Source organism: Trichogramma pretiosum, unplaced genomic scaffold, assembly GCF_000599845.2.
Source record: "Trichogramma pretiosum strain Unisexual culture from Peru unplaced genomic scaffold, Tpre_2.0 scaffold34, whole genome shotgun sequence".
In the NCBI taxonomy this organism is placed as follows: Eukaryota; Metazoa; Arthropoda; class Insecta; order Hymenoptera; family Trichogrammatidae; genus Trichogramma; species Trichogramma pretiosum.
Window position 1 is genome coordinate 390,936 of NW_019641683.1, and position 72,089 is coordinate 463,024.

Consider the following 72,089-nt stretch of genomic DNA (forward strand, 5'->3'; position numbering starts at 1 on the left):
AAGAAGAGAATATTATGAGAGTTACATAATATTCAATTGAATCGATAATAGGATAAAGTCTAATAATGAATTTACAATAACTTTTGAAAGAATGATTGGAAAACTTTCAAAATGACTTTAAAACCTTAAAATTTTCTCAACAAATTCCCTGTTCATCGGCTTTTAATTCTTATTGATTCGTATTAGATTTACAAAACATTTCATTCATATTTCATAGATTATATATATTCAAGATAAGGATTTTGCAAACTGATCGAGCGAACCTTAACCGTTTATTTTCACGTTCAGTAAATCGATCATTAAAAAAAATAATAGTAAACATTAAATTATTGAAATGAAGTTTATTTAAAAATTAAAGTACCTAGACATATCAGCTTCAAAAATACGATTATTAATTACCTTATGTGATTTATTAAAAAAATGTACTAAACTTTACACTGTCATTAATTTACATTTTAACACTGATTACTATAAACAAATAGTAAGAACTGTCAGATACCAACAAATAATAATTCACTTTAAAAAGTCGCATTATTTAAAAAAAGTACAGTAGTTTACTTTCAAATGTAACTAATTCCATTTAAAGTCTTAATCATTATTTTCTGTTATAAAAATATTTAGGCAAGTTGCTTTATGACCACTAATTATTCTGCTCGTGGATTTTCAAATAATGGATTTTTAATGCTCTGAGATTCGGATACTTAACTCTGCAAATAGTGCAAAAAGTACCTTGACAATTTTTGATAGTGTACGCCGAGAGATCTACAGTTGACCACAGACTATTTGTGTTAGCTCCTGATTTATACAAAGCTTTATGAGCAATCAACATATGCTTGATAATAGCGCTCCTTGAAAATACATGTCTTTCACAGAGACGACAATTGTACATAATGCTTGAATGCATCGTTTCATGCGCTTTTAGTAAACTGATGCTTGTGAAGCTTTGCTTACAACCAGCGCTTGTACAAGCAAACGTTTTTCCTTCCGATTTGTGCTTATGAGCATAATGAAGCTTCAAATTTGATATACCAGGAAATTGTTTACCGCAAAGATTACAATCAACTAAACCGTTTTGTTTTTGATTCTTAACTGCAACATATAATGGTCTAGCTGGCGATTTGACTTGCTGTGAAGATACTCCGCCAATGACTTGCTCTTTCTCGGGAACTTTATGCATGCGCTGTTTGTGCTGGTAAAGTATACTCATGTTAGGAAAAGTAACATTACATGTTAAACATGTATATTGCTTTTTCTTTGTAGGATTATCTTCTTCCATATATTCGTCCATGTCTGGTTCAGTTTTTATCTAATAAAAATTATTTTATGAATTTATTAAAAATATTTTAAAAATATCAAAAAGAGTGCATAATAATTTTCAAATAAAAAAATAAAATCTTGTATTTTTACCTGTTGGATCTGAGAATCATGAGATGTTTGGTGAACAATGGCAGTAGTCGTCAATTTTTTAGGTGTTACTATATGGGATTTAATATAATTATGATGACAAGCTGAAATTTTGTGTCTTCTTAAAGAGGCATCATTTGAAAATGCTTTTTGACATGGATGACAGTAAGGTCTTTTAGTATTCAATGACTGAAAATTTGCGGCATTTGGTGGTAACGCTTTGTGCATTTTTTTATGTCTGAAAAATACTTTGCGATTTGTATAATTCTTGCCACATATGTCACAATGGAAGCAGTTACTCTTATCAGATTTCAAGTGTTCATCTGCAATACTACTATTTTGAGAAGGTTCAGTTGTGTGCTGAAGCATATGTTCATTTAAGGATTCGTTATCAGGAAATTTATTTGAACATAATAGACATTGCATCTCACTAGTTGAGGTCTTGTCAGGTTTATTTAAAGAACAATGAACATCCCACAGATGCCTGCTTAAGACATCCAAGTTTGGGAAGCTTTCTTTGCAAACTTGACATTGAATATCCGATGAAGTAGACAAGGAAGTGTCTTGAGTTTCGGATGGAGCTTTTGTTGATAATGTAGAACTAGCTATAACATCTAATTGCTTACGCTGAGGATTGTTGATAAACGACTTTCGAGCCTTAGCTGGCCTAGGTTCTGGAGATACACTCACAGTAGTGTAACCCACTCTTTTTAGGGGAGTTAAAGTTGTTGAGCTCGGCAGAGTAACGAGGGATGATCGCTTATTAATATTGCGATTGATCATAGGAAGGTGACTATTTTCTCTCATATGCCAACCTCGATGAGTTTTCATAGACTGTTCTTCTTTGAAGACTCTGTCACATAAATCGCAGGGCCAACCGGAATTGACTGGTTTAGCTGGAGCTGAATGACGAACAGTTACAGAGCGTACAGGAGGCTGCTGTATTGGTGGAGGAGGCGATCGTGCTACATGAATAAGACTCCGAAAATCGTGAATTATCACATTATGAATTTTTTGACAATGTTGAGCCAAATTAGCTTGATAAGCAAATATTCTTTCACAATGAGGACACTTCATATTTGGTTTACCAGTTCCAGAAGATAAAATAGAAACCCGATCAGAGGTCGCCTAAAACATTATTACAATAAATATTACATGTTTTTAATTTCAATTTTTAAGAATAAGTAACAGTACAGTAAACTTACAGTATTTTCAACAATTTGAACAGTAGTATTTTGACCATGCTCTGATCTAAGATGATCATTATAATCTTCAGCTGAATAAAACTTGCTTCTGCAATGATCACAATCCCACTGCTTTTTTTTCAATACATGCAAATTTGTTATGTGTCTGTTGAGATTAGCTGTATTAGAGAAGCATCTGCCACACTCATTACATTGATTGAGCCTATTTCCGCTATTTCCACTTCCAGCATAAATTATTGATTTGTGCTCAGCATTACTTTCATTCAGCTGCTGAATAGCATTGTGTGTTTCTCCATCAATAATACCATGATTTTTCATATGAGTTTCTAGAGCACTAGAGTTGTTAAAAGAGTTGCCACAAAGTACACATGAATATAATTTAACTTTAAGATGGAGATTTCGGTGTTCTGTAAGTTCAATTTTTTGATCAAAACTTTCTCCGCATAGAGCACACTTGAAAGGTTTTATGTTAAAGTTTCCTGAAGAATTTGATGAATTTATGTTTGTAACATCATTTTGTTCCTGTTCTTCATTTTTTATAGGCACACGATGAATTTCATGGTGATTTAGATAATCTACATCAGCTGTATATGATTCGTGACAATTATAGCAAATCATTTCATGTTTTTTATGATAACGAAATATATGAGATTTAAATTTGTCAAAGACACGGAAAGTCATGCAACAATGAATGCACTTAAATGTAGATCTTAAATTTTCTGGTAAAGTAAGGCATACTATCTTATGTTTCATCAAGTTTGGTTTATAACGATAAATCATCCCACACATATTGCATTCATGATTATGATTTGGATCTCCATCCACGTATGGTCCAGCTTGGGAAGAAATATAAACTTTTGATACACATTTATTTTTACTTGGAGATGAAATTGAAATCAGTGAAGGTAGTGGAGTAGATCTGGAAAACTGTTTGCTACTTTTTTCAGAATGTTTACTCAAATGATTGAGAAGACATTTACGATTTTCTAAAGATAATAAGCACATATTGCAGGTAAAATATTTTTCAGTGCCCACTTCTGGTATGACAAGAGCAATCTTCATAGCACATTCAAATGATGCAGCACAGTGTAATTTATACTGCGTTTTATCTGGAAATTCGCTAAGACAAGCTATGCAAGTAAACAATTTGAGATCAGGATGATGAATTCTGATGTGGGTCAAAGTGTCTTTACGATTTTCAAAAATTGAATCACATGAGTAACATGAAAATGTTTTTAACTGACTTATAATTTTTTTTTGGTCATGAGTGAGAGGATCAGTTTTTAACAATTTTTGATAACTTATTTGTTCCGTATTTATTTCATTCTGAGGAATAGAAGATGATACTGATTTTGCATTTTTCAAAAGTTCATTTGCTTTAGATTGTTGTTCAGGTCCTGTTTTTAATTGTCTATGAGTATTGTTGATGTGTTGATAATATGAATATTTAGAATTCAGGTATAGATGACAATGAGGACATTTTTTTTTGAATACTTTTATACCCCTAAAATGTGTGTGACCTCTTTTACGCATTCTCCTTTTAAGTGAGTTTTTAATTCCTCCTTCTTTTTTTGAAGCAATTGCTTCAGCTTTATTTTTTTCAGGAGATAAAGGATTAACAAGAAGTTCTTGATCATTGATTGACTCATCATCATTAAAATAGTCATCACTAGAATCCATTGGTTCACTTTTAATTTCAGGATTATTAGGTAGACAATTATTTGGTACATTACTCTTGATTGTTGGTTCATCATTATGATCTTTAGAAATTTCTCCTTCAAATTTGTTTGTATTTTCATCATCTACTTCATTATTTTCCAAGGGATCTGAATCAGCACTAGCTTTGGACTGAAAAAGATATGAATATCTACAATAATTTCAACTGTATAAAATATAAGAAGTTTCTTTGTACTTACAATATTTCTCTTTTTAAACCATTCTTGTAACTGATTCTGTGACTTTAGACATGATTCTTTGTAAAAATACCAATGATTTACATTTTCTATGCATGATGCACAAATGAAAGTTGATATTGGGTCAGTTTCTGAAACCTGAATATTATTTATGACTACTAGTACTAGTTGAACTATATACAATAAGGTAAAAAAATAATCAATTATTTACAATTTGATAGACTAAATGCAAGATTGCACAATATTTCTCACAACAATTTTGATACTATACTTTAGTAAAATAAATTAGTTCAAAATTTTTATTTCACCAAGAATAAGTACTACAATGAATAATTTACAACTGGGTGATTAAAAAAAAAACAAATAAAATTGTTGTAAAAAATAATCTGGGAACTACACTAATGTTCATGTTTCTTTTTCTTCCAACTTTAAATTTAAAAAACAGCAGTAAATTTTTGATGTACCACCCATTAAAATATTCAGATGTAAATTGAAAAATACAAAATAAAACAGATTCTATTGTTGCAAGGATTAATGTTCACTTTATCAAGCACTATTTGTAATTAAAAATAAAAGCAATACACAGTTTGAAAAAAAATTGATTAAAATATCAATTATTTTTATAAGACACTTTTTTATAATACCCAATGACTATTAAATAAGTACTAAACTTTTTATATAAATTCATGTATAATAGCATAGGTACTTGTCGGTTAACCTCAAATTGATGCGGGTTCGAAGCGGGACCCACTATCTCTATAACTTTAATAAATAAAGCTATTAATTTACCTGGATGGATAAGCAGGCCTTAATCTTCACAATGAAAGGAACATCGCTAGCAGGTAGTTGAAAGATTGAAGAGCACTTTTTTTCAGTAGTCAGACAGAGTCTGCACGCTTCCTCTAAATTCGTTTCCATGATTAAAAACTTGGTCATATACTTTTACTTTCCAACTTCTCGATGTGTAATGAAGACGATTTGGTTGATCATTAGAAAGTTGAATTCTCTTGTTAACGAATTCAAGTGTATTCAAGTGAGTATCAACACCCAAAGCAGATTGGTAACATCACTCACAGTCGAGTTGATAACTCATACATTTTTTCATTCACATAACACAGAGTACACGAGAGAAATGCAGAAGTTTTGTCCTGACGTAAGCACACTCGACCGCACCAAGCTCAAACACTTTTTGCGGTGCGCATTGCTTGAACATCAACGGCGTCGGTGCGCGTTGGCACAATCAGTCAGGCACTGTAAACTTATTATATTGGCAGTTGAAAATATACATAGCCATAGTACAATTGTAGACTTACCTTAATAGTAATAAGAGCGAAATATAATTGAATTAAATATCATTGAATCTTACAGAATTTTAGATTACTACTTGAACTTAAATGAAAAGTTAGATTTAGCGTGAGTGAAAATTCAGAAATGTAAGCAAGTACATGTTCATTTTTAGACGATAACATTTGTTAAATCAATATGTTTTATAGGGTCTTCTATCACACTGCAATAACATACATTATCCAATACAATGTTTTTTTCAATATTGACTCCTATTTAAGAATGAATGAATGATTACTTCTAATTCTTCTAATGAAAACAATGACTTTACTTGTTAAATCCATACCAACAAACCATGGCTTGAACTTTTTTGAGTAACAATAATTAAGGTAGAATAGGCGTTTCGATGTACTAAGACTAATACTAAAATTGCCATTTTCTTACTTGCATAATTTTTTTTTTGTAATAAATTCATAAAGATCCAAGACCGATATTGGAAAGTCAAGAAATGGCACGTTCATTGATGAGTCAAGCGCTAGCATGTTATGCTGGCACGACACTATTGGGAACTAAACGATACCGCAGCGCCTCTATGCTCCAAATGAATTTTCCCATATGAACTGGAGGCGCAGATAAGTAAAACGTTAATTTACTTTTAGTTAAGTTTAGTTTAGTTTAATTTAGTTTAGTTTAGTTCCCAATTTTGATGCCTCTTAGCAGCAAGACGTTATTTTACAGAACAGAGCAGCATCGTACCAGTTTAATTATATTCTAATAATGCTACTTCAGCTCTAGGTTAAGCAAGGCACTATTTTGGCGCTCCGTTCAGCAAGATGCCACTTCAACACTAGCACAGAAGATATATGTTATGAATAGAAGTATTTTTCTATTGGGGATTAAACGATAGTCAGCGCCCTCTGTAAATTCAATGCGGCCGTCCCATAAGAACCTTAGGACCGCCTGTGATCAAGCTGAAACAGTTTACAGGCGGTTCTAAGGTTCTTATGGGACGACTGCATTGAATTTACAGAGGGCGCTGACTATTGTTTAATCCCCAATAGGAATTAATGGGACGAGTGAAATGAGCTTCTGTACCCAAGAGGCAGGCGGCGACACCATCGCTGGGTACAGATAAAATTAAAAAAAGTTTTTGATCTAATGGGGATTTGAATCCGCTACGTCCGCGTTTCAGGCGAGCGGGCTAGCCGCACACATAAGCAGACATATTAAATTTGACAGCTCAAGCTATCTATAAATATTACAATCACTGTTTTGGTAAAATAGTTCGAATTCAATGCACAATAACATGTAATTATAAATTAAATGCAGTAATAATAAGTTAAATGCAGATTAACGTGTAATTATAAAAATGATGCCTTATATTTTTGATTATTTAATTTGTTTATTATTGGGGCCGTGAGATGTTCCCACGGTCTTGAACCGGAGTGTCTTCTCTTGGACTGCACTGACTTCATCAGGCAGTTTAATGGGTTGCTTTTCACCGTGGGAAAGGAAGTGTTGATCCCAATTTGCTCGTCCCAGAAACGAGAAATACTCCTCTACACTATGCTATAGCTAATGGCAATAGACCTGTGGTAGAGTTGTTGCTAAGGTGTGGCGGGAGTCCGCATTTAGTCAACGTGGATGGCTCCACGGCTCTTCACGTCGCTTGTCGAAGTACCAGCGAGGACACCTTGGCGAGGATGTTGTTTGAGCTCAGTGACGAGAGGCATCGACTCATACAGTTTGATGCGCGAGATGACTTGAACAACACGCCGCTTCACTTGGCATTGAGCGATACGTGAAATTGGGCACGGACGTGTTGGAACTGTTGCTGCAGAGAGGTGCCGATCCGAATTTGGCTGATGCTACTGGATCGACACCTTTGCACTGCATCTGCAAAAAAACTGTATTGAACAAGGGTGGCTTTCTGAATCAATTTATCAAGATTGCACAGCTTCAAAATCATAAGTTGCAATTCGACGCGAGGGACAATGCTGGCTGGACTCCACTTCAATGGGCCGTTGCGAGTTTCGATCCGAAGGCCGTGAGTGTACTCTTGAAGCACGGTGCCTATCTGTCTCACTTCGTTTTTCCCACCGACTTGCTGAGTTGCTTCGGGGCGGAAATCGATCCGCGCAATAATAATTACAAATTGCTACTGGTGTCCGGAGCTCTCGCCACCGTTGAAATACTCGAGAGACAAGGATACGAATTCGACCGCCCCGACGCCGGGCGATCATGAAATTTTTCGTCGATTACGGATTGATCGAGAAAACGACCGACGTCGACAAATCTTGGTGCAGCAACGAGTCGTTCGTCCGACAAGCGACGACAATGTGGATGAGGCCGAACCTGTCGCTCCACGATCTGATCCAGCTACAACCCAGAGAGGCAGCGAAATTACTCAGTTTCATGGACTACCACAGACTATCGTGCAACGTTAATTTCTGGATGATTCTGTCCGACCAGCACATGACGGGCATGCATACTTCATCTGTGCGAGATGATGTCGAGGCGATTTTTTAGTTCCACCGTGGAGTGGTTCTACCTGCTGATTCATCGTCGGTTGCCACTCGAGTGCTGCGATATGATTCTGAAGAAGCTGAAGAACGAAGATATGTATCGTATTTGTTTGGCGCATGTAGGTCAAAGTTTGGACCGGTCATAAAGAATTTGTATAGTATTTTGTATTGTTGTATATTTTCATAATATAAATCAAATAAATAAATGTTACAAAAAAATTGAATTCATTGATTTGCTTTAATTAAAAATCTTTCATGATCCTCTTGTTTTCATCCTTTCTTGGGGAGAACAAATATATGTTATGTCTACTTTAAGGTACAAGTGTCACAAAAGCTGAAAATAGCACCTATCGTTAAATATAACACCGCGCCTAACGAGATAAGTCCATTTCGCTGCAAACGATTCCTGGTCATCCACGATGGAACGTGGCTCATGGTCGCGATCGCCGTCGAAAGGCTTTTCGAGTTGATTGACAAAATATGAAAAATTTTCAGCCCATGGTGATGGAAAAAAAAATAAAAGATGAGCTTTCTTCGATCCACACGCGACGGTATGAGCACATGGAAGTTTCAATTTGAGCTAAAATTAAAAAAAATTATTTTCTATCGCGGCGTTTTTTATTACTTTTTGAAAGCAAAACGATTATGTCCTGAAAATTTTAACCCTTATTATTGTTATTATTATTATTAAGAGGTCGCTCAGCAATTATCTATCTATAATGAATAACGCAGAAGTACTACACATACTTGCATGCCAAGGTGTGAAAAACCTTATAGAGCACGTGTATCCCATTAATTCCTATAGAAAAATACTTCTATTCATAACATATATCTTCTTTGACACTAGGTTCAGCAAGATACTATTTCGGCGCCCCGAATAATGAACAAATTTCAATGATAACTCCGCAATGGATTACAATCTGTGAAGATAATTTAAACTGTTCACGCTTTTAACTTCTATGAATTGACGTCGTACCTCTAAAGAATAATGTTCGCATAAAACTTATTCCTGAGACACGCTAGGATTACCTGAATGACTTACTATTTTGCCTACTTGGCATTTTTAGAAAAAAGCAAATCTGTGGCGTCTGGAGTTTTGCACTCGGTCGCACGCCGAACTGGCCGTCAGCTAGGCCTCTCGCCGGACGAGCGGCACCGCTGACTGCGTGACTAATCGAACGACTACCCAGCTCACCTATAGCTGTGATGAAGAGAAGGGAGCGTCGCAATTGCTCGAGCTTCGGTGGACCCTTCAAGTTCCAAAAATAACAGCAAATCGCTCCCTTGGTGCTGAGCTCTCCTTAGGCCTACACGCGTGGCTACGAGGACGCCACAACTCTGTAACTTGTTAGTCGCTCGTTACGAGCTGTATTTCAATTTGTCTCTAATCATACGTTACTTAAATAAATTCGGTATTCAATGAATAAGTTTGAGGTCTGTCTACGTCTTTTCATTCACCTCTACAAGAATCTGAAAAAATCTGCGCCAGCAAAATTTAGAAAGAGTCTAATCTTTAGCGAGTTTCGATTTTTCTTATTTTTATTATACGGTGCGTTAGAATAGCATCTTGCCAAACCTAGTGCTGTCGTGTTATTTTGCTGAACAGCGCGTTGAAATAGTATAGTAATGAATAAAAATTAAACTGGTATGATGCTGCTCTGTTCTGTCAACTAGCATCATTTTGTTAGGAGGCATCGCTTTATCCTGCACAAGCACAATTAGGGATGTATTAGGCATTTTTCAATTCTCGAATGAATTTGATTTTTGAATTAAATTTATTTTAATTAACAAATAAAATTTATTCGTGGATTATAAATCTTTTATGATTTGAATCAAATTTCATATCTTTAGTTTCTCTAAGTCGTTCATGCTCCAGATAGTAAAAGTAACCTAGATTTCTCGAGAAAATTATGGTTCTTTTGGGCCCTTTAGACCCCAGGGAGATCCCGGAGAAACCAAAAGACACTGGAGGAACCCACAATGTGCATATGTGCATATAGCTGAGGCCATTTATTAAAAAATTTTCTGGCTATCGGTCTTGCATATAATAGCTACCGATTAGTATAGTAGCATTGAGTCAGTACGCTTAATTTGGGATACTTAAGCGTACTGACTCAATGCTATGGGATACTGTAAACAGGCTTGTACAGACTTCTAGGCCACGAAAAAGTCTCCTGCGTTCAAGACAGTCAGCTTACGTTAAGAGCATACAATGACTGTCACTTACAAACGTGACCTATCTTTTTATACAACTCTGCCTATTGGCCTCGAGTCTCGACTGCAGCGCCAAGCGCGCGGTGGCGGTATCATGAACTGGGGGAGGTCTAGAAATGTGTACGATTGCATGTATTTACATACAAAGTCACGAAGGCACCCACCATAAACAACTGACTAGAAATCTATGTGCGCGCTACGCGCGCATGGAACTCTTATAAGTATGTAATTTAATATATGAAAGATATTATTAACTACAGAGGGCGTATATAAATGACACTAAAATATTTCTTGTACTCACATGAAGTTGGCTCTAAGAGGGTTCAATTCGATCTATAATCGCAATGGCTCTTATATTAATTAGATTAGATACATAAACAATCATTCATAATACAACATTACATTGATAAAACAAGCATTTCTGCGAGTTACTCTATAGGCAAATAGCTTATTATCTGTAGGGAAATAATAAAAAGTCACTTGAGTTACGCCATTCTTACTTTTGCAGTCACGCATACAACACCTTTTACTTTTTATTTTCTTCACTTCAGTTTTACTATCCATTTTTATTTGTAAAGAAGCAGCTACTCGTGGTTTCCATTGTATCTTTATGAATTAACTCTCACTAGCATTGACCGCTCACAGTTCATTTGCCTGACACCATGGGCGCTACATGTCACAGACTCGAGGCCAATAAGAGTGGTGAGGTTTTTAGCGTGAGCAGTTTATGAATGCTGTGATTGATCGTTCAGTAGCTTGCTATAGGACGTTTAGTGACGCGCAAATAAAAGTGTTGTAGCAAAGAAGACGTGTCTATCTTCTTTGGTTTAATTGAGAAATTGGACCTATTGACGACTTAAAACTAATTTTGATTGGTTTCCTCGTGGGGACGCTGAGCCTAAAATCCGACCCAACCCGTATTTTTACATTTAACAGTTTATAAAATATACTTCGTTTATTTTATATTTCTATTTTAAATAATTAAAAATTGCTAAATGTGATAAGAAGAAAGCTTGCGCAGCGTGCTGAAAATCGTGCTAGTTAATCAAAAAACATAAGAACCCATGATAATCTTCATTTATGTGGGCACAAGCTGAGCGTTCAACAATCCATTATTTCATCCTTAGCATTTTTACGGAAGTTGATCACACAAAAATTTTAAATTATTAATCAATCCTGGATAAATTAATGTAAAAATAGAATATTTTTCAACTGGTACAACTATGATTTTTTTAGCAAAACGTGGGAGGATTATATTGTAATAAGTTTTGTTAAAAAAACCCATATTTACACCAGTTGGTGATACTATTTGTTCCTACGAGAGCCTAAAATTAGCGGTAAAGTTGCGTATTTTAATTAAGAGTGGGAAAAAAATTAATTTATAACCCCAAACTTTATTTTTAATGCTTTTATTTCAATTTATGCAACAATTTTTAATGCAACAAACATCTGTAAAAATATTTATCTACAGTGCATCGAATCTTTTTACGAAGAGTAGTACATTTATATGATTTAAATGGAAAAGTGCTACTCTTCGTAAAGAACGTCAGAAAATACACAAATACACTAATCAACAAAATTATCGCAACACGAAATTTCATGTTTCTATCTTGGTATATCGTATCGAGACAAACTTTTTTTGATTTCTTGGAAATTTCGGCTTCTTTAAATCCATATACACTCGCCAGCAAAATTATCGCAACAAAAAATTTCATAGAAATTTTGTCGATTTTCAAATGCTTCTATCTTGGGCTATATTTATCGTATCGACACGGCTTTTTTTTTGATTTCTTGGAAATTTTGTCTTCTTTAAATACATATATACTGTGATAAGGAAATATCGAGTTACCAGTAGTATTTGAGCGCAACACTAAAAATTACTGAAAAAAATTGATTATTTGAACGTGTACTAGTATAACAGTAATTTTTTTATTGAAATCTCATACACAACCGCAAAGTACTCTTTTCAACGAGTAATTTAAAAAAAATAGCTCGCTACCTACAGGCCGCAAAAATTATCGTCGAGAGCTCTATTTTTTTTAAATTACTCCTTGAAAAGAGTACTTTGCGGTTGTGTATGTAAGATTTCAATAAAAAAATTACTGTTATACTAGTACACGTTCAAATAATCAATTTTTTTCAGTAATTTTTAGTGTTGTGCTCAAATACTACTGGTAACTAGATATTGACTCGAACCTTATCGTAGTATATATGTATTTAAAGAGGACAAGATTTCCAAGAAATGAAAAAAAAATTGTGTCGATACGATAAATATAGTCCAAGATAGAAGCATTTGAAAATTGACAGAATTTCGATAAAATTTTGCGTTGCAATAATTTTATTAAGTAGTGTATAATCCTAAAAATGATTTTCTACTATTAATCTGGACACAAAACAAGCATTTCATAAGTTAACATGAAATTCGTTCTAAGAATTCGAATCTATTTATTTATCTTAGTTTACATTTAATAAACTATATCCTTGTAACTTTATTTGTAACACTGATATGATTGATATAGAATTTTAAATGAAAAACTAATTCAAGAATCCATATAGAATATGATACACCAACAATATTACCGAATTACCAGAATAACTTATAATAGAGACTAGAGAGTGCTCAATCTTGCTCATAGGTTTTTTATAAAAAAAAAAAAAAATAGTTTAAAGAGCATTTAAACAAAAAAATAAATAAATAAAACGAATTTTTGTCTTCGGGTCAACTCGTAATCATTATACTAAAAACGCATGTAAATAGTTTTCATTGAATAAACTGACGATTAAGTTTAATTCGCAAAATTTATATAATTAATAATTCTAATTAATTATTAATTTAATTTACTTATAACTTTAAAAATATACGTATAAAAGTGTCACAACTTGGTAAAAGTCTTTTTATCTTAAACTTATTCATTTAATAAAGCAAATGATTATTACAGTGTGTTATTGAAAGTGGGATGAGTCTTGAACATTTTGATACTCATTATTTGTACAATTATACAATAGCATGTATTATATAAAACATATTCACAAACTACTATATATATATATTACATTTTGCACATATTCCACTCTTTATTCGCTGTAAAAATTATTTCTTAGTAAATGCATTTTTATCATGGTTTAAAATCTTAAATGCTTTGTTATTTAAACATAGAAATTATTAATTTTTAAACTTATTTTTACTTTTTAAAATGTAGAATACCATCGTCAATGGAATCATTAGGAATACATTTGTGCGGATCTGTTACTAATTTAAAATGAATAGTAATTGTTTATTATGTTTGGGCCCTATACAACTTTTTTGAAGCTTATTCTATTAATTTAAACAAACATTTCAAATGATTACAATAAATCTTTGCCGTTCAACTTAGGCAGTTTGTTGCAAAACAGTTGTCACTTTTTTGCGCTTGATGCTGCCGAAGATAATCATGCACGTTGAAGCTACCTTCATCTGAATGACCATCTTGTTGAGATTTAGCTCTTGCTTTCAGCTCCCTGCACGAATAAATTTTCATTGAGTTAGTAATAAAATAATGTTATAAATAATTTATATATTCTTTCATTATTACTTAATTAAACGTCTCCATTTTCATCACAAAAATTTAAGGTTCTTTCAAATAGCTATTTAAATGTTTTACCTTGCAACTGCATGAAAAGCTAATTCAACATTAAGACCAGTTTTAGCTGAAGTCTCCATAAAAGGTACTTTATATTCACTCGCTAATCGTTGTCCATCTTCTTTTCTTACAACTCTATCTGAACCGCAGTCACATTTATTACCTAGAATTATATTTATGTATTGGAAACAGCTATTGAATGTATTAAGGGCTACCTGATTTATTTATTTTATAATTGTAGGTAAAAAAACTCAACTATCTACCCTTATAAAAATTTCCTATAGGATCTCGCGAAATTCCTACAGGAGTCCTATAGGATTCCAATAGGAATTTCGCGGGATCCTATTGGAAATTTTTATAAGGGTAATTTTTAGCGTACGATATGCAATCTGTTTACGATGAATTTTGTCGTAATAATAAAAAAAAGAAAAACAGTTATTTCATTGACATTGAATGCAAGCGAAAAAGCTTATTAATTCTTTTATTATTTTAGTTATTTTAAAATTAATTTTAAAGAAGGAAATTGTATGCATAAACGGACAGAATGATTCCTTGACTGAGTGTTACGTGCACAAATGAAGTTTACAGATGGTCTGTCTTTAATTTCTGTTTTTGTAAATAAATATTAGTGCATCTTACCTAATAACATGATAACAACGTCATCTTGAGCGTATTCTCGAATTTCTCCAAGCCAAGCTCTAATGTTATCGAAGCTTTGTTTATTTGTTACATCATATAGTAGTAGTAATGCTGGTAAAGAGTATTTATATTAATACTTTTGTACTATATTAATTCAAATGAAAAATTTCATTCATTGTTTACATTTATATTGTAAGTTTTTATTGATTTATATGAAACTTTTATTCTACAACCTTACATCTTTTTTAAGCAAACGCAAGGAAGAAGTTTAAGAAAAAGTTTTTTGTTCAAAGCCTGATTATCTAGTAAACTTTTAAAATAATCTCTTACCATGTGCGTCACGGTAGTAAGCATGAGTCACACTTCGGAACCTTTCTTGCCCAGCAGTATCCCATATCTGCAATTTAACTTGGCTGTCATCAACAAGTATCATTTTATTCTGAAAGTAAAAATTTTCTTTAATTTATTTATTCACTTGAAATATTTATATACCGTAAAAGTTATTTAAACCGAATTATGAACAGGCCTTATTAAAATTATATTAAAATTTTAGAAAAAGAATATTTTTAATTTTTAAAAAGAAAAGAGTCACCCTAAAATCGATTCCAACGGTTGTAATATAGTTTCCGGACAAAAATTTCCCATCACGAAATCTTGTAAGAAGGCAAGTTTTTCCAACACCACTGTCTCCAAGAAGCATCACCTGTATTTCATACATTATGCATGAATTATTTATTTTATAACATGGTTAACCAGTTTTTCTCAAAACGTTTTGGTAAATTTATTTTTGTAAGGATAGAATGAGTAAATTAATTATTACAATATTCTATATTTTACAGTACATTAATTCTGAGATAATTCAATTTTACTCCTTTAAATTAGAACATTTGTTATACTATACTCGCTTTTATTGAAATTGTTTGCTTTGTCCAATCATGTACGAGTAAAAGTGAAGAATGCTACTTTCAATTTTCTTAGTTTGTGGTTTTTGAAATATCATCATGAGTTAAATCACATATTTCATTTCGAAATTAAATTAATTCAAAGATTTCAAACTTGTTGATACGAAAAGTTTTCTTTGAATCTTGTTATTTAAAAATAAACTTGTAATTAGCCCCATCAATGAGAAAACTATGTACAAAAATAAAATCTCTTTTGAAGTTCAGAGAAACGCGATAGAAATATGAACAATAATCAACGCTCGGTGTGCTGTTTATAGTTGAATGTATCCGGGCCATATATCCGTGGCAAAGTGCACGCTCTCTCTTTTTTTTATGAGTGTGTGTGTGTGTGTGTGTGTGTGTGTGTGTGTGTGTGTGTGCATATGTTTGAGTAGAGACCAGTATATTACAGCGAGTGGAGTGGGAGCACACCTTGCACTGAAGGTCGCAATGGTCGGGTGTGGCTTGATGCCGAGAGGCACTGCTCTCGTCCGACGACTGGCGTCGAGTGAGTCGATGGTGGGGCTGCAGTAAGGCCCAATCGCGCTCTCCGGACCCAGCTACCTCTTTCCCGTTCATGATTCTCTGTTCGTTGGAGCACCAGTTTGCTCTTCTTCTTCTTGGCCACTCCTCGTTTATTGCCAGTTCACTGCGCACGGCACCGAAAGAAAATCTGGTTGCGCGAACGTACGAACCACATAGTATACAAAATTCAAAAAGAGAAAGGTCAATCAACTTCATTTTTTAATACCTGCTTCGAAGTTGTTAATGCGCTATACCTATAGCTTTATTAGCTGACTTACTAAGAAAAGTTTGTGATAATTCTTTTAAACCTGTTTTTATCGATTTTACTCTAATTTTATAATTTTTTTTAATATTTAATTTCCAGAGTGAGCTTCCATAAATAGTACATTCATATCAATTTCAAACGTAATTATAAATATTCGATTTTAAAAATAAAATTTATTATATTGTTATTAGCTCAATATAGTAATTTTATAATTTCCATTTATATTTTCATCTAGTTTATTCACCATGATCAATTTTCAAACTCAATTTTAAGTACTAATCATAATTGTTAAAAATCATAATAATTTTTTATGACCGTAAAACATGTTGATGTGAAAGTTTACAATCAACCGATAGTGAATTAGTTGACGTTGCCATGAAGATGAATATGATATATGGTGTAATGAGTATTGGCATGAATATTTTCGTCTTTGATAGCGCAAAACGATGCTTGCAGTTTCGTCATGCGGTATCGAATCGTTTAAGTGGCGCCTGTTACGGGTTTGTTTTTTACTTAATACTGTTCCTTATTTGTTTCGTCAGCTCGATTGTGTTACCATGCTTCTATTACATAAAACGAACGTTAAAAGAGCACTGAGTTAAAAGGTATTTTTTGATGTAAAAAATTGAAAGAAAATTCTTTATCAATAGTTTCATGTAATATTAATTACTAATAATGTTATTAATTGAGGAGTGTGCTTCGTGCTCCCTCTGGCAAGTACATACAGAGAGAGCTTCCTCATATGCATCGCAATTAATTCTTATACGTCGAAATTTCATAAAGCGATATAAAAGTTCTTTTAGAATTTCAAGATAACTTAGCGCATACTATTTTGCAAATATTTCATACTTAACTATTAATACCAATTGAATTGTAATAACTAAAACAAATGATTAGCGAGTTAATTTTTTCAAGAAATATTTCTTTTAATTTCTATTAAAATTATGAATAATTTATCAAGAAAAAATTGTCGTACTCAGAGTAACTATGAATGATTCATAGATCAAGTTGAATATGACATTCAGAACGAATGACAAATTCGACAGCAGAGTAAATGCAGTTGATCTCAAATATTCGTATTTTCATCATCGTACGACTATCATGAGATGGAAAAAGTATCTCACACGCGGGAATCGATCCCCTACACATGCGTCTATGAAGCGGGTACTCTAACCACTGAGCCACACTCAATGCATCAACGATGAATCTTTTAAAATCTACTTAAAAGTCTTCCCGAACGAATTAATATTTACTGATAAAAATATGCAAGAAATAATTGTACACTACTTTCGTTTAAGTTTACTCTACAATAAAAAATACAAAAAATTGTTTCATTTATTATTATTGATTTTTTTCATGAAAAAATCAATTACAAATAAAGAACATATTTTTCTCATTGAAAATCTAATATTTTATATGATTGGCAAAATGTTTCACGAATAAGTCTGAATTTTTATGACCATGAAATTTTTATTTAGTTGAAGCTAGGTCTAAGTCGATACACATGAACAACTATACAAACATTTGTACATCAATGTAAGGCACAGTAAATTTCGTAGATAAAAAATGTGTCATTTTTACAAGAAATTAAAAAATTTATGACTTTATTTAACTATCATTTAAAATTAGATAAATGAGTTTTGCTCAAATCATCATAAAATTTAATTATATTTTATAATATGGATGATAAATTGAAGATTTTGGTTAGTGTCATATAGCAATAATAAACATTATCATAAGATATAAGAACTCAAGCAATACTCAGTGAATTATTTGTATAAATTAATACAATTAATTTTTAAGAACAGAATCATTTTTTATGTCAACTCAATTCACTCGACAAATTTATAGAAAATTTTAACTATGTTCAAATAAGTTTTAATTATTAATAATAAAATTAAAATAAAATTCAAAGTGCTTCGTAAATAATTAAAAATGTATGATCTTACAATTAATTAGATATCTTGATCACACTAAAATTATTTTCACTTTCAAACGGCATTAATTATTAAAAAAATTTAAAATCAGAACGTATTCGTTCAATCCCTCAACAAAGTAAATTTAGAACTGAAGCGTTTGTAAAAATACGAAATTTCTCGGTCGATAATTTGCTACACCTTGTACTGATACGTTACAGCGTTGAACGATAAGAGTATAAAAACCGGAAGTCAGCGGAAAGGGGCTGGCGTTTAGCTTTCAAAAATAGTCACCTATATCACGTTTCAAGCCTGATTTAATAGCAGTGACTAATTATTTAACCAAAATTTATTATTACAATTATATTTGAAATTAGAATGAAAAAGTACTGGTTCATGTATGATTCATATTGTGGTAAGTTTATTATTATTATTATTATTTTTCTTTTTTTGAAAAAAAATTAATTTTTATAGATGTCTCTGAAATATTCGAAAACGTGGTAGCGCAAACTTATTGAATAAATTTTATCTCAATGTATGAGATTTAATGCAGTGACCTTATCTTATGAATAGAGAAAAAATAGCGAGCCTCAAATGGTTACACATGTATTTTTTGGTTTGGGAAGTTGTGCCGTAAATTACTGTTTTAGATAAACACATAATGAAATACAATTTTTTGTGATAATTTGTTTCTTTTTTAGTTGTCAGTTGAAATTGAAAAATCTACGTTAATCGTCATTAATTAGTTGGTGAAAAAACTATTGAAAATACTTTACATTTTTCAAATAAATAAACGAATTATAACCAAATTCAAATGTTCCGGCAAATTTTAACACAGAATTGATAGGAAAAATCATTTTTATGTAGTATTTTTTTTATTGTGAAATGTATGTCGTAACAAGAAATATTTAAATAGAGTATAAAAATGAAAGAATTCAAAGAAATTAGAAAATGTTTGTGTTTGTATAATACTTCATTAAAATAGATAATAATTTAAAATCATAATAAACAGAAGCTTATAATTTCAAATTTTTTAAAACTAATAATATGTTGGTTGCTCTTACCTATTTCGTGGCTCTAAATATACATGAATGTATTACCTCATACGTTAAATAATTAATATGTAATGCATGAGGAATACACGTTTTGGTAACAGTTGATTGCGTGATATTAAAGGGAAAAAATACCAACGTCGAAGAGGATACCTATAAGTAAGTACAGGAACTGTGTGAGATGCACACTGTAGACAAGAGAACTTTGCAAACCTAAATGTGTCATAAAACTGTGTTATAATAGAACACAGAAGGATGCTGCGTTGTCATGGAAACACATGCACGTTTTACGCCGACGCAATAAGCAAGCTTATCAGATGATTTTTAAAAATACATTAATACATAATTATATGAATATTGTAATTAAAAACACTTTAATTGTATAGATATTACTTAAATACTTTTAATAGTGATACCAAAATAAATATTTGACAGACTAGAATGAAGCTTAATAAATTCAAGATGCGAACAATATTCATGGACTTATTATCACTTTACGATTCTTAATGCACGTAATGAAAAATGTTGAACGTAGAAGGAAAATTCATTGATATTTATAGTAATCTTTACGCAGTCAGGCATTATTTAAACCACGTTAACTACGTGTATTGTCTATAATTATCCATCGTACATATATTATAATAACATTCCCTTTATTTTTAACTGCTGAAATTTAGAATTAGAAAACTGCTGAACTTCAGAAAGTTAACTATTCAAAAATTTAAGTGTAACTGATTTCAATTAGACATAAAAACACTTCATCAATTATAAAGCGCGAGAACAAGAGAGCTAAACACTTAAAAACGGACCAGATAACCAAGACTCGAATAATTGTTTTATGTTCCTCTTTCTCAAGACCTATACAAACCCCCAAAGCATCAATGTAGAGTATCGATTTGTCAACGTTTTTTTCTTAAAAACGTTAATATTTAGAACTTATATAAATTATCTAAGTTTGCGGAAAGATTATCGAATTTTTGACAATATGTTTATTTTTTCTATGAATTTCAACAAAAATTTAATTTGTTTCTTAAAAAGTCTTTCATTCCTTGAGGGTTTAATTTTTCACTTTCAAATATAGGTTTTTTAATATTAAAAATAATATTAATTTAAAAATGATCTTTTAGTAACGTTTATTATACATGTGTAACATGTTTATTATACAATATGTATATTCGAAAAAAATTTATGGCTGCTCTAAAAATAATTAAACCTCTTACGTATGTACAAAAATGTATTCAAGATCGAAAAACGGTCCATGTACTTATTGACCCCATCAATAATCCTTAATTAGTTCAGGGAGGGCTCAGTTGGGTAGCCAAAAACTGGACAATTCGTGTTTTTTTACTTGAATCATTTTTAAAAGCTAAATTATAGTCAAATGACTTTACTTGAAATGCTTTGATAAAAAAGTTATACCTCTAAAAATGTAAAATAAAGTATTTGGTAAATTTTCAAAAGCATTAGACTTAACCTATTAATGTTTTTAGAGAACTCAAAAGAAGAAAAATTTAACGTGCAAAGCATACGAAAAAATCTCACAGAAATAATTGTATCTCAGTAAAAAATAAGAATTTTGGAATTTTAAAAAACTCTATAGAAGGAAGGAAAAAAGTATTTTCTCAACATTGAATACAATTATTTTATATTTGAAGCCCCCTTTAAACCTTTAACATGAAAAAATTGTAAAATATTATTCGTTATTTTTTCTTCTCTTATAATTTTTAGTTGAAAGGTTTTTTATCACAAATTAAAAAAATGATCTCATTTCCAACTTGTTCATATTAGCGTATGTTAAAAAAGATTTCTCAATATAGCTACATGTTGACCTTGCCCCAGCATTTTTATCTCTCGCTTGCACGCACGTGCACATATTTTACCGCATTAATATGTACACAGATATATGTACATGTACTTCTAGCTCCGTGTAGCATATAAGTATACAGCGAAACGTGTTTGATAGCGTATAAACTCGAAGAAGTAAACGAAGAAAAAACGAAGAAAAAATGAAGAAAAAACGAAGAAGTAAAAAAGAAAAACTCAGCTTGACTATATTGTTGAAGCCTTAAAATTTGATAAAAGGTTTTTTTACTTGGCTTTGTTTTTTTAATAATGCTCATAGTCCAATGTATCTTATTACTAGCGGCAACTTTGGTTGCAGAATGTTGAGTGATATCAGATATAGTAATGTTTGACAATAATAATGACAGAACGTATACACAGAAAAATAAAAGAATGTAACCATTGTAATTTTGTTCATTTACGATACGTAACCAAAAGGTAAATTTATTTAATAACAAAATGCTGTAATACAAAGCGAATACAGTGAAATTAGTAACAACGAACATCAAATAGACAAAAAACAGAAAAGTCCCAGAGTACGTGTAATTAGTGGCTGAGGCGAAACCGAGGCCGATAAACACGTGCTCTGGGGCTTTCTTTTTTCGCGGAATAGGCTTGTATACTATTTTTCATACACAGTGGCCCGAAAATCGCTCTTCCCGCTTTGCGCAGCGGCAGGGAAGTAGTCACTTTCGGGCCACTGGTATGAAAAGTATATCATATTACTCGGTGGAAAATTCTTACATAAATTCTTGCTATCTTAATTTTTTTGATTTCAATTTATAAAGAAAATATACATAGGTAAAATATAAACGCGATATCGGCTAAAATGGCGTTTTCCGAGTCCTAAAATAACTCTGAAAAAAATAACTGATTTTTGGAGGAACGAGGATGACTTTTTATTTTTCCACCTACCGAATGGTGTACTGCGTATGCACTACGTATACCCCCAGGTATCCATTGCCCTACAGGTCCTCGGGCCTGGGTAAATGCGAGCCAGCAGGGAGGGGGTGTAGTAATCTCTCCTGTGCACGGGCCATAGCCTCCTTCAGACCTTTTTAAAAAAGATTTATAGAGATAGGAAAAAAAACTGACATATTTTAAACGAGTAAAACTTTTTCAACAAAAAGTCGAAAAACCAATAGAGCGTCAGCGAACGAGGTAAGATGGTAATTTTGTTTAAAATAGTATATCATTTGTTCAAATACAACAAACAGCCCACATTTGTACTGATAAGCCAAAACTCGGTTGTATTTTTTAAAACGTTACAGTATGCAAATTGGTTTTTGTTTAAAGTTTTCTTGATGCTACGTTCAAGCCTACTAGAATACAAATAGAAGATAATGTCATAAATTGAATTCGCAGCCACCGTCACTTTCCGCTTCACCTTATTGTGCGTCAACTAAGTAAGAGTCTGTGATTTTTTTTCAACTTTCTAGCTTGTGTCACACATTGTGCTCAATTACGTTTTACACGTATAGCACTGACTCTTTGTTTCCATACAACCACAGGAAGAATTCTCCATAAATATTCATTCGAGATAGGGGGAGTCCGCAAACATAGCAACGTCTTCCCAGTACGCTGTGGATGTATCGACTGCCCGAGAAAGGATGAAGAACAAAAAAAGAAGAAAAAAAGAAAAGGAAAAGCAAAAACTTGAAAATACAAAGTTGGATCATTGATGAGTTATATTGCAAGTTTCTCACAAACATATTTAACGGATGGGTCTCAACTTAGTAATAACATTGTAATAAGGGTACTACTTTATTGATTTATAATATATTGTCCTTTCACTCAGTTTGCAACAAATGCCACTTTACTAGCTTCATTTGATTTTTTATAGCACTGCGTGGCATAAGTTCACATTTATGGCACGTTTTTCTGTGGCATAAGTCGCAGTTTCTGGTAACGCGAAGTGAGGTGAGCACGAGCATATGCGAATGTGATGAGAACGCAGAATCATGACTCGGAAAAGGAGGCATAAATGTGAACTTAGCACAGTGCTATAATGCCATGGTAATGGGGACCCTTTTCGGCCCAGCTATTAGGACCCTCGCTGCGCTCAGGCCCTAAACTACGCCGTGCCCAAAAGTGTTACTTATGGCACTTGTATCGTTAAGTATATGATTTAATTTATGTACACAACGGTATTAAAACAACTACTTTATTTGGTGTAAATATTAGCAGCGTAATGAAATTTACATCTATATTATATATTGAACTTTACTTTAGTATTTGTAGCAGGCTCTCCAGAGGAGCCGGCGGTCGTCGTCGTGGCTAAAGCGGCGTCGCCTCGTGCACGCGTCCCGGTCGTGAGGAGGGTGCTCGAGAGGAATAAGTTGGAGTCGTAGTTGAGCTTAAGGAGCTAGACTTTATTGAGTGATTGTGCGGGCCATGTCGCCGTCGGTACAAGACTGACTCTGCAGCGCACCGGGCCGCATCATCCCCTCTCTTAGCGCCAACAACTTAAGACCTACGCGGCCGTGCGCTGCGCGCCCGAACACGTAGGCAGCCGCCAACATATTGTTGAAGTAATACCTGAAGTTCTCTTAATCTCGATCAAGCCTAGATTAACTTATCTTAACTGCATGTTAACTCTTAGAGAGTCGAGATCCTATTATGTAAGCGTCATCCAACTTATTTACGAATATTCATCCTTGGTTTAGTTTTACTTAAAATTATTAGTTCACAGTAATGCCTAAAATTGTTTAGACATCGCGAGTTTTGCCTAAAAAATTTTAGACATTGCACTAAATGCCTAAGATTTAAGAAGTTCATATATTTTTGCGGGTATGTCCTAAAATCTTAGGCATTTCTGTTTTTGCCTAGTCAAAAGTCACTTTTTGCCTAGCGGGTTTTGCGGGTTTTGCCGGTAACATATACACTCCGCCACAAAATTATCGCAACAAAAAACTTCATCGAAATTTGATCAATTTTCAAATGTTTCTATATCTTAGTCTATTTTAATCGTATCGAAACAAATTTTTTTTTTGACTTCTTGGAAATTTTGTTTTCTTCATCTCGATACCATGAAAATAGACGATGATAAAAACGTTTGAAAATTCACAAAATGTTAAAGTAGATAATATCTGCTTGAGGGTTATTCAATTTTAGAGGAACTTTAAAGTTATTTTTAATATCACTTTCAGAACTCTTAGTGGACGAAAAATAAGCGCAGCTCAAATAATACACTTTTTTTACATTAACCCACACTGACAATTGATTAGGGTGACTCTTCTATTATTTAATTTATTCGATTGAAAAATTTAAAAATATTCGAATAATAAAAACTAGTTTTTAATTATTATAAACTTAAATAAAATAGAAATACCGTAAATCCAATTCCCACGGTAGCTGCAAATGTTCCATGTTGAAACTTGCCTGTATCAAACTGTACTAATAAAGATGTTTTTCCAACTCCACTATCGCCAAGTAATATAGTCTGCAAAAAAAATTATTCATTGTAAATTGTGAGCTGAAACAAAAAAAAAACTTTCTATTTCGGTGCCAAATTTTATATGGAAATAATAAGATTAGGTCCGTTTAAAAAAGTAATAGTACATTATGATACGACTGCATAAGTAACACTTTATGGCACAGCATAGTTTGGTCCGAACGCACCTAGGGTGTCCCTTATGGCACGAGTATCGTACAACATTTTATAGTACTGTGCTAAGTTCACATTTATACCCCCTTTTCCGAACCATGAATCGCACTTTCTGGCGCCGCTGCGTTCGCATCACACTCGCGTACGCTCGTGCGCTAAGATCACTTTGCGCTACCAGAATGTTCGACTTATGCCACCGAAAAGCGTGCCGTAAATGTGAATTTATGCCACACGCAGTGCTATAAAAATCTATATATTACGCGTTGAATGAAACTAGCGCTAAAATTCTGGCCTCCCTAAAAAATCTGGAAAATCGATGACTAAAAAAAAATAATTTTCCGTTTGGTCCGGGCAAAATAAAAAAAAATTTTTTTTGCTTACAGTCTAATATATGTGCTAAGGAATAAAAAAATCTATAATACGCGTATGCGTCTTGTACGACAAGGGTGCTGCCCTCTCTCTATGTAAATCTCTTTCTGTTCACTCATACAGCGCATCTATTCAGATCTCGATCGACCGTTGTCGCGAGCGCGTCTTCGCCTGTACTCTTATAATAAACTTATTATTATTAGTTATAAATACAACGTGTCATTAGTCAATCTCCTACCTCAATAATATTCACCAAAACAATATGTACCTGGTACATACCTTGTAAATACAAGGTGTATGAGTAAATCCTTACGAAATTTTAATATTTTGCCATTAAAAAAAATTTTTTTTTTAAGCACACTCGTGAAATTTTTTTTAAGGACTTACAAGTGATTCAAAAACCTGAAAAAATAGTGCCCATCAAATTTGGGTGAGGGCCTTCGAGGATTTGAAAAAGTACATGTTAAAGCTGAATCTGATGAACCATATTTTTAAGACAATATTTGCTCCTAAATTCGGTTAAAATATTGATTTTTTGAAATTTAAAAAAACCACATAGCGTCATCTTTTCCAAAATGTCGAAAACTAGTATAGGCAATATAAATTGCGCCATTTAAAGTAAAACTGTTGATGTGCATCGCAAAATTCGATTAAAATGCACTCAAAAGCAACAATGGGCTTGGGCAAAGCCCATGTTTATATCGTATATAACTTTTTTTACAAAGCACGCACATCAAAAATAGACATACCACTCGATTCTGCTACTCAAAAACTATTTTTCCCCATAATTTGGTGATGATTCATGGTGGAGCCTATTGAGATATTGGAATTATATATGAATATCATTAAATTACTAAAAATCGAGTTGAATTTTTCTTAAGAGTGTAAAAGGCGCGGGTAACGAAGCACACCAGTCAGTGACATTTTTTTCGAAAGTACAGTTTCTCAGGATTGTTTGGTAATGATTTGGATAAAAAAGCTCGATTGGGTCTATCGGGAATCAGAATTTGAAAATTAAAAATAGGATGCGTTGAATTTCAAAACGCATAGAAAACGCCGTAAAATGTATTTTTTTATATGAATTCAAGTTTGCATCCCACTGGAAGTTGTTCTCAAGAAAAGAAAAAGTTGAAAACTAAACATAAACAATGCGAGGAATGGTAATTTTTATGTTTTCATACGAATATTGAGGGGTTGACACAAATATTAAAATTTCACGAGATTTACTCATATACATTATATAAACCTGGTATATACCTTGTAAAAACTTAGTTTATATTTATTGCTTTCTTAAAAATTCTTACAAAATTCTTACGTTACCAAGCGAGCGTTAGCGAGCGAGGAAATTCGCTAGTTTTAAACTACGCCGTGCCAAAAAGTGTTGCTCATGGCACTTGTATCGTAAATTACTTTTTATGATATTTTTGCCATAGAAGACTAATATAATTGATAATCATTATTAATTAATTTAAAATTATTTACCTTGTGCAAAATAGTTTCCCAAGTATTTTGTTCCTTCGCAAATACACTGGTCCATGTTTTATTTTGTAAAAAATTTTGTACGGAATCTGATTGTTGATTTATTATGTATACTTCCGCCGGTGGTTTGTAATCCCTGTATCCAGTGGATCCTGACAACGATATACTTGGTGGTTGGAAAGATACAGGAGAATAAATAGATTCAGATTTATCCTCGTCTTGTTCGAAAACGTCATCACTCATACTATCATCCCCCGTTATTACCTAGGACAAAAAAATAAAATAATTCACATTAGATCTATTTTTTTTTGCAATATTCCAATTAATAAATAATAAGTTTCAATTTTTTTTCATCATTTCAACAAGATTATCAATGTGAAGTCCCATTAACCCGCAAAAGTGCAATTTTGTGCATGAATTTTTCGTTGTAAAAAAATCATGGACAAATTAAAAATCTTTTCTTGAAAATTCATATCCTGCAGTTTTTGGATATGTTCTTTCAGAATCCGGTGTTATTTTTGCGATATATAAACACAATCATCGTTTATTTTGTAATTAAAAAAAAACCGTGATTTTTTACTTAAAATTTTTTTCAAAATCAATTTTCTACCTTACCCTGCATTCGGAGCTGGGTTCCCATAACATCAGCTATCATGCAATTTTTCTCTGAACCTTCAAGAAACGCATTGCCGCGATTTCTATCTAACCCCTATATATTTCTTAAATGGCGAATTCATACCGAGCAGTGATATAAAAATTCCCTCATTTTTTACTCGGAAATTATTAACTTTATAAAAAAAGTTGGAATTGTCCAAATTATCAGAAAGAAAAAGGATACTCTACAATCTAATCGATTCCGATCAGTACTTTCCTTTACAAAAATATTTACAACGCCTCCCTGGAATGTCAACTATTAAGGGTCCTCTATACTGTTACGTTCAATTGTTTATTTAAGCCAACAACATGTTAGTTCATAACTTTCCGCTAGGTGGCACGTACACAATAAGTCGCGGTGTATAAACAAACTATGGCTGAGAATCGTTAAGAGTCGGAGTGAATAAAGCTCCGGCATGTTCCGGGTTGAACTAACTTGTTATTTTTCATTGATTGATAAATACGAGAGCCTTTCAACGAGACTAGCAAAGGATCATTGCTTTTGCTTCTATCACTGATTGGCTAATAGTTTCTACCTTTCAACGAGACTAGCAGAGTTTATTGCAACTGCTTCTCTCACTGATTGGTTACCGTCGAATTATCATTCTACAGAAGGTAGCGATCAAAAGCACTTCTAAAGAGAGGTAATTTTGACTCATGCCCAAGACCGTGCAGCAGAAGGAACGAAGGCGGATATATCAGTGGAGATCTCGGGCTCGTACACGAGAGCTCGAGAAGAAGATCGAGGAGGAGATCGAGAAGAAGTTTGCGGAGAAACTCGAAGAAACACCTAAGGAGGAAGAGTCAGACCTCGTCGATCCCCGATCATCACCGCCGACCACAACGACATCTAGGTCAATTCTGCATCTTCCGCTTCCACGTTGGGCACGAGATTTTCTTAAGCCAAGGCCAACAGCGCCCTCCATGCCAGAACTAATGCATGGAATTGGATAAAACTCGACCACAATGTTAATGAGTGTACTAGAAATGTGCGTCAACAAGGTTATTTGCGAATAACATTTCCAATTTTTCAAATGTAGCATAAATAGCATGGTAGCCTAGCATTACCGACTGAGTGTGTATAGAGAGCCCTTAACTGCTCCATTCTGAGTGGGCTTCCCAGAATAACGGCCTGGAGACATAGAAGTATGTCATAAAACGAGCCAAAAACACCTAGAAAAGGCCCAAAACGCTTTAAATCGCAAAAAACGGTCATATGTCTGATAAATTACACGATAATCACGTGCTCTAAGACTTTCATTTTTACTACATTGGTGCAAATTAATTTTTTTGTGAGTCCCACAGCCTAAACTGATATTTTGATTTTGCTAAACAGGATAGCCTCAGTGTTGCCTCGGTTGATAAATTACACATGCTCTGAAATTTTATATTTTTCAGTCCCTAGAGGCAAAATATATTATAAATTTATCCTATGAAGGTTTTTTCTTTTTTTTACGTATTCTTGATAGTTTCAAAATTTTAATTTTGTCTGAAGTACAGCTTTAAAGTATACAGACCTCTATTTTTGGTCAACTTTGAATTAATTTTTTATACAGGATTGAAACTTGATATCTGAATTTGAATAATATATTTCTGTTGAAGTTGTTTAATTCATTCAGCCAATTTAAAAAAAAAATTTCTTACGTACAATTTAGTTGTTAATATTAATTATCAACTGTATATATAGGGGCATGACCGAAAATAGGAGCATTTAAGTTGCGGCTTATGCTGTAATTTCTCGCTTTTTGCTAAAAAATCATAATTGTACCCGTTAAAATATATATTATTTTTAAACTATGAGTCCCTTTAAACTGTCAAAAAATGTACCTTATGGTGTTAAATAAAAATAGCAAGATTTTCCAAATGAAATATCAAACTATTTTGAAAATTACAAGTACTATTTGTCGCCTTGGAGAAGAAAGGTATCTTAATAACCTCAGGGGAAAAAAGTGCTAAATCCTACGTTATAACATATTACAACATAAAATGTATTATGGTGCTAAGTTATATGTTATTAGTTGTATCATTGAACTTAGCAACTTTTTGAACTCCAAGTTTATTGAAATACCTCTCTTCTCCATGGCGGCATATTATTATTTTTTTACTTACAAGTTTTGAAAGTGGAACGGTAACCATAGTTGAATAGTCATTGTTGCTGCCTTTCATTGTGTTTTCTTCTTATCAACAATGAATTTTTCAATGTGAAATATTTTCCAACGAGATATCCTTAAGTTTATTTCTAGTAGACATAGAAATAGAGAAAAAAATTTAATGTTCAAGCTTTAAGTTCAATAAGCTCTTTTAATTAGAGGATGAAACTTTATAAATATAGATTATTGGCAGGGTACGTTAACATTAAATTATTGATTGTGCATAACACTGTTGAAACTTTTATTAGTATGTTATTGATATGTTGTATTAGGAAGCATATGTTTATAGTTATCATGATGGGTAAGAGTATCTAAGATTAAATTAAATGAAAATTCCAAAGTAACGATTTATTCTCTATTTAACTTTTATAATTACATTTGAATGTTCATAAAAATTACTTGTAGGGCCCATGGGATTTAACTGCGCATACTGAGCTTCATGATTGGATACCAGGAAGCCACAAAAAAATTTTGGTGAGAATTGGACACCCACAACTGATGGGGTCTCCTTGCTAGTCCATTACTATAAAATTACATATGACACTCGCGCTGTGGGGGACACTTTTCGGCCCTGCTATTAGAACCCTTAAAAAAGTGTTACTTATTGCACTTGTATCGTTACTATTCTCTAAGCCGGAATTATCAATTGAGGAATCGTAAGCGATATATATAGCCACCGCGAAATGCAAAGATGGCGGATTTATCCCAGATGTTAACACAGGATGTTCAAAAAAAGAATTTTTTTCTATAAGTTTTTGAGGTAGATCTCAGTACTACTCGGACTTCGAAAATGTGCAATAGATTAGTCGCTTCCTTCACTGAACAATTATGCAGGTCGTCAAATCGTAGTCACGGGCTGTTGTTTAAAAAACGTGAAGGAAGCGACTAATCGATCGCAAATTTTCGAGGTCCGAGTATCTAAGCTCGCTGTTGTACTTAATAAACAATTATATTCTAATTTTTAAGAATATTCTGACCATGCGATTAGTATCATTACGCAAAGGAGCGTCTTATGGACATTTTAGCGTAGGGATTACTAAACTTTGAATTATTATATCTCAAAAACACTACTGCTGAGGATCCTGAAATTACTATTACATATAAAAAGTATTTTTAAAAATATATGGTTAAAATTGCAAATGAATCAGGTGAAAGTCGATTTTGAGAGAACCTCCTTAACGAAAAGAATCGCTCCCAAAATATTGTCAACAGAAATAATTATATTACAGATAATGCCAAAGAAAATTATTAAAAATTCTCAAACGTTGTCTGCGAAGACTATTTCTGCTGAATTAATTGATGAAAATATTTGAGTTATATTATTCTTGTAAGGGAAATACTTACATTTTCATACCAGCGGCCAGAAAGTGACTACTTCTCGGCCGCTGCGCAAAACGAGAAGAGCTATTTTCTGGCGACTATGTATGAAAAATAGTATACAGGCCTATGCCGCGAAAAAAGAAAGCCCCAGAGCACGTGTTTATCGGCCTCGGCTTCGCCTCGGCCACTAATTACACGTACTCTGGGACTTTTCTGTTTTTCGCGGCCTAGGGCAGTAATATACTATTAATTTTTTTTATTGCATAACCCGTTTTTTTATATCATTTATCAAAAAGAAATGTAATTTTCTGTAATTTCTCCGGATTACGACAATTTCCCAAAACAATGGCGATGTATGTTATTATTTTTTTTATTATCTCGTATAAAGTAAATATTTTGTGAATGTAAAAGGTATCACTCATAGAAGCAATTAATTTACTCCATAGATTCAGAGCAATATAATGATTTCATTGAAACAATGATGCATTTATCGATTCGATCAATTATTTTTTTGAAATAATAATATTTTTAAAATTTTTCCATGGCCTTAATTGTTTCATTTGAATTTTTAATAAAAATAACTGAATTGCCGAAATGTAGGATTAGGTTCAATATTCCAAAAAATATAATTATTTACCAATTGGATATCAAGAAAAGTCAAGTCATACCTTGCTGTACGTCAATGAGACTTTCAATGCCATTATTCATAAAGAAGTGGATATAATAATAAAATTGCTTTATGTTTATGCGACACTACAAGAATAAATTATACAATTCATTCCATAGTTTCTGGAATAATTTCAATGAATAGTTAACTAGTTAAACAATTCGAATTCGTCAGCCTCTCCGTAAAAAGTGAAACTTCGAGTTTGCTATCTTCAACATTGCTTTCGGTGCTATTAGAAACACGAGCAATGCTATAATTCTATATAAAACGGAGTATGGAAAATATTTCATGAGAACTGTGGTAACGTGGTGAGTAGTAAAAATGATTGAATTAATAATAGTGCTGACAAACCACCCCTCTCATAGCGCCTCGGTAGCGCAGTAGGCAGCGCGTAAGTCTCATAATCTTAAGGTCGTGAGTTCGATCCTCACCCGGGGCATTTTTTGATGTTTTTGAGAATACTAGAACTAGCTATCGTCTACAATCACTGACATTGTTTGAATTTCATGCTCCGAGAATTCATTTAGCTGTATCAACGGAACAAAGCGATATTTCTATCAATTTTTTATAAGTTTCAAGTATCAGTTTACTATTAAATATTCCACTTTAAATACGTAATAAATGTCATTGGAATGATTTGATATGATAAAAAATTGAAGAAAAAAAAAACATTTTAGTAGATGTATTTTTTGGAAACTTATAATCGATGATAATATGAGATGAAACTTTTTCAACTTAATCTTAGTTAAAAAGTGAGTTGTTTATGCTAGTTACTAGGAAAAAAGTTTTCAACAATTAAATCTCTATTAGACAGGGCTAAAATAGCATCAAACGTAAAATAAGCATCGATCTTCGATAAAAATAAACGTACTTTACGATATAGTATAGACGATATAGTTACAAAGTAACCACTTGCCCTCATTCTTTGGTACGCGACCCGCATTAAATTATTTTTTCACCATATTATTCAAAACTTGATTTATTGTAGTGGCTACATAGTGTTTTGAACAAATAGTGTTTTTTATCTTTTAATTTAAACGGACACCAATTGGCATTACAATTAAAAAATTTTTCTACACATGCGCTTTCTTTAGGTGGCATTGTGAGAATGCAATAACTATATGAGCATGTACTAAACATTCAACCTCCTCTATAAGTGACTGATATGAATGCAGACAAATTTCTAACAAGTTTCAAGACTCACACTGGTTCATTTTTTCATAAACAAAGTACGAACCTGCCGTGATCGTATCACTGCAATGAAAAAAAACAAGTCGAAGCACTCTCCTTAGCACGTTCCACAGCTTATATATCCAATTGCAACTTTAATACTTATAAAACCTATTATCTATTACGTGGCTTAGACACTTTCAAGACCGTCATTTTTTTAAAATTCATTGATAAAAATAAATTAGACTTAAGAATCTGTTGATACCTTCTTTCTCTCTGCCTAGAACAATTGTGTAAAACAGAGATGCGCAGAGTTACAATACGCGTTTGCGTATTTCGTATGTATAGGTAAAGCTTAACTCGACGCAAGCGCGTTCTCATGTGCTCTAACCTCGATTTTACACTGCAGTGCAAGAAGGCACTGCAAGCATCGCATCGCGTCAGCGCATGCAATGTATTTATTGCAATATTGCAATTGCTCGTAACGTCGAAATACATAATTTTGCGGAAGTAACTTAGTTTCAATTTAATAGAACTTGAATATTTAATTCTGAAATAATATATTATATGAGACGACATTAATATTTTCGTCTTTTGCATGCGTTACTTGAAACATACGAAATTTCAATTCAAGTTTTTAATAGTATTGTACCCAATGTTCTTGTAATACTTACCCGAATAAATATACTCCTTAAAATAAAAGTTAAACCATAATAATCTAAATATTACACCATATAAATAAACTAAAAGCACTTTTATTGATAGTAATTTTATATACTATTAATTTTGATTTTGATAACAGTACCAAATGCTGTTGAATTTCTCTGCAATTCATGTTCTTCGCTGCAATTAGAGCAAATCGATTCGCGTTATTGACAGCGTGACGTCACGTTTATATAGCCACAGAAGTTATTGTGTACGTAAAAATGAAAATACAAACAGGCTGATTATTCAAAAAAACATTTTGAAAAAGTTCATAATGAAAAACTATGGAATGTATGAGATTGAAAAAATTAAAATAATTCCAATAGCGCTATATTGTAACACAATCTTTTTGGTTACGAAAGTTTAGCAAAGCCATATTAATGTACAACAATCACAACACTAAATTAAACTTAGAGGTATATTATTCAAAATGTATGTTCAACTTATTTGCAATGAATAACAAACTATACAATGAACTTTAAATATAATTTATTCCCAATGAAATAAATGTATTTGATTTTATTATTTGATAGGAAATTTAATTAATATCATGTGTGTATACTTACTTTAAGATGTACTGGGAATCCCTCAGAATAAATTATGCAAAATTAACTTATACATTTTATTGTGTAAAGCATGACCTTTGGAAATAACTAATACTAATTTTGAATTCATTGGATGTGATTCAAATTGTTGTTAGAAGCTCAATAAATATTATAAATAAATTGATGTTAAAAATGAATTTAGACAATTAATTCATGAAAAAATTTTATTGCTTTTTTTCAGAGTTATTTTATTAAAAGTCATTTCTAAGGCTAGGTTTATTTTAACATATTTTTACTTGAATACATAATAATAATAAAATAAAATAAAAAAAAATAATAATAATAAAAGAATTTATAAATTTCACATACATGTGCGTGTGCATATAAAGAAAAATAAGCAATCGATGCAACCGATGCTTAATCGATGCTTAATCGATAAGTATAGGTTTTTGAGATAAAAAAATTACTAATAAATAAAAAAAACTTTAAGTTTAGGTGCTAAAGGATGATTAGAATAGGTTAAAAAATAAGATAAATTTTCAATTATTGATTATTTCGCACCAACTTTGATATTCTATACTGCAACGTTATTTTTAAACAAACTTATTACTTAAAACGTTGAAAAATAATTCAGTAATACCAAACATTCGCAAGACATTAGCTGATTTTCAAATTATTTAAAACATTGTAACATTTTAGACTGCGAAAAAGCATCCTTTGTGCGTCTAAGCTGTTTAAGAGAGAGTGGAGTAGAGTTCAAGAAATTGCTACAAGATGGCGATAGACATCTTCGATAGACATAACATAGTCTGCTATAATTTTCCAAAAAATTATATGTGGCTATGTGAAAAATTTTTTTGTTACTAATATATCCATTTTCAAAACTTTTTTCCTAAATTTTTAAAAATGTATATTATCCTATATTTTTATATTTTCAATTAGCTGCATCAAATCATCTAAATTCAAATAAATATAATTGTTATTTTCTGAAATATATTCATAATGATTAAATATTTAATCAAAATTGAATGTTTATAAAATTGTATAAAATTCATATCAATTGTCTCCTTTTAACAAAATTCAAAAATATGTTCTTGAAAAATCATAAATCTAATTATAAATAAATCTAATCCCAATCCTATCGTTATTTTTGAAGTAGAAAATGTATCATTAATCTAATTATTAATGTCAAGAAGTGCGCCATCTTGCACGATTGCGTCTGGTTGCCCATGAAAGCAGGAGAGTATAACTAAACAAGAGTTATCCTACACCTTCCAACAAACGTTTTGTGATATAGTGTCGAGCGAATTCTCCTCATTCCCCACGCCTTCTGGCAATTGGGACACCGCCCATGGCATGCCACTCAACAAAACAAGTGCTGCCACGTAGGGGTTTGTATTAGTCAAGTTTTCACTGTGTATGAACAGATTGAAAAAAAAAGCTTGAAAATTATCAGGTGAATATATAATCAAAGCCCTCGATTGGCAACTTATCCAATTTTTTTCAAATATTATAATATTATTTATCTATGTTTTATACAGGTATGTTCAATGATAGATAGAAGCAATGAAACACTTTTGACGCCGATCGTCTTATTAAAGCAATAGAACATTACTACCATATGAAAAAAGAGAAAAGCCGCGAGCTAAGCGCATAAAGCTATTTTTTCAGTTGAAGTTTGAATTTCAAAAAATAAAATATCGTTATACGTTCGAATGAAATCGTTGAAAAATTTTTCGAGGTTCGGTAAACCGATTTGGCTGCAATTTCAGGGCTTATTATACATATTAAGAGAAAGTTTTCCGTGAAATTTCAACCCTCTGTGTGATAAGGACCGGAGATATACCCACAGGAAGGTCAAAACCCGACGTTATATTAAACTTTTTTGTTTTCTATGGCATCTTCGGATGGTTGTAAATTGAGTAATTTTGCAGCTATGAAGACACACAAGGAACCAAATTCTTTTTTTTTTTTTTAAAGACAATTCCAAGGATGTAACTTGTACGGGGGGTTTTCAATTTTTACTTAAGCTACGATCCAAAACTTGCAGCCTCTTGTACTGCGCTCTTAACTACATTTGTTGCTTTCTTTTTCCGTTTTTAAAATTTTGCACATACCAAATTAATTTGAACTTCATTAATAATGAAACTAAATACACACAAACTTACACACACACACACACACCCATACACTTACACTTACAATTATCCATACATAAGCAAATAGATGATACAAAACATCAATATTTACTCTTTTTTTCATTAAAAATTACTCATTAATATAACAGAGTAATCTCAAACCTAAATAAAGGGTCCCTTCCCGGTCATAAAGGCCTCTTTCCCGTAAATTTGCAAAAAATGTTATTTAAAATTAAACTGTGCGATAAAGATATATTTCATTGAAAAGAGTCTTGAATTTAAAAAATTTAATGTCGATGATCTTGTTGAAATTTCAAAGCTGCATACCAAAGACTTGAAAAAAGTATTTTTGTGTTAATTTTTCCAAATTCTTTTCCCTAAATTTAAAGTCGTCATAAAACGAGCGTGTGCGGGAAAACCACCATTTATCCTTTAGAGATCAAAAACAGTATTTAAATGCAGATCATCAAACTTTTCTACGTTGCATAATTACTTCCTCATTGAAGAAGCTCTGTGGTGGGTCCGAAATTGATTTTCGTCAAATTTTGTGTCTGGTATATTCCGAGTATATGGTCAAATCTCAAAATAAAATTCCGTTTCGTTAACAAAAAAAGGTGAAATTTTTTTTTGCGTGCCCAGCGGCCCGGACCCCCGCAAATTGTTCTTAGGACCTCCAGGAGTGAAAAAAAACGCGTGAACATGAAATTTGAAAATAGTTCATTTTTTTGCGGCACTTTTGTGTTTTAGACGCCGAAAAGTCATCTTTTCACGCAAATACGACTTATTACTCGATTTCCAAGTCGTTGAAAAAGTATCAAAACTCATCTGAAAAATTTAACTGACTACTGTATTCGATAGGAAATTTCCTCAGCTTTCCGATGGTACTATTCGATTTTCTGAAATGTCCAATTTTTACCGCGAAAATCGCCATCAAACTTAGAGGGCTAAATATGTCGAAAAATTCAGTACGGAAAAAGTGAAATTTTTGGATTATTTACTATTTTTCCTTGTGAAAATGAGATTTTTCGAAAAATCTAGCTGCACCACGAGAAAGCTGAGGAAATTTCCTATCGAAAGCCTATCTTCATTTATTTGTTGAGCCGAATTACAATCCTATACAAGCGTATTTTGACTGCCCCGTTCTCCGTTTTCAGTTTTCAGAGCGGTCTTGAGGTTTTTAGCGTTGCACGGCTCGCTACAATCGAAAATTGCTCGTAATTGAACTAAAAAAAAAAAAAAATGGCGATATGCTTTCGATAGGAAATTTCTTCAGCTTTCTCATGGTGCAATTAGATTTTCCGAAAAATCTCATTCACAAGGAAAAATCGTAAATAATCCAAAAATTTCACTTTTTCCATACTGAATTTTTCGACATATTTAGCCCTCTAAGTTTGATGGCGATTTGGTAAAAATTAGATATTTCGGAAAATCGAATAGTACCATCGGAAAGCTGAGGAAATTTCCTATCGAATACAGTAGTCAGTTAAATTTTTCAGATGAGTTTTGATACTTTTTCAACGACTTGGAAATCGAGTAATAAGTCGTATTTGCGTGAAAAGATGACTTTTCGGCGTCTAAAACACAAAAGTGCCCCAAAAAAAATTGCACGCAAAAAAAAATTTCACTTTTTTTTGTTAACGAAACGGAATTTTATTTTGAGATTTGACCATATATTCGTAAACTAAACAGAATTTGTTACCGATATGTATGTGTGTGTGTGTGTGTGTGTGAGTAAAATGAGTTTTCTCGAAAACGGGGTGGTACTGTACATGACTGTACAGGTGTATGAGTGTGTTTTTTTCGATTTGTTTAATATCTTAAAAGTTATTAAGATTCTTCATGTTTTTTATAATGTTCATGGGTTGAAGCCTAATCTAAAATTTTTAAGACAAGGCGCAGCTATGGTTTTTTAGTAAAACGAGGGATTATAGCAAGAGCCTTCGGCTTGTGCTGTAACGATTTTGTTAAAAAGGATATCTGCACCAAGTGATAACCCTTTTTTTTCCTCCAAAACCTAAAATTAGCGGCAAAGTTGCGTGTTTTAAGTTACAATGGGAAAAGATGTCTTTTTCGCTGTTTTTTCGCTTTTTACGATGTGCGCGAAAATGCTTTTTGAACACTCGTTGCATAAATAACTATTATAATTGTAATAATTATACGTACGCTTTTGTGGAACGAGAATTTTTTGACACTTTCAAGGCTCTTGAGTCATTAAGTCCCAAAAAATAACAACTCACGCAAAAAAGGGGGAAGTTTTTCTTTAGATTTATGATGTTTCAGAATCAAATAAAGAAACTTACATTAAGCGTAGTGTAACCAGAAAAGTACCACTATGCTGTTCGGGCGTGACTTACCTTGCGGCTACTGGTTTTCACTCTCGCCTTCGCAAGCCATGGCTTTAAACACCAAGCTCCTTGTCTTTGTACCACAGCATTCCTCTGCATTCTCGTAGAAGGTCACAAATCGTGCAGTAACATAGCTCGTCGAGGTAAGCCAGATGCATGCAGCTATCAAAGTAGATTTAAGGATTTCGCAGAAATTATTGTACATCCTGGAACGAACGGAGTATCGAATTTGTTTCTTCAAATTCCATTAATATTAAAATAATTTTCAGTATAAATTATAGAAATATATTATAAAATATTTCAATGACATTTAAAATTTCTCATTTAACTATAAAAATTATTTTTCGAAAAACTGTTGTTTTTAACGAAAACAATTTTTCATGACAGCGGCCCTTCAGTATCATTTCTCAGAAGCTGCACCAAACAGGAATTGTAATTTTCGAGCTACAAGGTATGAAAATAGCATATCTGCTAATTACACGTGCCCTGGGACTTTTCTGTTTTTCCCGTCTTATGACAGTAACTTACCTTTTTGAGGACCCTTTTTAAGTCATAGAAGCTGGAGTTTCGAATTAAAGAAATTTTTTTTGTCATTCCTTGACAAATTTTAAAACCTTTTTGTTCGAAACTCCGCCTCCTAATATCACCTATTTTTGTTCCAAAAAGAGGTTGTATAAATTAATTTATAAGTAGGTATTAATAAGGTATGTACAATTATTATAATGTCCATACATTTAGACACATTTTTAACAACTTTAAATATTTCACTTTGTCGCCTCAGCGCAAAAACCGTCTTGATAAACTCCAGAGATAAAAATGTGTCGGTCCTATCCTCTTGACATAGGGTTAAGGCACGGTTTTGCCTCTCGAATTTATTAAAACGGTTTCCTCCATAGGTCAACGACATACGAATTGTTTCATGACATCCCTAACACATTCTAAACTTTCTCAAAAAAATTAAAAGGTTCGATTTTTGGTGGTTAGATATTCAAATATCCGCTATTGGCTTTATAAAAAAAAAAGTTGCACGGGTAAAGTGAAACGGTAATTTAAATTGTTTCCTACCGTTTAAGAGGAACAGCCAGGCAATAAATATATATTTTTTTATGAGAAATATGGTTTTTCTCTTCGTTTCAGTCTACTATGTTGTCAATTTTCTGTTTCAACATAGGAAAATTACAAGTTAAAAATTAATTTGATACATGTAAACTGGAAAATGAATACATCGTAAGGTTAAAAAGAAAGTTTCCTTATTGAAAAATAGTTTACAAGATATATTTTTTTGCACTTTCCCCATTCAAAATAGCAATGATTCGGAGAATCAACCTATATGTGACAGAAATTTTATCAGCAGTTAGGGTAGCGTATTATTCGGCGAGAACAGCCTTGTGGTACATTAAATAAGTTACATTTATTAACGAACTAAACATGGATTAAGTAATGAAGAAATAATAAAAGAGTTAATAATGATTGAACTATAGGCTCAGACCTTAAATACTAATTAAATAAATAATTAATTGAACTCGGCCACTGTTGTTTGAAAGTAATGCACATGTCTAGATCTCCACCAAAACGTTGTCATACCAGTCGCACATCAAAGAAAGAGAGAGAGAGAGAGAGAGAGAGAACATTCAATCAAATTTATTAGGCAAGGCAATGCCGTATATCTCCAGTAATAGATACATAAAACAATAGTATTAACAAAATAAAACGAAAAACAGAGATAAAATAATATTTACAAGATAGAAATATTCGTCGGTGATCGCACCAGAATAAGCATTTTATAAAATTACAAAATATCAAAGAAAGAATATAACTAAAAAAAAGAATATTATACAACGATTAGATTTGTATGCTATAGTCTATCTTCAGTATCGTTGGTAGATAAACTTATGTACAGTACATAATAGATGACTATGAAAATAAAGAATAAAAACATGAAATGCAATGAAAAGTGATTTTAACGAGTACGATTGCGCAACTCATCTTGTGCTTGAGTTCTGAAACGTACCAGTAATAGCTACGCTATCTACCCGAGTGTCAATTTTGCAGCCCAAGCATAGTGAGAGTTGCAATTGACACGAGTACAAGATGGACAACGGCCCTAGTTGCGTACACGAATTTTTATAACAACTTGCGGAAAGTCGATTTTCATCCCTGCGTGTGGAAAGTGCTACTTTCGTGCACAACTGCCGATCTTAAAATCGACTTTCCGCGCGTTGTAATAAAAATTAGTGTACGCAACGGGGGCGATTGTCAATCTTGTACTCGAGTCAATGCAATCCCCGCTACGCTCGGGCTGCAAACTTGAAACTCGTGCAGATAGACAACCCACAGCCTCCGTTGCGTAATCTACTATTTCCATGTTCATCGTCTCACAGAATCTTTCTTAGTTGGTTGAGTTTTGTTTTTGTTTTGGGCGCGAAATTCTCTCAGTTTAGATTAAAACGATACCGACGTTTCGGGCGATAACGCCACCACACCGCATTATACATTTCGTAACCAAGCGGGAGTATCATGCACTTTAGCAAATTCAATTGTTCCCAATAAAATTATAAACAAAATAATATAAAGAATAATACCGATATCAGTAGTAATGATTTCTAATAAGAACAATAATTGTACTAGTTGCTTAAATTAGTTGATATTAGTAATAGTAGCTGTACATTGAATTATAACGTTTGATTGTATTAAGTTTATATGTTTTTGGAATTACTTTTGTACTGATAATGATGAGAAAGATTTGGTTTGAGAAAATGTGAGTAAAAAATTTTCATGTATTGACACGTGATAAGTGAGTCAGAGCTTCTTCTGACCTTATTGGTATTAACTCAGATTCGTGGTTTTTCGCATAAAGACAGTAAGATTACGCACTACTGGTCTAGCAAAGTTGATTTTTTGTGATACAGTGTAAGCTTTACTGAGAAGAAGATGGACTTCTTTGGGCCACAATAGGTGAACATATAGCTTAGTATCACAGCCAGAGTTGTAAAGGGGTTGAGAGTCAAGTGTACAAAGTTTGTGTGATTGAGAGATAAAGCGATCGCGAATATTTGGTGAAGAGCATTTAAAAATTAGAGACCTAGTTTTATGCTTATTGTTGGTGTTAGCAGGGTTTGGCTTTTTGGGAATCCAATTTCTTATTTTAACAATAAAATGAGTGTGATTTTTGAGGCCAATCGCTGAGGAGGCTATGTTTAGTATCTCTTCGTAGATTGAGGTTGAAATCTAGACCTAACAACAACACCTCACAGTCGTCTCTTAAGGGCTCAAAGGGGGCTTAAATAATTATATATTTCTATTTATAGTATTAAGCTGAAAAAGTGAAAAAAAATTTTTTTTCAGAAAACAGGCATAAGAGCCTTTTTCAATACCCCATTTGAAAGTACTTTGTCCAGTTAAATACTTAAAAACACATAAATTAACTTGTATCAGCCTATGACCCCTCAGCGAAGAGCACTGAGGATATCTAAGCTGTTTGTCGTAAGATTCTAAGTGATGGCTTGACACGACTAAGTTCTAGGTCATTTCATTTTCTTCAATGGATCATTATCCATCAACGCAACCTCAAGCTAAGCATAAAATCAACTTTGACTACTTCCACATACAATTTAATAAAATATTTTATTCATTAATGATTATTTTTGATAAATTTTAATAAAATATTTTGTGACGAGCTCAGTCACAAATTTAGACAGCAAATTCACTTTTGAACCTAGGTATTCAAGTTTCGAGTTTAATTCAGTGAATTGACTGGATAGGGCATTATTTATATCAGCGAGCTGCTTAGAAATAATACTGAAGAATTCTAAAAAACCAAGATGGAGCTTTATGTTGGTCAGATGAAGTAGACATTTTAACTATTGATATGAACAGAAAAAGAGAGCAAGAAAAAAGTACAAGATTATTATAGAGAATACACTGAATTTAGAAAAACGATGAACTAATAGGTGATAACCGTGTAAGATCAAAACAGCACTCACGAGTCACGACACACGACAATAAGTTGAAAAGCAGCGAAACGTAAAGTGATACACACACCAAAACACCTTAACACGCACTTTGAAACCCTTGGCAAAAAGTATTTATAGATGGCAATATACGATGCGCACTGAAGGGTTGACGGAAACTTAAGGGTGATGAACAGTCAACTTCGAAAAATAAATAAAAATATGGTTTCAATAGGAAATTTTCTCAGCTTTTTCATGATGCAGTTAGATTTCCAGATAATTATCAATTTCACAAGGAAAAATTAAAAATAAGCCTCAAATACCACTTTTTCCGTGCCGCGTAATTCTAGATATTTAGCTTGGCATGTTTGATGATGATTTTCTCGAAAAAAATCTCATCATCGAAAACCTGAGAAAATTCCCTATCGAATACAATAGTCAGTTACTTTTCGTAGATAAGTTTTGATACTTTTTCAGTGACTTAGAAATTATGTAAGTAACAGTATTTACGAAAAATCCTGATTATTCGTCCATTAAAATCCAAAAGTAGCTGGGTCATTCTCTTACTTTTTTAAAAAAACGTGCGGGGCGGTATTAAAAAAAAATCTGGAAAAAATATATGTTATTAAATAACATGAAAAAAGACTTTTCCTAAAGCTTTAAAAATTTTTTGGAGGTGCCAAGCGACAAATGAGTGTTGAAAAACGTGGTTTTTTCGCTGTTTTTAACAATTTTTGATAAGATTCTGCTAGAAGGATGAAAAGGACTTAAAAATAGCTTTAATTTGCTTATTTCAGAGTTTTGATTGCTTCAGAGAATTGACTGCTGTAGTGCCGTTTGAATATTGCTGAAAATCCACTAAATTAGCTATTTACTTGAACTACGGTCGAGATGTGGGTTTCAACAAAAACCTCAGGGTCAATTTTTTTTTCAAAAATTATTTTTTGAGACCAAAAAAATGATTCCAACCACGTCTCTGACAAGTCAACACTCCCCCTTGTAGGATTTTTCAAAAATCGCCAAAAAACAACGAAAAAACCACGTTTTTCTACACTTATTTGTCGCTAGGCACCTCCAAAAAAATTTTTTCGCGCTAAAACTTTAGGAAAAGTCTTTTTTCATGTCATTCAATAACATATATTTTTTCCAGATTTTTTTTAAAACCGCCACACACGCTTTTTTAAAAAAGTAGGAGAATGACCCAGCTATAAAAAAATGTAGTTTCAAAATTTTTACTGTTTCTGCGTTCTTAAAGAGGCTCTACACATAATACAAAAGATCATCCAACAAGATAAAACTTATATCAATTGATTTGTTAGATCTTCAAAATTCGATTCCAAAAAAAAAAAACATGTGGTTGACGATCAAACTTTCGAGATAAACAAGTTTGAAAATGGGGTCTTTTATTGTTTATAACTAATTTAAAAGATCAACCATCTTAATAAAAAATATATTTTCTGAAAGAAAAAGTTCGAAGCTTTCGATTGGTATGTTAAAAATTATCCCTTAACGAACTAACTAATGAGTAATTAAACAAAATGTGCGTGCAAAACATTCCCCAATGGTCAAAATACCTACGTCAAAAAAAAAAAAGTTATATCTCCAAAAATGCGATTTTTTAAAGAATTGATCGCATACACATGTTAAAAGTGTTTATTTTTTAGTCATCAGCAAAGAATGAAAAGTTACTTTTTAATCTAGTTCGAAGTTTGGATATGCCATCGAAGCTTCTGAGAACCCGAAAATATTACTGTAATGCTAAAAAACATCGAAAAAATATGAGAATATTAGATTTTCGTCATTTTTCCAACGGTTTGTGTCATTTTACTCGCATTAAAGCCGTGGTAACCCCCATAATAGATTATTTAGCTTTGAAGGGTACAAAATAACCTTTGATTTAGTTATATTAAGAACATTTTATGATAAACATGAAAATAAATCGAGAAAAAAAGATAAATTGTTGTTTTTAGTTTTGTTCATTTGAAAAATATTAAACTCTCTTTAATCCATATTCTGAGTTGTACAGTTGTGAAGAGCAAAAATTACCTTTAATTTGATCACTTTAAAAACATTATAAGTGATACAGATACAGCTGTATGTCATGAAAAATCGATGTATCAAATCTAGTGCATCAACGGTTTACACATTTAATGCTTAAATTTTTCGTGAATCTTCATGTAGATGTATCTCCGGTTCTATATGGAATGTTTTTAAAGTAACCAAATTGAAGGTTGTTTTCTACACTTTAAAGCTGTACAACTGTAAATATGGATTAAAATATTAAATAACGGCAATAATGGTTTGATGCAGTAAGAGGACATTTCACTAGAGTAGCAGCTAGAATTTTCGTTCGAACGGTTTCATATTCAGTGGTTTACATACTTTCGAACACTTACTTCAGAATTTGGAGGTACATTTGGCAAACCTATATGCTCTTCAAGCACATTGTGCGTCTATTACTACTGTACTCTTCGAATTTTGTTTTCAAAGTTTGTAGTTTTTAATTTTTTTCAAGTATCTATGTAGAAATAAAGAGAACTTTTTTAATATTTATATTTAATAAACTTAATCGATGTGATCAAAACTGCTCTTAGTGGAACTTGCAATGAAAATGATATTCTATTTCTTTTTGCCTTGACCATCAATTCTGCACGCTGAACCTACACCTATATAAGATAAACAATTCATTTTTCATGAATGATGTCATTAAACTAATTGCGTTAATTAATCTAGAGCCCAACCAATGAACAAGAGAATAAAAAATGTCTATATTTCACAATAAAATCAAAAGTTCTGATAAACATATTGGAAAATGTCAAAAAACTTTCATCACTGCTAATAATACCTATAATATGACAACTAATATGATTATTAAATTCATAAGTGGTTGATTCTCCTAAAATCTGCTTTTTGCATGTCTACATGCCATGTTCTTGAACTAGTAAAAATAAGCCGAAACTGGATCGGTTATTCATTCAATATTTTTGTATTCTTTCTGATTGGACATAAATATTTCAAGTTACATTTGCCGAGGAGAAATACAATACATGCCAATATATTATACATGCCAAATATCACCTCTGGGATATATCTAGATCTCAAAGTTTACTCTATTTGCATATAACATGCATTTTCATAAGTACCTATCCCTATAATAACTATGACACCACGTTCTATACATCCAAAGTAAAGTTCAAGTGTATCATAGGGCCTTAATAAATGTTTCAAAAAAATTTCCCGCACTATTAAAAAATGTCTCGCATTTTAATCATGCTTCTGAATAATTTCAAACATACCACCTGCTTTGGGTTGCTAACTCATTTTTGAAGTCCCTGGCTACATAACTGTCAAGTACGATGACCCAACTTTCGATTGAAGTCGGTTGCGAATAGAAATTTCACATTTTAACTTTGCACCGATAATTACTCTATTGGAAAATTCACGTGTTCCAAAGAACCGTCACCTCCGTGGATATGAATATCTTAAGCTAAGATCAATCTTTTTAACCGTTCGCACCATCAAAAGACTCGTTTTTCATGACTGAATTTCGGATTGTAGGTAAAATTTTGTGCATTTCTTACTTTTCAAACGTAGTTAATCAAAGTAGCGATTTGTCACATCTGTGTATATCACCTCCGTAACCAAAAATAGTCAATTTTAAGCATACAATTGGACCTAGCTTTCGTAAAACGAAATCTCAAGGCCCCAGATCCAATGATTACTCATATTTTATGGTTTGAAAAAAGGTAAACTTGTTCGCGGCGTTCAATTAGAAAAAAAATTTTCACCATTTTTTCATTTTCAATACCCAAAAAAGCAGATTTTGGGAGAATCAACAAATTATGCCACTCAATGTCGCAAAAACTTTCTCGTTATTTCTCACATCTTAGGCAGCTTTACTTTTGTACCAGACATAGAAAACGTCGTTAAATTTGTAATAATTTTCTTGTTTACGTTTTTCTCTCAGTAATCTGATCATCGTGCAATCGACCTTTCACCCATCGTGCACTCACACTTGACAGGAAAAAATAAACTTTTATTAAACATATCGAGCAATAACTGATATTTGTACTTTTAGTGAACAAATTTTTTTCGAAAAAATTGTTACTTGTATAACTCCTGTTTTCCTAATATAAAATTGCCACAATTATTTGAATAATTGCTAATGATTGTTTGACAATTTTGACATTTTTACAGTTCTCGTTTTTTGCGCTTTTGTAACCAAATCTTTGAATTTTTCGCAGCGTAATTCATTTGAGCTCGAATAACGTTGTACTTAAAAACAAAAGTTTTTGTGAAAAAGTTATAAAAATTATTTCAAAAACAAAAGAATTGGATTCCAAGGGCTCAAAGGAGGCTTAAATCCATTATTTTTGAATAAAATTTTTCGCCTCCTTTCGTGTTTCCGTAAGCCTTTTTCGTATACTTTGCGAGTTAAAATTTTTTTTCTTTTGGGTTTTCTGGTGTTTTACGTTTTTGTCAAATGCACCTTACTTCTCGTAATATTCAGAACGAACCGTTGAAGCTACAGCACCAGGATCGGATTCTTCAGAACATCAATGCGTACAGACACGAACACTTTAGGAATGATCGAACTCACAGGCCACTCTTAAACAGTACTTTTATGATTTAAATTTCGGTAAATAACGCATAATGAAAAATAAATTTTGCTAAAGTGTTTGTGTAGGGTGAATAACGGGTCGGATCACCTCGCTTGAGGTTGCGTTTGCGAACATTGATGTTCTGAAGAAGTGTATGCGTCTCCCTGGTGCTGTAGCATTTGCCAAAAAGTACAAAAGAAAAAAAATTTGACACGCAGACTATACAAAAAAGGCTCACAGAAACAGCTGTATGATGTATCTTAAAAATGCAATGATAAGGAGACAGAAAATCATACTCAAAAATATAATAAAAATATTTTCGTTTTTAAGCCTCCTTTGAGCCCTTAAGTAAAATGCATTTATTATCCACAGATGATATCTTTTGCTTAATTTTACTTCTATTTCTTTCTAAAAGTGTATGATATTTTTTCGGTCTCCCTTGCGCATCTGCACCCTTAGGAAGAAGGAAGGAAGAAGTGTCGTACAAGGGAAACCAGATGGTAAGCCAGTAAGGCTCGCGTCAACTTAGCAAAATTACTGCAACGTTGCCAAACTTACTTTTCTTTCGTCGTATTTGAGGTACATGTTTTAAGCAAACATTTAAGATGAATCTTGATAAGAACGTATTCATACGTATGCGTACATGCACAATTCACATACTCGTACCTAAACTCGTACACGAGCACCTATAAGAGTAAAGTATTGATCTGCTTATTTTGTAAATAGTGGAAAAAATCAACTCCAAATTCATTGCATTAAAATCTGACGTTCTTCATATTACTATATTAAAAATGTGCTAGAAAATCATGTTCAACTTGAAAAAATTAACTTGATTCATTTATTTTTTCGATATAAGAGCTGAATTGATTCTTGGATTGATACACTTTTAATCGATATCATTGAACTTTGCGAGTAAATATGTTTGATGAATCATCTCACCGGATAAGAATTTTTGAATGAAAAACCCTCCAAAAAAATGAATTTTTTGTTTTCTTTTACTAAGTAATTTGTTTCGTGACTATTCCTTGAATTAACGAATTGATTGTTGTTACTTTTGATATGAATTAGCAATAATTGAATGAGCTTGATAATTTAAGATTACCTTTTATAGTGATAGATTTACATAGAAGTTTGTCAAATTTCTAAAGTGATGTAGCTTATAACTAGTAGAAATAAATGCTGATTTTCAATATCATGTAAACGGAATAATAAATTGCGCTCTGAATATTGGGTATGTGAACTTGCTTTTGAAGTTGACGAGAAAGTAGAAAAATTCCAGGTAAAGGATTTAATAATTCTTACTGATTCAAAAGTAAATACACGTAAATATGATACGTTGGAAAAATGACTGCTATAAAGCACTTCTACTCAAGTTCTCGAGGTAACACGCGAGGATATAGGTCACTTCAAACGAGACTTTTCGGGCAGTTTGAGAATTAGTCGTTGTTTCAACAAACAGCAAATGAAAATTGACAAAAAAATTTTTGAAGTCAAAATCTTAGGCAATTGTTCCTATTGTCTGTACGGTATATAAAAATTTTATTAAGCTGTTTCCGCAGTAATAATAGATTAGCTTTTTCTTTTGTATATTTTCTTGCTCCATAGGCAATCATACCTTTTCAATGCAGTGCTGAAAACAATTTGAAAAAACTTCAACACTGTTGTGAACGGTATTTATATTTGTGTCATCGGAGTCAATAACTATTATCAACTTTCATTTCGTTAAGTAGAATTAGAAAGTTTTCGCTCACGGCAGTCTGCCTAGTTGTAACGATGCAGCTTGAACATATGCGTACACTATATAATAGTTTACATTCACTAACGGAACTTTACAGCAATGAACTATATTACATTCTAACTAGTATTACATTCTACTATAAATGCGGAGATTATTTAATTTTTATGTGTTCAAATGTTTCGATGACATTAAATTTTAAAAGCTTGATTCTTTTTACGTTTTATCGAGTTTATAGAAAAATAATCGATGTAACCAACTTGTGAATTCCAACAGCGACTTATTTATTTTAAGATTCAGTATAAAAATTTTAGCGTATTGAAGTGGCCATCTATAGTGTTGCGGAAATTCGATAAAGATAGATCAAGAGTATATATAATATTGAAATAAAGAATATTATATTATTGTAATATTGTTTTTTATTATTCCATGGAATAAATATTATTTAACTGTTGATAATTTCTTTGAATTGTCATATAGAATTAGGAAAAGAAAAAACGTCAGCAAAGTGACGAAATTTTAACAATATGATGCCTACCTGAATGACATTTGCTTTTTTTGCGCTAATTTGCTTGTTGATCATATACTTGAAATAAATAAACGCTTGGCTAAAACAGTAACACTGTAAATTTGATTAGTTATATGAAATGAATTTATTATATAATCATCGCGAAGTCATAAATGCAGGTAGTATCAGAACCCGCATCGTTTTTACATTATCTTTTGTATCGACTTGCAAAATTCTAAATTACGGTATATTTGGAGATCTTTATAAAGGGTTAATTTAATTAAAGATGAACCCCGATATTTTTCGTATTGTTTTGATATTTGCCATTTTTTCGTATTCGCGGCCAAAATCAGCAATTGAGTTTTAAATAACGCCTGAGTTATAACTGTATATGCCACTGATTTTTTACGCTTGCACGCTTTCATTTTTAAATAAACTCTTATGACTCTCCTTCGGCGTTCTTATTGTGACTATTTTTAATGTAGCCACAATTTTACATCATCCAAAGCTCGCACTCCAACAAGAGCAAATTGATGCCTCCTAACAGAAAGATGCTAGTTGGCAGAGCAGAGCAGCATCGCGTCAGTTTAATTTTCATTCGGCACAATTAATGCTACTTCAGTGTGCCATTCAACAGGATGCTACTTTGAATTCTAGCGCTTCATTGGAAAGAGTTATATTCAAACATTCCTCTTAAAAAACTCTTTAGAGGTGCAAGTTAAACTCTTTAAGGGTTATTTACTTGCAGTTTCAATTGTCTTTAACATGCAATCTTTAGCAAAGCTTCGATTTTTATTCATTATTTTGTTTTTTTTTTTTTTTTTTTTATAAACGGCGCCTCAAAGTAGCACCTCACTCGAATGACGCCCCGAAGTAGCATTGTGCCGAATGAAAATCAAACTGACACGATGCTGCTCTGCTCAACTAGCATCTTGCTGCTAGAAGGTATTGAAATGGTTTGTTAAAATTTAAGTTTTATCCCTATGGCGCAGAAACCATTCATACAAAATCACGTCAAGGTACTTATAAACACACACGCCCGCATATACATATTCTTGTGGACTTTTGCACAAAGCGAGGGAAAAACAAACTACAACTGCTGCTGCCGCCGTCAATGTGAGGCCAAAAATCCAATCGAAGTTTGCCGAGAAATTGAAAGAGAGAGAGAGAGAGAGAGAGAGAGAGAGAGAGAGAGAATATCAGCTGCTAACGAGCCATAAGGAAAAAAATGTGCCTCGAAGAACGTAGAGAAGCGACGGATAAGCGTGCACACTATTCCCCGACAAAATGGCCGGGAGCTTATAGCATGTGCGCATTGGATTCGGATAAATGCGTGAGCTCTACACACATCGTATAACAGGTTGACTAGAAGAATTAGACTTAATTGATGGCATGGATTTGATTATACTACATTTATTCATCATAAGTACATATCATGAATTGTTTGATTCGTTATGAACATTTCAGCGCGTCATATTTTAAGCCCAAAACTTTCTTTCACGTTCTATAATGAAGTTTGAGTTTCGTAATTGTTATTTTAGTTTCTTCGATAAAGTTTTATCGGCTGAACACTTCTCATTTCAAACAATTGTTATCAATTATTAAAAAAAAAAAGGATTTTAATATAATTACGTACAATGAAAAATTGTTTTGTTAAATAAGATTCATCGTGCATCACGTAACGTACTTGTAAGATTTTCTTAAATATCTCTTTTAAAATGTTTCTCGTATTAAATATATATCTCGTCTTCATTTCCACTTCTCTACATGTTTTGAGAGGATTTTTAAAATGTATTTGCAAGTGTGTAGAGCTTTCTAAAAACATGTTTCATGTTGCTCTTAGAATGAAACGATGATCTCTGAAATGTTATCAGTGTTCACTAAATTTGATTGATCTCTTAGTTTATTAACTTTTACACGGTGATTTTTTTTATCCAAAACTGGCGATGAAGATAAATGCATATTTATTTTAATAAAATCCAGTATAAAATCAAGTACAATGAAATGTCTCTAATGCGAACACTCTGATTAACGGATATTTCTCAATAGACACTTTTAAAATGATTGTTTAAAATTTGTTTCATGTTTTCCCATTTTCTACTCTTCCGAATAACGGATACTTCTCAATAACGAACAATCTTCAAAATTTTTAGTCTGCAGTTCGCTATCGAGAGATTTCAATGTATATGACATTTTGTACAATTCTCATATTATCGCTAGTTAAAAATCAGCCCAAAAAGAATTTTTTTTATAATTTTGCTGTATTTAATTGTACTTTTTTAAAACCTCGTAAATTTATTATGATCAAGAAAGTGCGATTGTCCTGTATTTTTAATTCAAGATAACAATTTCTCATGATTATAATTACGTGCGAGAAAGACTCGTCATTGTTTAATATAAGAGAGACTAAAAATAGAACCCTTATAAAGGCATATTGATCAGGACTTCATGAAAGGAAAGCAAGCATTTTTGATGTTCAGTCTCATGCAAGCACATTAAATTAAAAAATTCGAGCTGCCAATTAAATTATCAAACAAGCTAAATGTTTCTACTGCGCATGCAGAATGCTTTTTTTTCATCATTAGCTCTTAATTTATTAATTATTACTTTTCTTTAATATTCTTCAATGATCTAATCTGATCTATGTCATAAAGTTGCTTTTTTCTAAAACATCGATAAATGCGCATCTAATTTAGCACTTACAGCTTTAAAACTTTTTCATTTCCTATTATAATATTTTATGGCTGCGTCTGGTCAATGTTTAGTAAATGTAATTACGGCGTGTCTGGCTGTACCTGAGTCTCTGACGCTGTGTCGATAAATAAAAAATGAGGAAATAACACAATTACTCACACTATCATTCACACAGATCACACAGATCGTCAATAACTTAAAATATTTATTTGAATCGAAAATATAAAAAGAGACACATGTCAAAATTTCGCTGCTTCACACGCAGCCTCATCAAGACTCAATAAGCGAGTCCTGATGAAGCCTTTTCATTTCAATAAGCATTACGCAAATCATTACTTTATGCAATAGTATGACGAAAATAGTTATATTTATGTAACAAGTGCCCAAAAGGCGTTTTTGGGCACGAGTGTGCGGAAAAAGACACGAGTGCCGGCTGTGCACTAAAAAATGTTCGAAAATAGTATATTTTGTAACAAGTGCGCGAAGCAGTTGACTCATTCAGGAGTTGTTTTCACCCGAGCGTAGCGAGCTTGCGAGAAACTAGGGTTTTCTAACCTTGAAGCGTCTGAAAACCCTAGTTTCTCGCAAGCAGAGTTAAAAAATATCGTTTGCAACTAGTCCGCGAGGAAGTTGACTCACCCAGGAGTCTTTGCACCCTCGCTACGCTCGGGTGAAAACAACTCCTGGGTGAGTCAACTGCTTCGCGCACTTGTTACAAAATATACTATTTTCGTCATACTATTGCATAAAGTATTTTTCGCTTACTATTGAATAAAATTTTGTGTGCAACACGTGCCCAGCTTTTTGCTCAAACTGTGCAGAAAAATACCCACTCGTGCCGGCATGTCCGGCACTCGTGTCCTTTTCAGCACACTCGTGCCCAAAAACGCCTTTTAGGCACTTGTTGCAAAAATAACTATTTTCTGACGCAATACTAGATCTGAACATCCAATTTTATAGAAATGTTTATCAACTCATATAAATATTGTCTACGTTTCGCGATTGATAAGAACTCGAATTCAAGTAGATGATCAAGTATGGACTTCGAGGTACAGCTTTCGAAATGTGAGCAAGGAGTCGATATGCAACTAGAAAACTGACACAAAGTTACGCAACGAACTATGAGTAGTATCGAAAGAGCAATTTATGTATGTTATGTATCTAATGTATGAAGTATTTACTACTAACTATAAGCTCGTGAAAAGTTTCTGAGCTATTTGCTCTTTATCGATAATATCAATGAATATAGGAGCAAATCCGCAGAACGTGACCGATTTGTGATCGTAAAAACATAAAAAACCGTATTGATACGATAAATATAGCCCAAGATAGAAGCATTTAAAAATCGACAAAATTTCATTCAAAATCGTTGTTGCGATAATTTTGTTACCGAGTGTATTCAAGTACATGAGAAATGAGGTAAAGACGTCGTGAATAGGATTGTGTGAGTACCCAAAAAATCAGGCTACCCGATATTTTTACCATTTTTCAAGTTTTTCGAATCTATACAAAACATGAGTTAGATTTCAGTTACACTCAACTAACTTTTATGCTAGCTTTTTTATTTTGACCTTAACTGTATGTTTGAATCCTCCTAGCAGCAAGATGCCAGTTCACTAGCATGCTAGCAGCATCATGCTAGTTCAGAATTTATTCGGCAAGACGCTACTTTAGTCCTGCGTTCTGCATGATACTACTTCGGGCCGATAATAAAAGTCAAAGCTCGACTGTAGATTACACTTTGTGAAGACAATTTAAAACTTACACGATTTAATTTTTAAAGAACTATGCAGTTTTAAATGGTCGGGTTTACCAGAGTTTCGGATAGGCCTGAACTCGAACCGATCCGAACCGAATATTTTGGGTACCTGCACACCCCTAGTCGTAAACTATTAATAAGAAAAAACATGTATTTTTTCTTCAAATGAATTTTAAGAGTTATCTTGTTTGTTATTGCAAAAAATTAAATTATCTTGATATATCATGATCTCATATTTTATTTAGTTAAATAGTGTGTGAGTCACACAGTACAAAATTTGAAGGGGGCCGGTTAATGAGATTTTTAGGTACAATAGTCATATTTTCTTTTCCTTATGTAAGAAAATGACCGTAGCTAACTTTTTTATCATTATTATTTGAGCTAAAAAAATTACAACATTTTTTTTAAAGTAACTATTTATTTTTGTGTATGTACAAATAAATTTAATTCACTACATGCTCGAAAAAAAATTATTGAAATTATGTTTGAAATGCATCTAAAAAACTCTATGCTTACCCCCTTAGTACAAGCTAGTACTAAATTTTGAAAAAATTATCCACGTACGCAATTGGATATAATTCAACTTGCACAAATGCAAATAAAAGAATACGTATAATTTTGTCATGCAGACTACACAGAAGTGCCGCGTAAAGCTTACCAACAGCATGACTGCCCATACGAGGGGCTGCCGGAAGAACCTCATCAGGGGTCCAGATTCTTTGCTTCCTCTGGTATGTGATATGCGTTCACGAATGATGGGATAAAATATTAATGTGATATTGAATATTTTGGTTCTTATGTTGATAACAAATAACATAAAATATGTCATTTTAGTTTCACGTGAAGTAAAATTGTAAAACATATGTGGAAATGTTCCAAAGTTGATGTTTCAGAGCAATTAATATTTTGATTTTTTTTTAATTTTTTGGATGAGCAAAGTAAAAGATCTGATATAATTTTTATCGCTCAGTAAATTGCATAACAAGTTGTAGATAAAAAAACAATTTAACACTTGCTACAAAAAAACAAGTATATCTAAACATGTATTCATATTGATTCTGAGATAAGTTGCATCAAATCGACTCTTACATTCTATTGTACTTCAACTGGATGTCAATTATCAAGTAGGTAAAAAAAGAGGATTAGAAATGTAGGCACAGCTGAAAAATGGCATGTCCACAAACGTAAAAATCAAATGTTTGTTGACTTCGGTTCTACATTATCAGTCTTGAGCGAATTGATCGCTATTCCGTGGTCATAGTTCCCTCCACTTTTTTCCTCTCGTAGTAGCCAGATTCGATCCCCGGACTCATCAATGTACACACTGTGCACTGAGTGTTAATTGCATTATGCATGTGTATTGAGTAAGTATATGCATCGTTGATTTCATTATAAACTTATTTCAATCTCTGCATTTCGATTAATAAATGAGTTCAGAAAACTCCACATGTATGATATAATTTTCTATTTAGGTTCTGCATGTGCATTGGTTATATTAAGTTTATGATTTTTTACAAATGATCGATTATTCATAATATGACTATTGTTGATTTGATGGATTTATCTAAATCTGTAAAATGTTTTAGACATTTGATGAGATTTATGTTAGAGACTACAATCATAAAGTAGTTGTACTCAAGTATAAACACATTTTGTCTCTTGTTATTTTTATTCAATTTATTTTCATAAGAAAACATTAGATAATCATGAATAAGATGCAAAAAAAATTTTTTTTTTCTTTGATACAACACAATCAAACTTTTAAACACATACGCACTCACTACTATAGAATAAAAATTGAACGTAAAAAATCAGAATTTTCTAATTTATACTTTGATAAAAGTATAAAATATTAGATTTATACTATTAAATGTCAGGACTGGTAGAAAGTGGGTTGCAGAGATAGATTCAATTGATGTTTACGATTTTCGTAGTCCGCAATAATGTAACAATTTTAGGGAAAATTTATTTTAGGAAAAAAGGTTTTAGGAAAAATATATTTTAAGAATTGGTTCTTTTAGAAAATAAGAATTATGAAAAATGGATTCGGAAAATTGTGCGCCTATACCTGTAAAACGTTTTCCCCGAATAAGAGGGTTTCTGTATTTTTAAAATTTCGACAGTAAACTATTCACATTATTTTTTCGTCTCAAACTCAATTCTGCATTAAAAAAAAGAGGGTTGATAATAAAATACTAATTTTATTACTACAAAAGCACGCCTTCGAAATATGATAGAAAGATTAACGAAATTGTTGCATTATTGAAACAACAACAAGTTGAAAAGGACCAAGTTGAAATAACAATAAGTGCTGCAGCGAATTTAGATGCTCAAGGAAAGTCGCGAGTCGCGAGCTATTAGAGCGCGCAGTAGCTCGTGGAATAGCAGTGAGCAATTTGTTAAATTCGCGTGTTGCACGACACGTAAACGTATAGAGTTACTTCTCTACTCCGTGACGTAATTGAAGCACATAGGCAAGTACACACAGACACACACATAGGAACACATATACAGCCGCGATTCAGTGAGTGTTATGAATTAAGTGCGCGTCGCACGATAAATATTCATGCTTGTATCTGGCAGGCAGCCTTGGACACTCGACTGTGTACACGTTTCGCGAGCTTTGCAGAGTATACGATTGTATGTGTATGTGTACACATGATCCAAGTGTGTGTGTGTGTGTGTGTGTGTGTGTGTGTGTGTGTGTACATATGTATATACGTCGACATCGGTGGCTCAAGCGCGCATACGCTTTCGTGCACCCACATTAGCATAACTCGCTTTGCAAGTATATTATGTACGAACGCGACATGGAGCAAAGACGAGTCAACGCTGCTCTCTCTCTCTCTCTCTCTCTCTCTCTGTACGTATGCTCTTTCTCTGCATTTATAGATATAAATGCATGACTGCTGCGCTTTGGCGCTCATCATCGATATATACACTAAGAGAGTTAGAGTGTATAGTGGCTGAACTCAGCGAATAGCTAATGTACTGAATCGCAGCACACCGACTGGGCTGCGTGCTGCCAAGAATATTCAGAGCTATTTTCTGGTACAATTGTTACACAGAAAATCGTGCTAACTCTAGTGCTTTTTGCACAGGCTATTTCCTAATCTTAGGGGGATTAACATTTTTCACCCATTTTATTCAGATTTTCAATCCTATATGTGAATAATTGTATCTTGCCAATGCCGGTTTTCTTTTTCAAGTTCCGCAGGCGGAGTTGTTGTGGAGGCCTACTTGAGACGACCCACTCATATAGTGTAATTTTTTTGATCTTTGAATATTCAAACTCGAATAACTTCAAGTAATCAAATCAATCGAGCTCATTGAGAAATCTCTGTGACGGGTCCGAAATCGACTCTTGTAAATTTTTGTGTCTGATATATCCCGACTACATATTCGTAAAGTAGACAGAATTTGTGACCGATGTGTTTGTGTGTATGTGTGTGATGAAATGAGTTTTCTCGAAAACGAGACGGTAAATCCTACTGAAATAAATTGCATTTCATGTCGATTATGTAAAGGATAAAACCCGAAAAATTTTTATTTCGATCTGTTCAATATTTCCAAAGTTATTGCGATTTTTCATATTTTTTTCATAATTTTTTTTAAGGGTTGAAATGTGTTTCAAACATTTTTGAACAGTGGTATGTTGAAAAATGAACAGCCAAACCTCAATTTAAGATGAAAAGCGTTAGAATTCATCAATTATTTTAAAAGTTATATCGCGAAGAAAAAAAAAGTTTTATCTTCATTTTTGGGAAATTTTTTTTTTCAAGGGTGAATTTTTTAACTTATGTTGCCCTTATCAATAGCTCTCGAATGACACTTGTTGCAAACACACATTATATTATTAAATCATGACATCAGTTGAGCCGTATGACTGCACTCGCGGCGATACCATTATTCTTATCTTTCTTTCGTTTCTCTCTCGCCTTTTTCTCCCCTTTACGTACTCTCCAAGTTGTTCTTTTTTATTTATCCATACAAATATCCATGCAGTTGTACGGACTGTAAGCAACCAAGTTCTGCTGTATACATACTCAAAGGGGTTCACGTTATATTTTATGGGCAAGTAAGCGAGGAGGGCATGATGATGAGGGGGAATCGCTCTCGCGATGTACGTAAAAAGAAGAGAAGAATGAGAGAATGAAAAGAAATTTTTTGCGCACAAAATGAAGAGAAGCGGTGGCGGCAGCAACACGCGGATGAGTAAAGTAAGGGGAAATTATAATCACTATACCTATATTGCGAGGCGCATGAGAATGATGCGACGCGATATCTACTGTGCTCTGCCAAGTGCTCAAGTGTTAGAAAGAAAAGGAAAGAAAAGAGAATTTGCTCGCGTACATACGTGACTCGACTCTGCGTGTTGATGCACACCGTTGCTTGCTCGGGCCTGGCTTCATGGATGCTCGATGTTGCGTGTACGCTGTGTGATTTTACTCACTTTGAACTAACTAAGAAATGCTAATTTTTCCCAGACTATCGGTTCATGCTAGCTGTCTTTTTCTCCAGAAAATGTTCATACTCGACTTATCGAATTTATCATCTATTTTTACGAAAAAAATAAAACGAGGATGGTGGTTATTATAATCTTGAGTAAAAAATCATTTGTTAAAATATAATAAAATGAATAGAAATGCGTTAAAACTGTTTTATTCAGGATCATTTTTTTTATAAAATAATGACTTTTAATATTACCATTGATTGTGCAATTATCAAATTTTACTGTTGAATCCTTAATAAAAATCTTCTTGATAATTTGCAGAGGTACATTAATCTCATTTCAACAGATAATGACATGCCAAGTAAGGCTTCGCCTCCGCCAGTAATTACACGTGCTCCGAGGCTTTCTAGTTCTTAACTCCCTAAGCATGTAATGCACTATCATACATTAATTGGCAGCCTTAGTATACTTTCCTGTCCCAAGGGGTTTAGGTAGCAACAATGCCAAATGCTTTTGGCTATTGAACCGTATTCTTTCTTCACCATTAATAAGTAAGGTCTTTATCAGGAAAAAATTTTCTTACCAATACACACTTTCGAACACTGACTGTATGGTGTTTCAAGCCGATATTTGAAAGCCCCTTTGAATCACTATTTAGATCTAAATAGTTAAAAATTTTTTCGCGATAGTAAAATATGTTCATACTACTCCTGATTGTCCACAAAAAACTCCTAACTAAGCTCTGAAATTCTTATTACATTACTTTTGTCATAATATTAGATATTGTGATTGTGGAAAATCTTCAGAAAAGTACCCTCTCCCACTTAAGCAGAGCAAAATTTGAAAAAATTGTGTAAAACTTAACTCATTTAGTCCAGCACGGACACACTTTTTATACTTCTTTGAATTGTCGTATTTTTATTAAAAATGGGGTTTGGAGAGCTTGCGATTAAGCATAATCTATGCGAAATACGCAAACAAATGAACTTTTCGAATACGGCGTCAGATTTTATTATGGTTATTGTTGCCAAATATGATTCCGAAAGCATGTTTAATTATCTAATAACGTGAAGATTTACATTAATATTAAATTCACCCTCAATTTGTTAATAACGAACAGACTACAGAGAATGGCACTACGGAATGTATCAGTTTGTTGTATATTGAGTATTGACTGTAAGTTGAGGGTTTTGATTAATTCCCCATATGGAGTTATGTAAACAAAGCTGAAGTTAGAGCGAGTGGAGCGTCTGACTTTTCATCACTGAATCAATGTCAAGCGACTGTGAAACTTGATATCTTGTGATCAACCTTTAGTAAATTATTATTAGAAAAAATTGATATAGAACATTCTGGAATTGACAATAAAGATCGAGGTATGAAAAAAAAGGTACAGAAGTCGAAATAGTAATTTTCGATACAAGTGCCATAAGTAACACTTTTTGGCACGGCGTAGTTTAGGGCCCGAGCGCAGCGAGGGTCCTAATAGCTGGGCCGAAAAGTGTCCCCTATGGCCCGAGTATCGAACAACGTTTTATAGTACTGTGCAAAGTTCACATTTATGCCCCCTTTTCCGATGCATAAGTCGCACTTTCTGGTAGCGCGAAGTGAGGTTAGCGCACGAGCGTATGCGAGTGTGATGCGAACGCAGCGGTGCCAGAATGTGCGACTTATGCCACCGAAAAGCGTGCCATAGATGTGAACTTATGCCACGCAGTGCTATAATAGTACTTTATGCAACGGGTACGGATATACTTTTTCAGCGAAACGAGGGGTTGCAGCACGAGCCGAAGGCGAGGGCTGTAACGAGTTTCGTTGGAAAAGCATATTCGTATCAGTTGCATACAATATTTTATGGTACAAAAGCCTAAAAGTAGCGGCGAAGTTGCGATTTTTAGGTTAGCGTGCCATAAAAGTATTTAAAAATGGTTTATGAGTGTCCGTGATGAAGACGCAAGGGTTCATGGTCCTATGAAGAAACAAAAATAAGAACTAGCCAAAAAAACTGGCAAAACAGGTGCAATTTTGTGAAGATAATTTTTTTAATTTACTATTTTTGTGAAAATTATAAAAATTCAATTGTTACTAGAAACAAGCGTGACAAAAATTAACAATTACTTCGGTTAAAAAAACCAAAATTATTTGTATGTACGGTTTATGAATATATTTTATCCGTCGTAAATTATGGCCAGCCAAATGTAAATGTGGCCAAAATCCTTGGTTCCGTCGTGGCCAGAATCATGTAACAAGGAATATTGAAAAAAAAAAATAGAAATCAATTTATTTACCAAAATTATAAATATGAATTTAAGAATTATTTTTTTTGCACAAATAATCACTTATAGAAGTTTGTTTTGAGTGTTTTAAAATGTCTTTATACATGTCATTATAAATTTCCATCGCTTCTTCGTATGTACACTTCAACTCTAAACTTCTCGTCAACTTTGGGTCGTGAGTTATAGATAACTCTATAATATTTTTTATCATCTCCTCAGTTTTTTCAAGCAGATCATTTCTAACAATTTTCACACACGATGCATGTTGTCCCAATACTTTTGAGCTGCTAAGAATATTATACTTATTGTCCCGTATAGAACATATAGTAGACTAATTTTTTTTTGAATTTTCTCGCAATTGCCCAGTTGAAAAAAATTGCGTAGATTTCTACGTGGATTATCCACGCAGATTCCGCGCGGAAAGTACGTGGATTCCACAAGGAAAGTGCATTGATTCCATGTGGAATCTGCGTGGATCATTTTTGTAAAAATCTGCCAAGATTTTTCGGTTATCTCTTGAAAACTTAATTCCACGCTCGTATCCCTAATTTTCAAGGAATAATCGAAAAATCTTGGCAGATTTTTACAAAAATGATCCACGCAGATTCCACATGGAATCAATGCACTTTCCCTGTGGAATCTACGTACTTTCCGCGCGGAATCTGCGTGGATAATCCACGTAGAAATCCACACAATTTTTTTCAACTGGGTGAAGCAATAGTTTCACCATTTTCGATGAAGTTCAAAATTTATAACTTATCAGCGAGATTCATTACTTTTCTTGGTCTGGATGGAGTCGATTTATGAGAAATTTTAGCAATTGGAGCCATTTAAACACACAATGTGAGAAACTTTTGACAATAAAAGGAAAACTTTTTTCAACCGATTGAAATTGTGTGAGATACATGTACTTCGTATATTAGCAGACAATAATAAGTCGATGCAAATATACTTTCTGGGCATACTTATTTACACATATAATATAATAGAATGCTTACATCATCATTCTACAAAGTATTTGAACCGCGGATAACGCGGGATACATACGCGGATAACAAGGGATGTCGCATTTCGGCCTATCGTGGATACAGTGAATCGCGGATAACAAAGCCGCGGATATCGAGGGATGCCTGTATTTTATAATCCATTGAGTTGATAAGGCTCGTATAATTATCTTAAAATACATAGGATGTATAATATTTCTTTCGCTTGCGTATTACAGTAGATTTATAATTAACTTCGAAGAGCTCGTTTAAAAAAGAAATATTCAAATAATAGGCATTTTAACATGACAAAAATCGATAAAAAAGTTGAGACATTTTTTCTGGGAAGTGAGGAAATTCTCTTGAATTCTCTACCTGATAAATCAAAGTTTTGAGTTATCGCAAATAAAATATCCAATCTTCATCCTTTTGTACCTATCAAACTAGATTTCATATCGTTATCAAAATCGATTATGTCTTTTCATTATTTTTATGTAAAAAAATTGAATTATCTTAATAATGTAAATATATTGGAAAAATTTATTATTAATAATGAAATACTTTTCAGAATTAAAGAAAAGGGAGAGGTATTATAAAATCCACTTGAGTTTATAATATATACCCTCGCGTATGTACACAAAAGCTCGGCGTAACAATGGCTCTCTCCTACTACAAAACTTGTGGCTCATTGATCATGATCATCATAGGTGCTCTTGTACTCAATGTGTATTTACTACGAAAAGTTCGATTGTTATTAGTCGGGTTGAACGCGAGTTATCAAGTTTCACAGCCGCTTGACGTTGACTGAATGATAAAAATTCCGTATCATAACGTTTTAATGAATTAAGATTTTCATTGATTATCAAATCTTTTAATTATTCAAGATGAAGTTTTTTTTCTGTTAGGCTGTTTATAGATCGAGACCGAACTAAGGTCCTAATTTTTCATTCTATGACTGCGCCGGCTCAATTAAAACTAAATCTTTTTTACATATTGATCAAAAATTATGTAGACAAGTACGTCTTACTTTAGGATTACGCCCTATAATCTTTTGAGACTCACCACGGCTTATTTTTGTCGTACGAAATATTTTTGGTAGGACACAGTAGAAAATTAAACATGATTTTGGAATTATGTTTGTCCACATTAATCGACAAAGTGTTCATAATTACCGACTTATTTTACCTACATTCACATAGGATGAAACCAGGACCAAACGTTTCGGTCATATTAAAAGTGGACATAATTAGCGGATTCGACTGTATATAAAAAAATATAAGGGTCAACTTAATTGTGTTCACGTGTGTTACCGATTCGGACACGCTTTTGGTACACAGAAAAAGAGTCCCAATGCGGAAATCCTAAAGCCCAATATCCCAATAGCACTACAAATCATATCAACGACCTTTTTATTTAGATACTGATTCTTCACTGGATTCTTCAAGACTTCAGGAAAAATCATTAAAAATTTTCAAAAAAGTAATCCTTATTTTTTTCCTCATATTTCAGGCATTAAAATACAAAAACTCAATTTTTTATATTTTTACGAGCTTAGTAACGCGTTCAAAACATGAAAAAATATCAATAATTTTTTTCTAATTTTTAACATTAACATACATACCTCCGTTTGTTCAGATCTTTTCAGGTGATTATACACGTTATATTTTTTAAGAAAATGGTTTTTTTTAGGTGAACACTGAAAATATCAAATAGTACTGTCTACTAGAGCGTTAATAGTAAACACAACGAGGGGCAGCAATACTAGCTGCTACTAGATTTTTCGGTTCACACCACTAGACCACACCACTAGATTTTTGTCCAAGCAAAAAGTCAATTTCTCTTTTCGGTCATAGTGATGTGCACAAGTACCAATCGACTATAGCGCTTAAGTAACCATCACTACGATACAATTTTTCATTAATTTTAAGTTTTAAATTCAGCATATAATAATGATAATTCATTGAATTGGACAGAAAACTTATTTCATCAGATATAAGAAACTTTAAATAAATTTTTGTGCGGATCCAAATAAAGAGCAATGTGTATGAATCCAGACATACGAGTACGTACCTCGCTACTTGGCGCCTACAAAGATTTAAGATCTTCCTCTCTCTTTTTCTTTCTTTGTTTCTCTTTTTACTAACGATTGTACATCGGCGAAGGTACCACTCCACGGCTCTGCTTATACGGCTCGCTTCGAAAGTATCTCTTCTGCTACCGCTGTACCAGGCGATACGGCCGAGATATGCTTGCATATGGTAAGAGAGAACGGAAAACGTGGGCGACGAATGGCAGATAAATGCTCTGCAGAATTCTTGACAAGAGGAGCTTCAGTGTGAGCTTCACCGAACATGGATTCTTTAATATCGCATCTTTGTTTGAATAATGAGGGTATTTCACCCTTATATATCAAAATATATAAAAATAATATGTTATTGCTTATTTAACTGAATATTCAACATGCCAACACAACATAAATTAATAGATAAGAATCAATGATCAATATTTTTTTATATTAAGTCACATTATTTGACTCCTTTTTGAATTGGCATGCGAAATCGATGCAATTCAATTTTATTTCAACAAATTATTTGCCGATTTTTAGTAATAATAAAAATATTGAGCACAACTGACCACAGTATTCGGCAACTTCCAAAATTCGAGTTTGGATTTGAAAACGCAGTAATTTTTTTCCCCACATTTAGAGCCTTTATGGAAAATCTTTCTCATTTTTACTCAAAAATTATAAAGAGGAAGAGAGTGCGGTTAGACGTTTTGAGGGCTACAAATTCTTTAGCAAAAACGCGAGATTTTTAAATATACATCTACATAAACATTCTAAATCTAAAGAAAATAAAATTACTGCATTTTTAAATTGAAAATCATATTTCGAAGTTTATGAATTAGTAACATTTTTGAAAAACTAATGATACAACCGAGAAGTTGAAAAAAAAACACTTCGAAACTATTTTTGAGTTTATTTTTCTTCAATACATTGGGCGAGTTAAAAACTATGCGTATTGACCTTTCGTTTGGATGCGCCGCAGCGACAATTTCGATGATTCGCCCATTATGTACACTGCCCGTAAATTACTTTTACCATATGAGCGAAAAATGAGTAAACTTCAAAGTTTCGTAGCCCAATCAAAAAAAGTCGGATCGACATTTTGGATACGCCATTCGAAAGGTTTTTGCAATCACTTTAAAGCTATATAAATTGTTATTAGATTTATTTATTTATTTATTTATCCATTTTTATTAACAATTAAAGAATAAAAAATATTGTTTTTTTTGTCACGGCTATTTCTCTTGCCATTCTAGTTAGAAAGGTCGTAGAAACATTTTAAACCAATGGATTTGTAGGTTTTGACGAGACCTTCAAATCGTTTTGAAAAACTGTCCTACGAGCTTTTTTGACAAATATACAGCCCTTTTACTGCGAAAATGACCTTTTTATTCGTTCACATATACACCGCGTTCAAGGGGGCGTAGAAAAAAATTTTATTAACAAAAAAGGTTGGTTTTTTTTCGTGATATTTAAGCATGTTCATCCACCAACGCTCAAAGTGACGAAATTTTTTGTTCCCGATCTCAGAATCAAATCTCAAATGTGAGCCTGGATTCTGAAAGGGCATTGAATTTTACATTAAATTATGTATGTGCGAAGTCTTTTCAAGGCCCGAAACATGGAAAAAAATTGCGTCGATCGCCTCGATTGCATCGATAGCTACTTGTGTGTAAAATTTTCTAGAATTTAGTATTCATTTTTCATCATTTTCCATAAATTAATTTCACTTTGCAATAGGTACAAGTAGCTACAGTTCATTGTATGGCTAGCTTTTGGTTGCGACCATGGCCAATTGGCTAACGAACCAAATGAGACTGCATAATGCTCCTTTATATGGATGCTCGCTCTTGGATTTCTACGACAAGTAGCTTAGACGTGTTTAAAGCTTGTGTTGAGGGTCAACAGACTCATTATTAATGTACTTAACTGTTTCTAAGTAACTAACTGGACAAATACTTTTAAATAGGGTATTGAAAAGGGTTATCATATGTGTTCTTGAAAAATAGTATATTTCTCAACGGGTGCACATATGGTTTTTTAGCAAAATGAGGGATTATAGCACGAGCCGAAGGCGAGTGCTGTAACGAGTTTTGTTAAAAAACCATATCTGCACCAGTTTGAGATACTATTTTTTCCTACGAGAGCCTAAAATTAGCGGCAAAGTTGCGTATTTTAGGTTAGAGTGGGGAAAATTTTTTTTTCACTTTTACAGCCTAGTACTGTAATTGAAATATAAAAAATAATTAAGCCCTCTGTTAGCCCTTAAGTTTTAGTTTACGAAAGATTATTATGTCTCTATAATAGAAAGTTTCTGACAAAAGACTCATTACATATTGATTTTGGCGATTAATCTGTAAATTTCGTCGTTTTTAACACGCAGAGATTTTTCGCAAATGGTGAATCAATAAAATATTTTGAAAAAAAATACAAAAAGTTAATTTTAATGTAAAATTTCTCCCTCTTTTCAAATCTGTCATAAAAATGGGGGTTCTCATTAGAAAAACCCATTTTTGGATCGCTGGAGCTTGAAGGTCAAATTCAAGGTCACCGTTGGATTCCTCGACGAAAAATACATTGGGTATGGGTTTTTGAAATTTTTTTATTGATGCTTATCGAACGCTTATTTTGCGATACTCACAAGTGTTTTTATACTTTCACCATGCTAAATCGTGATTTTTCATATGCGATGCACAAAAATGCATATAGAAAAATTCAACATCAAAATATTTCGGGTTCACGCATTTTTTTATGTTTCTAAGACCCCCAAAGAACACTTTCCCGTGACCCTTACTCGCGTTACACGAAAAAATTTTTTGTGCTGATTTTGGCCCGTGAAATGGAAGAAAAATTCTGGATTTGCTCATATGCGTATTACACTTATAATTCCTAAAAAAAATTTTTCCAAACTTTAAGAGTTACTTTATTCAACCCCAACTACTGATTGTTTTAAATATCATCTATCCTTCCCAATAAACTCGTAAAATTTGTATAATTTTGGGCAGCTGAAACCAGAATGCTCTTTTAAATAATGCCCCGCTGTGTTAAAAAGCCTGCACCTTTGTCCCTTTTATTTTAATGTCGAGGGTAGAGGATGAGGGACGTATTTTGATCTTTTTTTATCTCGCGTTTGCTCTGTAGTTTTTATTATCTGCTTTCGTATGTATTTTTATTGACTCTGCATACGAGCCATACGCATTACTTTTTGGCCAAGAAAATAATCATAATAAATGTAGCGCAATCGCATTTAATTACTTCAAAATTACTGACCTGTAATCTACGAACGTGGCAATTTTAGCTAGATATATTTTGAGATTTTCAATGATATAGTCTATTCTGAATTTTATACACCGTGATTTTAATATTTTGCGTGAACAATACTGCTTTTTAATTTGACTTTTCTAACCAGTTATTTCAAGAAAAAGGTAATTTAATTATTAAAATATATATTCGAATATCATTGGTATTTTTTTTAATTCATATATTATTAGCCAGTAGTATTTTTACAAAAAATGAGAAGTCTACATCAATCACGCATGCAAGTATAATAACATAAATCGCAATAATTTTACCGGGAGTTTCTCCTGAAAAATTTTTCGAATTCTCAGCCAAAGGTTCATTGTATTGGAGCTAACACGATGCACCGGCAATCGTCTTTGGAGCCTCGTGCGTCTTGTGAATGTATAGCATTCATGCAGCTGTATACATGTAAGTGTGCATTTAATGGGTGAAAGTATATTCCGAGCGCTATATACATTCTCTGTTTGCAGTATAAAATCCTCAACTCTCCCACAAATTCGTGAAATTCTCGCAAGTTCGCTGCACACCTAACACTCCACAACTTTGAAGTATTAAACCGTTAGATTTGGGTAGTTTCAACGAATTTTTTCAAGTTTTGTGGCATTTGGTGCAGAAACAAAATTGTCAACGATCAATTAGCTCGGTACTAAATTGCAATTATTAAAGCGAATGTGTCAAGCCATCACCGATGCAGTTCTTACAATTTGAACATGGATAACTATATTTACAGCATTTTTCATCATTGCTATTGCTTCAATTTAATCAGTTCCTTGCGAAGTCAAAATCGTTGATCGGTAGCAACTCATTTGCTAAACGGCGTTGATTGCAAAGAGCTTTGTACGCAAAACATCGCCAACGAGAGTAGCAACACCACCTTATCGTCTCTTGTATTTATATGCATGAAAAAAATATCGTTTATCTTATCAGTTGAATGTATATTGCGTTGCGCACGACGACGTATACATACACGTAGGTCTAAGTAAAGCATATAATTTTTTGTATATTTATATATAATATACATATAATATGTACATATAAATTATAATAACAAATTTTTATGTGTTGTTCGTGCATGAATAGTCAGTGGAATATCGTGCGGATGAAAAATATTTTGCCGCGAACCCACGAGCGAGGTTTGTAACGTATCCGCTGACAATTTATTAGATACCATACACTGTTCTTAAAACGACTCGAGCAAAGATATAAAGGCTATGGCGACACGTATAACATATATTTACGAGTCCGCAACTGCGACCCAATGCGTACTTAATAATGCCTCGTTGAGCTCGAGTATAACTACCGTTAAAAATCCTTCTCATTACGTCGCCTATCATAATTCATATTATATGAAGTACTCAATCGGCCGCTCGTAAAGATAAAAAAATTCGTTCAACTCTTTAATGTACGCGCGTCGCACCATATATTCACGTGCACGACAGATTGCGCTATTTACACATGTTTGCGCACTGTGTGTACACCACGCAACACTTGTCACGTTTTCTGAGAATCGCACCGCTTCCTTTTTTTATCGCTACTCTTATTATTGTTTTTATTTCATAATACACGCGCAAATTGAGAGAAAATCATGAAAAGCCGCGCGTATACTTGCCTACGAAGAAAAGCTACTGTTCAACGACATGACGATAATCAATAAATTAGGGCAATATAAGAAACGAAGCCGGACTCCTCTCAGCTTCAAGTACAATGAAAACTGAAGCGAGCCATCAAAGTTTCAGTCAAGGCTCTCTACATTCATAAGCGCGAGATAAACGAGAGGAAATGAGTGTAGAAAGAAGAAGAAAAAGTCGCAACTCGCCCGCCATGTGTTCCAACACAAGGGGGATAGACTCGCGCCCGGAAAAACTACACACTTGCTTTATGTACGGTATGTAGGTATAACACGAGATGGAAGGACTCGGGCACAGTCCAAGGGGGAATAGTAAAAACGTCACTACTCGAGAGAGTGACGCTGCACGAATGAGAGACAGAACGTCAATTTTTTAAAGGCATTCCTGACTGAAACGATTTGCCGTCGAGACTACGTTTTATGGCTCGCTAAGTTTAAATCGAGTGAGAAAAGAGAGCAGTATAGTGGTGGCTTGGTCGTCCCTGCTCCCTCGTCCATACTGCCATTGGCATAAGCCGTCGCGGCATCATCTATGATAATTTTCGTCCTTGGCTCTCCTACGTGTGAGTCCCATGTAAGTATTATAATAACAAGCGCGTCCGAGCGCGACAAAGGACTAAAACAATATCGCTTCAATAATGCACCGAGTGCATAATGTGTCGTACACAGCACTACAATACAGACGACTTTTGCCCCGTGATATTGCAGCGCTTCGAGTTGAAAAATTAGAAAAAAAGAAGAAGAAAAAAGGTAGTGTGCAGTGTGACTCAGACTACGTACACAAATCCCTCTTTGGTCGATGCCTTGACTCGATGCTCGAGCGATAATGTGGCCTATTGGTCCCAGCGTATATGCAACAAAGCGTATTATACGCGATTGTACTCACGGCAGCAATTAAGCCCTAACGAGCAGTATACACTGGCTGCGCAGCAGAGAGAGAGCATCGCTTTAGATCTGTGTGTGTATGTGTGTGTGTGTGTGCATACGTAGAGTGGCCGGGGTCGAGCGCCCGCGCAAAAAACCTTCAAGTACATTCATCTCTTGGGCTCTCTGGACCCTGCATGTGTACGCACTATGTGCGCGTGTGTGTCGATCGCGGGGTGTGCGCATTATAAGTACGGACAGGCTGCGCACACGATATGCTTATATATAATTTATCCTGCCACCTTACTCCCCCCCGTTGTATGTAGCTCTCGTCGGAGAGTGGCGGACGCGCGCATCGCTCTACAAGTGCAGCCCGTGTTTACACGTGCGAAATTTATCGGCTATACACTCGCAGGCAAAAGAGATACGCATCTCCGGCCTAACTTCCCTTTAAAATCAAGGGATTGAGAGTGTATTAATTATACATGCTTTGCAGATTTATTGGCACGTACATCTCTTCAACGCACTTGGATACGATTGCCATATCGAATTTCAAACAAATGCATACATTTCTGCAATTTCTTCATCTATTTTGTCGTGAAATTTTATTGCACCTATCCTTTTGTTCCAGGTGAAAGTTTTGAATTCTAAGCACGTTGAAAAAGCTTTATTCTACGATAGCTAGGAAATTAACTTTTTTTTTAACATTTTAAAAAACCTTGAAATAATGTTAGATATTTGTGAAAAACACGTATAAAGTATAACAAAAAATCATTTCAAATCGAGGATAAGTCACAGAGGAAAGAATCGGCATGTTTATTTGACTGGCTGAATGAAATTTACATGAAGATTTGGAATGAAATTGGTTATTCATGGCAATTAAAGAGTGGCTGAAGGTGGACTTTGGTCACTGCACGACTGTCATAGTTCTGTGCGCAAGTAGATACAAGAAGAACGTACGGTTAGATATTTCAAATGCTTTCTAGCTTGTGAACTTGTAGAGAGCACGCGTTTATGCAGAAAAATAGCGATCAAGTGGAAAGAAAAAATTTTTTTGCGCACCTAAAAGGGTAGCTACCACACTCGGCTAGACACATTATAAATTGACTGCTTGGGCTTCAGCATGGTGGCAGCAACTCACACTTTTGTTACATAGACCTTGTTCGTTTGAGCGCATCGAATAATCTTGCTAATATAATTTTCGGTATATAAAATATGCCTGCTCCCGATGCCAAGCGCGTTGAAAGTTTTTCAATGCTCTTAGAGAGCATCAAGCCGCTTTTTCGAGTCAGCGCTATATAGGCATTATTTCTATGAATAGGCCAAGGATCGTCTGTGTGTGCACATGTCAGAAACGTCGGTGCAATAGAGAAAGAGAGGGAGGGAGAGAGAGAAGCAAAGAGCTAGAGTACATAATAGCGATGATGACAGACAAACCGCGGCGTGAAATCGCCAGCTCGTGCGCGTGCAGAGCGCGTGCTGCTGCTGCTGCTGCTGCTGCTGCTGCTGCTGCTGGCCCGTGAATGTGTGCGTACGAGGGCATGGACCGCCACCGACGCCGATAATCCGCCTACGCACTGCCGTTGTTATTGCTGTTACTTCTGCTGGCAATACCCACCTATTTTGCACGTTGTCCCGAGTTTTTTTCTCTTTTCTCGAGCGAGCGTGAAATCCGTGTGCGATTCAAAAAATCCACGTGGTCAGACATGACTTCCCGAGCTCAAAAAATATACATGCTCTGTTTCTGTGTGCGTGGCTCAGATCGAAGCCCAAGCAGCAATATTTCTGCGAACATAAGATATACGTGTATACATGTATGCAGCTATGATCAGGCGTAGGGGTGCTAAGCTCAGCTTGAGGCCCTTCCGGGAATATAATGTGCGCGTACGCGTGCGTATCGTAAATGAATTGGAGCAAATGGAAAAAAACAATCACGAGTACTTTGCACCAAGGTGAAATTGTTTTAATATTGCATCGAGTACATGGAAAGAGCTCCGGGAAAATTTGTCGCTTTCGTTTGTTGACTTGGTCAAAGTCTTAGTCCTCGGCGGCACGAGTCAGCAAGTATTTGCTCGTCGGGCGTCGGACAGCCGAGGAGTAATAGGAAAAAGAGGGCGAAGGCGTTAATTGGAAGAAATCGGGAAGAAGTAGTTAAGAAAGTAGGAGGGTTGCCGCCAGTGAGCGGGCCGTGCGACCTGCGCAGATATAACATGTATACATGCAGCAAGTACTGGCGTAGCTTTCGTCAAGATTGCTCTTTGCACGCTTATACGTATATATAGTAGCCTGCAGCGTAGTCTCATGTAGAGTCGCTGTACGTACGTAGTAGCAGAGAGTCGAGTCGTCGAGCGGAGCTTCGTCAGCGGATCGATAGTCAGTCGGCGTCGGCGTCGTTGGCGCTGCGAGAGGACAAGGGGTAGTCAGTGCAAAGAGAGAAAGAGAGAGAGAGAGAGAGACAGAAAGCGTCCTCGATGCTATATAACGAGTGTTACCAACCACGCGAGATATACATATATATATGCTTGCGCGGCTCTGAGTAGGCGGCAGGGGTGGCGTTGCCATGGCTCCTACCTACGTAATTCGTTTGCTTTCTGTGTGTGTGTGTGTGTGTGTGTGTGTGTGTGTGTGTGTCTACTGATGCCGATATCTATGCGCGCTGTATACGCGCGTTCCTGGTGTGTAGCAGCAAGCCAGCCAGTGCCAAAGCCCCTTTTGCGAAAGCAGCAGCGACTGCTGCGAGGTCGACGAGCCGACACAACACGTTTACTTTTCAAATTGAA

General features: G+C 33.5%; 2 protein-coding genes and 1 non-coding gene across 9 annotated transcripts; 1 reads left to right on the plus strand and 2 right to left on the minus strand.

Annotated features, from left to right (window-relative positions):
• Window positions 1-321: 321 nt before the first annotated feature.
• LOC106651003 (zinc finger protein 62 homolog) lies at window positions 322-5,704 on the minus strand. Its single transcript, XM_014369330.2, has 5 exons — window positions 5,312-5,704; window positions 4,526-4,660; window positions 2,610-4,457; window positions 1,408-2,532; window positions 322-1,306 (listed from the first exon to the last, which is right to left on the minus strand). The coding sequence occupies exons 1-5, from the start codon at window positions 5,456-5,458 to the stop codon at window positions 641-643; spliced, it is 3,921 nt and encodes a 1,306-aa protein (XP_014224816.1). The 5' UTR covers window positions 5,459-5,704; the 3' UTR covers window positions 322-640.
• A 7,985-nt stretch (window positions 5,705-13,689) lies between these two features.
• On the minus strand, window positions 13,690-33,470 carry LOC106656879 (ras-related protein Rab-37). Of its 7 annotated transcripts, none has more exons than XM_014378165.2 (8): window positions 33,436-33,470; window positions 29,564-29,693; window positions 26,804-27,064; window positions 24,677-24,787; window positions 15,135-15,243; window positions 14,805-14,915; window positions 14,187-14,328; window positions 13,690-14,043 (listed from the first exon to the last, which is right to left on the minus strand). In XM_014378165.2, the coding sequence occupies exons 2-8, from the start codon at window positions 29,618-29,620 to the stop codon at window positions 13,911-13,913; spliced, it is 924 nt and encodes a 307-aa protein (XP_014233651.1). In that variant the 5' UTR covers window positions 29,621-29,693; window positions 33,436-33,470; the 3' UTR covers window positions 13,690-13,910. The 7 variants fall into 7 exon arrangements, with proteins under 7 accessions (XP_014233651.1, XP_014233564.1, XP_014233729.1 ...); XM_014378078.2 differs by lacking the exon at window positions 33,436-33,470 and adding an exon at window positions 32,829-33,086; XM_014378243.2 differs by lacking the exon at window positions 33,436-33,470 and adding an exon at window positions 32,796-32,832.
• Window positions 31,958-32,030, plus strand: Trnam-cau. Its single transcript has one exon. It is a non-coding gene; the product is annotated as a tRNA-Met (tRNA).
• Window positions 33,471-72,089: the final 38,619 nt, after the last annotated feature.

What these genes read in the sequence shown, in the direction of transcription:
- LOC106651003 (XM_014369330.2), bottom strand. Translation starts at nt 5,458, where the DNA reads ATGACCAAGTTTTTAATCATGGAAACGAATTTAGAGGAAGCGTGCAGA. An exon ending in TTCAAATTGTTGAAAATACT is followed by an intron (nt 2,533 to 2,609) that starts GTAAGTTTACTG and finishes ATAATGTTTTAG; the next exon opens with GCGACCTCTGATCGGGTTTC. An exon ending in ATGATTCTCAGATCCAACAG is followed by an intron (nt 1,307 to 1,407) that starts GTAAAAATACAA and finishes AATTTTTATTAG; the next exon opens with ATAAAAACTGAACCAGACAT.
- LOC106656879 (XM_014378165.2), bottom strand. Translation starts at nt 29,620, where the DNA reads ATGAAAGGCAGCAACAATGACTATTCAACTATGGTTACCGTTCCACTT. An exon ending in GGGAAACTATTTTGCACAAG is followed by an intron (nt 24,788 to 26,803) that starts GTAAATAATTTT and finishes TTTTTTTTGCAG; the next exon opens with ACTATATTACTTGGCGATAG. An exon ending in GCTTTTCATGCAGTTGCAAG is followed by an intron (nt 14,044 to 14,186) that starts GTAAAACATTTA and finishes TTATTCGTGCAG; the next exon opens with GGAGCTGAAAGCAAGAGCTA.